General features: G+C 45.2%; 1 protein-coding gene and 1 long non-coding RNA gene across 3 annotated transcripts; both read right to left on the bottom strand.

Annotated features, from left to right (window-relative positions):
* Positions 1 to 24,900: 24,900 nt before the first annotated feature.
* LOC146201507 (uncharacterized) lies at positions 24,901 to 42,058 on the bottom strand. 2 transcript variants are annotated; one of them, XM_084583116.1, is made up of 8 exons: positions 41,987 to 42,058; positions 35,156 to 35,267; positions 30,956 to 31,137; positions 30,633 to 30,875; positions 30,265 to 30,436; positions 28,651 to 28,799; positions 28,094 to 28,189; positions 24,901 to 25,481 (listed from the first exon to the last, which is right to left on the bottom strand). In XM_084583116.1, the coding sequence occupies exons 5-8, from the start codon at positions 30,375 to 30,377 to the stop codon at positions 25,450 to 25,452; spliced, it is 390 nt and encodes a 129-aa protein (XP_084439242.1). In that variant the 5' UTR covers positions 30,378 to 30,436; positions 30,633 to 30,875; positions 30,956 to 31,137; positions 35,156 to 35,267; positions 41,987 to 42,058; the 3' UTR covers positions 24,901 to 25,449. The 2 variants fall into 2 exon arrangements, with proteins under 2 accessions (XP_084439242.1, XP_084439243.1); XM_084583117.1 differs by lacking the exons at positions 35,156 to 35,267; positions 41,987 to 42,058 and adding an exon at positions 33,759 to 33,928.
* Positions 42,059 to 42,731: 673 nt separating this feature from the next.
* LOC146201506 (uncharacterized) lies at positions 42,732 to 45,091 on the bottom strand. Its single transcript, XR_014701650.1, has 3 exons — positions 43,687 to 45,091; positions 43,494 to 43,593; positions 42,732 to 42,943 (listed from the first exon to the last, which is right to left on the bottom strand). It is a non-coding gene; the product is annotated as an uncharacterized LOC146201506 (long non-coding RNA).
* Between the last annotated feature and the right edge of the window lie 26,998 nt (positions 45,092 to 72,089).

Here is a 72,089-nt window from a genome sequence, read left to right as displayed (position 1 = left end):
ATAATCGAATTTCCCGCACAAAATCAGCGCTAATATATGTGGTAGACGTAGCCGGTATAACAAGCAAAACTGTTTATTTATACATCAGGTATAGTCGAGGGTTCGACGGCATACCGTCTGGTCAGAAATCATGGTTTGTTGATCGATTCACTGGTCACTGACCATGGTCAATTTTAACAATAAGTCATACATCAGGTAATGGCGCCCGTTTTCGCTCTGCTTGGCGCCATGGAGGCAGGAAACAACTTAGGAGAGGCCCTTGCATTCCCAATGCATTGGAGAAAGTGTGGCGGAAGTGACGTCAACATTTAGGGTTAGCCAAGTCGGGCCATTAGCAACGGCGACGCTGTTGCTATGAAAACTCGGGCCACTAGCAACAGCGTTGCTAAGGGCTCTAGGTACTTGAGCGTCGCGGAGAAAGGGTAAAGGAGGAGGAGAGACGTTGCAGCGTACGGTCGCGGCGCGGCCGCGCCGGCTTCAAAAAATGACGTCAGGGCCTCTCCTAAGCTTTCCTTCCTCCATGCTTGGCGCGGTCGCCCATGCCGGGGTCTCCTGGCGGTCCGCCTGGTTAGCTTGCTGCTTGGGGCGCTGTCGTCAGTGGCGCCCACAACACCCCCCTTTCTTGAAAGGTTTGATCTCACAGGTCCAGGCATTCTGGTCGCTTACAAACACGTCCACTTCTTGTGGTGCTCGTGTCCTGTAATGGTTGCAGGTGTCTTGCTGTACGTCTTGCTTGTCCTCTGTCGGTTTGTACAACGTAGGACCTTGGTTCTGATGTTGGCTGTGTTACCACACCGTGTGATGCAGCTCCAGCGAGAATGTGCACCGCTGTGCCTTGTGGTAAGCGCTCTCGGCTCCGTACCTTGTGCCGGGTGTCGTATGATCATTTTGCACGAGCTCAGTAGGCTTCATTTTTTTGTCTGAATTCGCTGTCGTCCCACTTCGGGGTTAGCAGCTTCGAAGTGGTTGGTACTGTGGTGTTCAGACGACGACCTATTAGGAGTTCTGGTGAAAACCCTTCCATGCTGGGTGTGGCCCTGTAGGCAAGCAGCGCTTCGTGTATGTTGGAAGACTTCCTCAAAAGCTGTTTTACTGTCTGCACAGCCCTCTCAGCCATACCACTGCTCTGCGGGTAGTAAGAGCTTGAGGTTGTGTGTGTGGCTCCCCAGTGATGCACTAGTTCTAAAGAACTAGAAAGGATGGAAGACTTGGGAGTCATCCAGAAGATCGAGCGAGCAACCGAGTGGTGTTTTCCAATGGTTGTCGCACGAAAAAAGAACAATGAGCTGCACATCTGCGTGAACTATGGTCAACTCAACCAACAAATAATACGCGAACGTGTGCTCATGCCTACGGTGGACGAGTGTCTTGCAAAATTAACAGGTGCAACAGTTTTCAGCCGCCTAGATGCACGAGCAGGGTACTGACAGGTGCCACTGTCCAAGGACTCTTGCGAATACACAACCTTCATGACACCAATTGGCAGGTTCCAGTTCCTGAGGCTTCCCTTCGGAATCTCCACAGCGCCAGAGTTCTACCAACGAGAAATGCTCCGTGTGCTCGAAGGACTAGATGGTGTGAGTTGTCTGCAAGATGACATCATTGTCTCAGGAAAGACAACTGAGGAACACGACACCAACCTACTGCTTGTGCTGAGGAAGCTGGAAGATGCAGGTGTTACCCTCAACATCGACAAGTGCTCCTTTCGACAAACAGAAGTAACATTCTTAGGACACGTCGTAAACTCAACAGGAGTCAGCACCGACCCGGAAAAGGTCAGGGCCATAGTCCAGCTCGACCCACCCTGTGATGTGTCAGAAGTCAGGTCTTTGTTGGGCTCTGCCAACCACCTAGAGAAATTTCTTCCAGAGCTTGCAGACTTTACGAAGCCTCTCGCAGACATGCTTCACCAGGACGCCAACTGGCACTGGGGCCGAGCTCAGCAGCAGTTTTGACAAACTCAAGCAAGCTTTAAGCAGGACACTGATTCTCACTCACTACGATGCTCAGTCACCTCACACAGTGTCTGTGGATGCTTCCTCATATGGTCTTGGGGCTGTACTTCTACAGCAGTTGCACAAAAAGCTCCTACCTGTGGCATATGCATCACGCTCCCTTATGGATACAGAACAGATATGCCCAAATCGAAAAGGAGACACTGGCAATCAGATGGGCTTGCGAACATTTCCGCAAATACCTGCTGGGATCAACCTTTCACGTGGAAACGGACCACAAGCCATTAATACCACTGCTGACTACTAAATGATGTGATGAGCTGAGTCCTCGCCTTCAACATTTCAGGATGCGCCTTTTGGAGTACGACTACACCATGTCCCACACTCCCGGCAAAAAGCTGTACACAGCTGACCTTCTGTCCCGGAAGCCATCTGGGAAACCAGCAGACAAGGAAAGAACTCTCGAGAGTGCAGTGCGCGAGTTTGAAGAGTTCGCACTTGAACAGCTCCATGCATCAAACCAAATGCTAAACAGAATCAGGGCAAGCATCCAGTCAGAGGAAACATTTTCCAGGGTGGCTACCTTCTAAGTCAAGCTGCAGGCTCTCACTGAGTTTTATGTCTCGCAAGCCGACCACGAGCCTGTCCCAAATCAGTTCGTCTTTGAGAGTTCCGTAATCGCATCTTTCGGCCACCTTGAACAGTTCAATCGCAAATGCGTCAACGTTTTCATGCTGCTCTTGTTTCCGAGCGTTAAATCGCGCTCTCTCATAGATGACATTCTTTCGAGGTAGGAAATGCTTTTCAAAAGCACTCACCACGGCGGAGTATGATGCCATCTGTTCGTCTGTCAGTTTCAAAGCAGCGAGCACATCCTCCACTTCTTCGCCCATGGTGTAGAGTAATGTGTTGATTTGCGTCGTCTCGTCCTGTCCTCTCAGACCGGAGATGAGTCGGTAGCGTTCCCACCTGCGGTGCCATTGTGTCCAATCTTCGGGCTTGCGGACATCGAGCTTTGTCGGCAGTTCCACGGCCAGCGGGTTGAACGTCATTCTCGGAGTGCCGCTCGCGCGCCCTTCGTTCGCACCGCGAGTGTCTGGCATGACGCTGCGGCCACTTACGTTGGGCTCGCTATCCTTCTGGGTGTCACGCTGCATTGGTTATCCCATCGCTGCCACCATGTGGTAGACGTAGCCGGTATAACAAGCAAAACTGTTTATTTATACATGAGGTAATGGCGCCTGTTTTCGATCTCCTTGGCGCGGTTCGCCTGGTTAGCTTGCCGCTTGGGGCGCTGTCGTCAGTGGCGCCCACAACAGCTATTCAGAGGCGACAGAATAATCATCCCGCCAGACATCAGAGTAGAGGTTATGGAAAAAAAATTGGAGGCTTATCAAGGTTAAGCCCAGTGGATGCGAAGCATGTTAAGCAGCTGCCTCAGCGTGGATGGGGCTAAGTAACGGAGACATGGTTTTAGGTTAATCGTCGTACTTTATTCTTTGCAGCCCGACAAACACACTCTTATGGTTTCCGTAGCACGCTGCAGCCTTCGTTTTGCATTCCTATTAACGTCCTTAGTGTTTGGAGGCATCTTGACCGCATACACGCCCGGCGCAAAGACGCTGGCGCGGTTGCGGGCAGAGACTGACGCGACGGCGGGCGCGCGCCGCTTTATCCCTGGCGTGATGTCACATATCACGTGATGCAGCGATGGTGGCGCCGCCGCCGCGTCGCGCGCGACGGCGCGAACCGCAGCGTGGAGGCCTCCGCCGGCGACGTCCGACGGCGCGATATGAGGCCCCATCTTCAGCCGGTGTGACGTCACATCATGTGATCTCACTTCAAGGTCAATGGTGGCCACCACCGGGAGGCGACCGACGGCGCGATATGAGGCCCCATCTGCAGCCGGTGTGACGTCATCACGTGACGTCATGTCACGTGACCCCACTTCAGGGTCAATGGTGGCCACCGCCGGGCGTCGCGCGAAGGCCCGAAACCTACGTTAATATGCTTCGCATAAAACTCCAGTGTATGAAATCATTTTCTGAAATCACACTTCGGACAGGGTTCAGTGATCGATGAGCAGTGATCGAGGGGAAAGATAATTAAGCACAAAGTAGAAGGAAAAACAACATGCCAATGGCGGGAACCAAACCCACGACCCTAAACAGATTAAATTACTTATTTATGTGATTATCAAAGTAAAACTTACCAAAAAGACAAAGTACAATCCCCAATGCATTCCTTTGCCTCGCCGACTGTTGACTTCGTTCCTTCATGTATTATAATGAGTAACCTCATTTCCCCTTCATTTATCTGCTTGTAGCTTACGGGAGTCTCGATTCTCGCAGTCTTGAAGCCATAGGTAGCGTAAGAGGGTTCAAGCACAGCTCTCGCTCTTGATCACGTTCTAAGTGACGCTGGCAGTAACACAGGATGTTCCACATCCACCGCTATGGTTGAGGGTGGCGTTGGTGAACACTCTCATGGTTCGTACACAGACAACATTAATACCCAAGAAAGTAGCAGGTGGGACAGCAGCCGATGTAGCTGAGTTGGAAGAGCACCGGACGCGATATTCGGAGGTCGTGGGTTCAGTTACCACCATTGGCATGTTGTTTTTCCTTCTACTTTGTGTTTAATTATCTTCCCCTAAAAAGATTACATTACTAATTTATGTGATTATTGAAGTAAAAATTAAAAAAGACAAAGTACAATCCCCAATGCTTTCCTTGGCCTCGCCGACTGTTGGCTTCTTTCTATCGAATAGTTATTCAATAAATCGGTGGAGCAGCGGGTTCCGCGCAACGAGAAGCAGTTTTCTTTCTCCTCTCTGCATTCCCCTGTTATTAAAGAAGCATGGAGGTCGTTTCTTTTCTTTCTCTTGTTTCTAAAACTTCTGTGGAGCCCTCGTCTTGGTGCTCAGCAGATGTTCTTTGCATGAAAAAAAAAGATATATATATGACTTGGAGTGAATGGCATGTAAGTTTCTTTTACCCGAATATCTTCCACACAAAGCAAATGTGGGGCAGTAGAACACCTGCAGCTTCATTAAGCACCGGTTGAGGCGGGAAAATTTTCAAAGACGGTTCCGATAAAGTTTCAGAACATTATATTTTGACTGCTTTTGCAGACATTATATAGTCCATGCGTATTTATACTTCCCAAAACAGTACGTGGGTTATTTAGAGCACCTCGGGCTGTCATATTGATCGCAAAGCACATTTCCGTTTTTGCATTTGGCTTCCATCATAATGGAGCTTGCAGCTCGACTAAAGCCCATGACCTTTAGCTCAAGCTAGTAAATATTAATTAAATAATATAACTACTGCAAGTTTCTCAGAAAAAATTTGTCCATTTGTGTTAGGGATGCATGAAAGCAGTAGAAGGTCGCAAGGCAAAGTTCACCGGATCCGCATGAAAGCTCATAAAAGCTCACCGCCTCTTTTCTTGACCCCGTACAAAAGGTAAACTCACTGAGGCTTATACCTGCGAAACAAATTTATGGGCGTTTAGGATTGATAGGTTTTGAGGGCACTAACAAAAGTAATTGACAGGTGACATCTAATCCTTAAAGGCGCGCGATGTCTTCAGTTTACTGTGAGTTTGCTCAGGGTTAGGTTATAGGTTAACTTTATGATGAGGTTGTTTTAATGTAGAGGTTACCATTTAACCGTAAAAAATGAACGATTACATTCGTAGGTGTATAGCAGTTTATCGCGCAAATACTAGGCACTTAATACTAAGTATGCTTCAAGCAGACAATCAGCGCCTACCAGTTCACAAATTCAAGCATAAGCTCATGACAACTCGCTATCAACTACAGAGTGTACCATCTCCACCGTGGCTCAATGCGTGCTTAAAGCTTTATTTCAAAATATGTATAAATAATAGTTAATTTCATTTTCTGTTGCGCGATGTATAATTATATCAGCAGGCTCAAATGATATATTGTCAAAATATATCATGCACGCGGTATAATCACCTACCCATCCACCTTCCTAGGCAGTCACATCGCACTTGTCATCATGAAAATGGTTTAAGCACTTATGTTAACCCCACCCCTTATGTAATATCCCCAAAAAGGGGGTCTTTAAGGCAATAAAAATGAAATGAAATGAAATAATTCAATGCTATATAGAATAAGCTGTTTCAGTGGTACGAATTTTCCACTTTTCTCCTGTTTTGCCAACTGCCTCATGGAACTTAGAGGGGAAACCTGCTGTATTGCAGGAAACGTTTTCTTTGATATGCACAATGTTATTTAATGATATATTTAGCAGCAGTGAATATGCAGCTGCGGAAAAGGGAATTCGAGGAACTGTATATATAGTCTGGCATTTCATGCCATATTTCTGCGTGTGAGACTGACGCTGAAGAATTTAACACAATATAGACCACCACCGGTGCAGGAGCTGATCGATCCTCGTCTTGCGCGGGATTCTCAAAACGCAATCCCTTTGAATTTTCTCAAAAGAACCAAAGGTTACTTCTTGCACAATGCTTGTGCTCGCAGGAAGTTACGTTCGACAGGCGAATCGTCCGGGCGATTGGCTCCTTGCGTGCCTTTCATTTTTATTTGGAAACTATCAGGACCACATTTGTGTTCTGGATAAAGACAGTTGGCCTCGGCATATTGATATATCAGAAATAAAGCTTTCCTAATCGCCATTTTTTAACTGAGGCAGGCAAATATTTATCCCAAGCTTGTCCATTTACCTTAATGTTGGCAATATCCCCAAAGTTTTGATCGAGAGTGCAGCATATATGTATATTATGCGAAGCGTTACAGCTCATTTGGTCCACAAGCCACTTCGCTAACCTGGTTTTTGCTTGAGTATTGTCGAGTTTTCTCTGAAATAGTTGAAACGTGGTAGTAAATATGGAGATGCGGTTCAGGTTCCCACCGGGATCTACGACAGATGCTGCTGCTTTACTTTCCTATAAACAATTTACAATTACCTACGGTTGTCCACCAAAATAGAGATAGAAAGTAGAATGAGAAGACGTATTCCATCTAATGTTAAGGGGAAGCTTCAGCGTATCCCTAATTTTATTTCCTTCTTTTAATTATTAACTATTCCATCGTATCACTAAGTAAGGTCGTGGAACAATTTACTCCGTGCGAGTGCAGACGTGCGTAAGTGCGTGCGTGCGCGTGCATGCATCACACACAGCTTCGTGCCGATGTTGGGATAGACAACTCAATAATCTCGGACATCTTGTTCACCCTAAAGTTATAGCTAATTAAAGTATGCACAAAACTTCTGATAAAGCCTAGTGCACACAGGTGCCAACTTTCCCACATCTGTGTTCCTTGATTGTTCTTTGATCCAGCCTCCCAGTGACACGACCCTGCATGGCTTAGTATGTGTTTTCTTGTGTATTCCTCTAGTAAAGTCAATGTACTTTGATTATATTTTCACTATAGCTAGGCGGTGGCACCTATTTGGGTTCTGCCTTGTCTTCATTATGCCCTTTTTTATGCGCTAATGGGTATCCGACTTAGTGGATCACATAGGTTACGTTGGGAGGCCTTAACTTTTATACTGGTTTGGAAGTAGAAGGCAGATGTTTGTAGTGCATGGTCAAGGGAAAGACAGGCACACGTGTTCGCACAGTTAGAGATGTTTGTAGACAGAGCATGGATAGCCATAGCCATATCTAATCTCTGCGAAGCGCTCTGCTATTCTGCGCCCCTAGACATATGTGCCAAAGGTATGCGAAGTGGGAAACGCCTGTTGCACCCAATCTCCGGCATGCTGTAAGAAACTGTCAGTGGCGCACTGAGTGTGGCATACTTGATCCCCACCAAATTAAGACAGGCTTTACAGCTGGCATATTGATCCGCACTGTATCAACTTTGGTCAGGTCAAGTCTCACACACGTGTCCTTAAGGACTGCGTCACAGCTTGGACATTCCACTGCCTAGCGCCGTGAGCTTTTTCGTCGCACAGAGAAAGGCCGCGTGAAGCGTTCGAACGTTTAGTGAAGTCCGTGGGATTGATCATTTGGCAGAATAGGAACATGGTCGATCGTATTCTTTCGGCAACCCCGTTGTCTACTGTTCCTCATGCTAGTGCATCTCACCTAGATATAGCCAGCTGTTAGCTCTTGGAGAGCAAAGCTTTATCCGGAGGTTGTTGACGCGGCACATCGACCTCAGGTAGGTGACTTGTACATCGAAGTGATTTGAACTCGGTTCTCGTCTTCAAAGACGCAAGCCTGCGGCTCACGCGTATATGTGTGAGCCCAAAGGATCGACCAATCGACTGCCTGGAAATTTGTTAGGTGGTCAGAGCTTCCGAGGGAGCCCTGTCGCAGCTGCATTATTGATATACGTGTGACCAGAAAGCCACTGCATCATATATTTCTTGCCGCTACTTTGTTTCGTATATGTTTCGTACTGTTTGCTGTTTTACTGAAACATTATTTATTGTCCCAGTGTGCTTTGCTATTTTCATGTTTATCAATAAGATTTCTTTGGTTCCCTGCTATGTAAATTGTTGAAGTTTATGCCTATGACATCATAATCATTTCTACTCTCTTATCCCGGTACTTTTCAAGCAGAAGTCTTAAGTTTCTTGACTTATGCAGCATTCCTTCCATATGCAGGGCTATTCCACAAGCGATCTCTCAGCTTAGTACGTTAGACAGATAATTCACCTAAATCACTTCTGATACATGTTCATGCCTTAAAACTAAGTTCTCCATATTATTAGTCTGCAAGCCACAACGAAATTGTGGCAGCTGCTTCAGGAAAGAATTTTTTCAATTAGCCTTTTTTACTTGCACGTACCTTGTATAGCTCTCAATAAATATTCTTAATTTTCAATCACTGTACAACATGAGTCTCAAAATCATATTGATATGCAGGATTCAATGAGAAAATGTCTCTCGTGGACCAGGAGCAGACAATAACAAGCAAAAAATAGAAGTCATAAATCAAAACAATCTGTAAAACAAAATACTAATAAAATAAATAAAAACTGTTTCGTTCCTATAAAACCACACTCCCATTATTTGAACAAAAAACAAGAAAAGCAGAGCATCTTCGATTTTTTTGTCCAAACGCGCCGGAGGAGCGCGTTACTTCAGGATGGCTTGGCAAAGTTACTGAAAGGATACAGCGGTTGAAAACTACCAGTCCCTTGTCCTGACAATATATAAATGCGAATGGGTCTGGCTGCCCACCACCTAGTTATTGAAGGTAACAAAGTTGACTTTCTCATAATTTTCACTAATAACCTGCAACTTTGGAAAACGCGCTTACATTCCCAACATTTCGCTCGCACGTACAGCGTCCTCACACGCTCGAGATCGTCTCTTGGTTCGCGCTCTATGCTTCTGCAACGAACTGGAAAGCATGCACCCATAAGCACAAGCTGCCTAGTCTTCCAAGAACTGTTGACAAGAAGCAAGGGAGGAGAAGGGGGTAGTTTCCGGTCCATTGTAGAATCGAACCGCTCGCAGCGAAAATGCGCCCCTCAGACTTTCGAAAAAAAATGAAAAGAGCCACCCGTCCCACCCCGGCAGGTCATAAAAGAGGATGCATGGGCCACATGCAAAGAAACAAAACCAAATGACAAGGACACTGGCCCGTTTTCTCGCGCCTCTTAGCTTTACCAGACTTTTGAGAAAAAAGTATGCGATTAATAACTTGGTCAATAATCATTTTCCTTTGGTATTTTTCATGTATTTGATGATAAGACAACTTTGTTCGAAAAGAGCTCCTTCAAAAATATTATACAAATACCACAAAACTGCGTGCTCTCTTCAAAGTCGGCATGTACACCTCTTCTCTCGCCCAGTCAGGAACGCTCGCCACCAACGTTTGGGCTGCGGGGGTGACACAGTTGCCCTACACTTCCCACCATTCCCCCCCCCCCCCCCCCCCCCTTTTCTGCCTTTCCTTCAAAACGTCCGAGCGCGCGGTCGGTTTGTTTCGTCCGGGTCTTCCTCCATGTTCGCATTTATTTTCTCCAGCTGCGAAGTTGTGTTTTTTGTTTGTCTCTGCTTGCCTGCCGGAGCATTCGCAGTGGCCAAGGCTTGCCAGTGCCCTACGCATGTCTGCCCCCGTGTGCTTTTTCTCTTCTGTCTGCTTCTTTTATTTTACACAATGACCTTACAATGCGAAGTTGCGTCTACTAGAGCCCTGCCATATAGCGGACGAAATTCAGTGAGTGATACAGGCTACATGGGGTGTACGGGAGCGTGTGTGCCAGAATTGATGTTACATCACCTACTGCTGCGCTTCGTAACAAGCAGACAGTATAATGACATGATCTACACATGAAATCGCGGTTACCTTGTGGCTCAGGAGAACTCGGTAAACAATTTTACCAACAGCTAGGGTTCACTAAAAATGTGAGTGACAAGTTAAACAAACAATAGCATTAATTATTGTAACAAAACATTTGCACTAAATAGCATGTATCATTTTGTTCCATACTAAGTGCAAATTACATAACATCGCGAAAAACCGAAGCCAAGTAACAGGCAAATTAAAAAAAAGTAGCAGTCGTGCTCTTCATAACTTTTTTCAATGTACCCCCTCAACAGTCGGGCCGACGCATTGCCGCACTCGTCATTAACCTGGCACCATGCCCGGCATTTACTCCGCCCGAGAAGTCGGGTCAAAGCCTGCTGTGAACTACTTGCCGAAATGGCTGGCGGCCACCTCTAGGCCGACCACTTGCCGTGGTTCACTAGCAGACGAAGTCGGCTGTCGACCATTTTCCGAACGTCGGCCACACGCAAGTAGTCGGCCAAGGATGCTCGGGAATAAGTGGGACTTTGCTGTCCAGCTAGCTAACGTGGTCTTTGCGCTTAAAGGAGTAGAGCCACCAACATTCGCGATATGGTTTTATGGTTTTACTTGTGACGCGGAGGCGTAAGCATTCGTCTGCTTTGAAAAACGTGCGCGACCGTGTGTGCGACACACCACATGCGTCTGCGTTGACCATGGCATCGTCTTCGCCTTTATCGCCATTGTCGTCATCATTTCCTTCATGGCCGTCCTCGCCATCAAGCGACGCGCGTCGATAATGTATGGGACGAACATTTTGCCGCCAATGCGGGCTCACAAAACCATTACAGGTTTGATCAGCTGGTGAGCCCGTCACAAAGGCCACCACTCCATGGTCCGGGCAACGCTGTCAAAAACGAGCAGGCCGGCAACCAGGGTGCCGCCTAGGCAACAACTGGTAAGTAGTGGTCGATGCACCGCATAGCTGTGATGTTATACAACAGCTACATGTGTCTTTTGGCATTTGTTCCTTTCACGAGAGCGTGACTGACTGAGAAAACACCATTGAGCAGGGATAAGGGAGGGGGATGTGTAGGTGGGCTCCCTAGTCCGGGACTCCAGCGGCTGCCGCTGCTATCCGTGCGCTTTTCACGAGGACCCTGGTCCAGAGCTGGATAGGGCAGCCTCCTACCCCTCAATTTTGGCACTGTATTTCGGTCATCAGATGGATTGTGTGGCCAGGTCTGTACCTCATGACTTTCGGCCAGCGCCATATGCGAGTGATAAAAAAAATCTGCAATCAGTGAAATGAGTACACATGAATTAGGCACACGCGTTTTCGGACAGCGCCATGTAAGTGATGTTGGAAAAAAGCTGCCAAGTATACGAGTGAAAAAGAACGTCTGAGGCATGCTTACACCTATGAGTGTTTATTCGCTGATCCATGTGCGCGCTGTGTGTCAAGCGCAAGAGCGGAAATGAATGTTGCCAAATATTATCTTGGCTGCTGGTGCCGCCCGATGGGGACCCAACAGGAGAGTATCTGTTGCCGCGAGGTGCGGCGTGTGAATGCCTTGATCGAATATGATGCAGCATGCATCACTGAGCACGCTGCATTTCATGCAGCAGTGCTCAATATTCACAGCATTGAGGTGGCATATTACGAGCTGATGGAAAACCGGCCGGCCGCTGTGGAGGACCAGCGGGAGATACACTGGTGTGACGAAAGGGTATCTCTATTCAGTAATTGTTCTCAGCGCACCGATTCTCCAATCATAAGGTGCCTCTGCAAGAGTATTCTCATGGAATAACAGCGCTGGCAGATGAGGACAAAGGGAGGATACACACACACAACTGCGCAGAACTTACAACTTTATTTGGACGTTTTGATCAGTGCTTTATCTTTAACAGTAAGGTATGAATGTGCAAGCGCACCTACAAGACAGATACAATTTCAGTAGCCATGTTTTTTTTTACCGCGAAAAAACAAACACGTGGCTACCAAGATTTCCATATCTGTCTAGTAGGTGCGCTTGCGCATTGATACCCTTTTGTTAAATAAAAGCGGGGATCAAAACATGTACAAATAAAGTTAAAAGTTCAGTGTAGTTGTATTTCACCCCTTTGTCCTTGGCTGCCAGCACAACGATTTTATGATGTTCGACAAGTACCAACTATCCTAGCAGCATGACTTGTATGATAAATTTTGTATTTTCACAATATTTGCATTGGCTCGTCCAAAACCCAATTCATACGTTCAAATTGACAGTTAAAAAAACAAGGCATCCGTGCATGGTACAATGTCAGTGCATGCCAATATCAGTGGTACTAAAATCCTATAAATCAAACATTTCTCAAAACTGTATTTGTGTATAAGCGATATTGCATCTGTGCTAATACGCAGATAGATGTAATATGGCTTATAGCTGCAGCGATAAATTTGTGAAGCAGTGAAAGTATATTTTTGGAACTATGTCATGATCTCACGTCTATTACATCATGCTTTCCTTTTTCAGCCGCTAGATACGCTGCTTACCGCCAGTTTGTGCGGTGGGTCTACCACAGGCTTGGCAAATATAACGGAGTAGTGCTGCCTAGCTGTATTGTAAATGCCATAAGAGAAAGATTCCCTTCGGAGGAGTATACGGGATTTAGGTATTCCTGATTTTAATAAACATCTTGCACAAAATAAAAAGGTATCCTTAATTCAAGTTGCCATTTTTCATGGAGACATAAAAGGGTGAAAAACGTGAGTGGCAGCAATAAAGGTACAGAAGAAACTTAGGAGGCACACACAAAAAAGCATGCTCCTTAAGCACATCATAAAAAGAAGCCATATGGAATCATAGAGATAAGGTACCAATGCCATAAGGTCAATTATGTCACATGTGGCACTAACAAATAAGCTCACCAAATACAGCAAAATATGAACAACAAAAGCAATGTGATGCAACTATGCGAGAATATAACTGGGCTCATACTGCCACTTTACAGGAACAAGCATCTGTTCAAATTATACAGGGTAGTTGTCCAATATTAGTGGTCACAAGTACAAGCCTCATTAATTACATTCTATGGCAAGGGAATTGCTGCACAAGCAGACAGGCATGCTAAGTGCAACCTGCCTGAAATGAGTGGGTTTTGGATAATTCAACGAGTAAAACTGTGCGAAAAAGAGGGGACGTAAGAAACACACAGGCACAAACATGTCCAGTCTTTTTCGTGCAGTTGTACTTGTCCAATTAATATGAACCAACTAGCCCTTCAAAGTATTACTTTTGGATGATGTCATTCTCTGCAATCTGTATGGGACCAAGTGTAGTGACTGTACAGGCCAATGTTCGACTGGAGCAGACATGCTACATTGCAGGGAGGGAAGTAAAGGGTAGCAATAAACTGCACTCATAACATCTTGGTGCAGATGAGTCTCCGTAGCCTTGTCTGTAACAATATTCTGCATTTTGGGTGCAAGAAAGCAGCAAAAAATTGCGAATAACTGAGCAACGGCCCTCCTTATTTCAGTCATGCTTTACAGTGCGAAATTGTCCAACCAATGCACCTTACTGTTTTTAGTACCACGACTGAAGAAAAATCCCTCTGTACGTTGTCATGCAGGAAGCTGCAGTCAGCTGATTGAGTGATGACTCATTAACTGTCCATGGGATGCGAGCAGTCATGGGAACTACATCACTAAGCCATAATATACTACCAAGCCAAGGATAAATTATCTCTATATGTGCATCAAGCTGCATCGCAAGCATGACAACCAAAATAATGTACTGGTCACTAAAATGCACAGGAGCAGACCTTTATCCCAGCATTTTTTTTAAACTATCTTCTTTGGGATTGGATGTTATAAAACACTCACTTTGTAGAAAGTTTTGATTGGGAACCAGTGTCCAAATCAACAAGGTGACCACAGCAGGCATTTGAAAAGTCAATGCAGCAGTAGGATACACTATGCAATGAATGCCAGTACACCATAGAAAAACCATACATCATATTTCTGCCACAGGAAAAGCTTGGAAATGAAATCACTAACAATATTACCGATCCTACAAGCTTAGCAGAAGTTGTATGCTGCCAAGTGTAGTGGTACAAAGGACATGACACCGCTCTCAGGCTGAAAAGTGCTTGGAATTCTATTGTGCCTTGTACACACGCACACACAAGAAAATACTGAATGGCAACACCCTCTGGTAGATGTCAGTATATTAAGTAGTGCCACTATATCCCTTTCTCCCAAACATAAATGCCATCCAAAAAGTTACAAATTCACTCTTCAGTGGGACGACCCACCTTCCAGATCCCATGGTCTTCATTGGGAGTTTGTTTGCCATGCCTGTCTGGCTCAGCCCTTCAATGTTGCTCCTATCACCTGGAAGTAGTAGGAGGCATATATCTCAGTGGTCCCACACATAGAACCGCTGTTGGCCCGAATACATCGCAGGTGAGAACATGGAAGCAGGACAGGGTTCCTTCTTGAAAAGTCTGCGTGGTATAATACTAACACCTAAGGGCGTCTCCAGGGTTGCAGGACAGGCAATCTGCGTCAGCGTGCAGCCAGCCAGACTTGTGGATGACAGAAAAAGTGTACTCCTGAAGGCGAAGGGCCCAACGGCCCAGGCAACCAGTAGGGTCCTTCAGCGTAGAAAGCCAGCATAAGGCACGGTGGTCGGTGATGACGGAGTACGGGCGGCCAAACAAGTAAGGGCAAAACTTTGTAATGGCCCGCACGAGGGCTAAGCACTCATGTTTTGTGATCGAGTTATTCCGTTCAGCCGCAGAAAGGAGGCGACTGGCATAAGCAATGACGCGAGTGCGACCCATCTGCTGTTGGGCGAGTATGGCACCAATACTGTGACCACTGGCGTCGGTGCGTACCTCCGTTGGTGCCGAAGGATTGAAGTGTGCCAGGACGGGCGAGTTGGTGAGGGCTGTAATGAGCGCCGAAAAGGCTTGGGATTGTTCTTGCTGCCAGCAAAATGGAGCGTCGTTCTTCAAAAGATTGGTGAGTGGACGAGCAGTCTCCGCAAAGTTGGGTACAAACCGACAAAAATAGGAGCAAAGCCCAAGAAAACTACGCACGTCACTAGTACAACGGGGTGTAGGAAATGCACTTACAGCACGTATTTTGTCTGGATCAGGTTGAACGAGCACCTTGAGTTCACGTCGGCCGAAGCTGCATTTCTTTGAGTTCAGCTGAAGACCAGCTCTTCGGAAGACGCTAAGAATGATGTCAAGGCGATGGAGATGGCTCTCGAATATAGAAGAAAATACAATGACATCATCGAGATAGCACAAGCACGTCATCCATTTCAAACCGCGCAGGAGAGTCCATGCGCTCGAATGTTGTGGGCGCATTACACAAGCCGAAAGGCATCATCTTGAATTGATACAGGCCATCGGGAGTGACGAAGGCGGTCTTCTCTCGGTCCCGTTCGTCGACTTCGATCTGCCAATAACCAGAACGAAGATCAATGGAAGAGAAATAGCTGGCACCGTGCAAGCAGTCAAGGGCATCATCTATCCTGGGGAAAGGACAAACGTCTTTCTTTGTAATTTTGTTGAGGTGTCGGTAATCAACGCAGAATCTTCAGGTATTGTCCTTTTTAACAAGCACGACAGGCAACGCCCAGGGACTGCTCGAAGGCTCTATAATGTTTTTTGCTAACATCTTGTCCACTTCACCTTGTATGACGCGTCGTTCAGAAATGGCAACTCGATAAGGTCTTCTGTGAATTGGGCGGGCATCTCTGGTGTCGATACGATGTGTAACGAGGGACGTTTGTCCTAAGGGGCGGTCACCAAAATCGAAAATATCACCGTACGTAGTCAGAAGACTCGTAAGTGCTGTAGCTCGGTCAGGGCACAAGTTAGGTGCAACCATTCCTGGTATGTCTAGCATCTTGTCCACTTCACCTTGTATGATGCGTCGTTCAGAAATGGCAACTCGATAAGGTCTGTGAATTGGGCGGGCGTCTCCGGTGTCGATACGATGTGTAACGAGGAACGTTTGTCCTAAGGGGCGGTCACCAAAATCGAAAATATCACCATACGTAGTCAGAAGACTCGTAAGTGCTGTAGCTCGGTCAGGGCGCAAGTTAGGTGCAACCATTCCTGGTATGAGGGCCTCCGGAGGTGGGGACGGTGCAGGTCGTGTCGAAACTTTAGCAGTAGGATCAGGCAAAATAGCGGCAACTGTGACGTCAGACAGTGGGATCAGTTCGGCGAGAGTAATGCCCTCAGGAAGAATGTGCACAAAAAGGCCGAAGTTCAAGACTGGAATAAAAGCGTTGTTATTTTCTACGTGCACGATGTTATGAGGGAGAGCGATTCTACGCTGCAGTGTCACGTCGGTTATGGGGCAAACAACGTAGTCGGCATCAGAAACGGAGGGGAAAGGCGACATGAGCATACACTGCAGCTTCTGGTGGCAGACGAGTAAATGTAGAGGAGCGGAGATGGAGCGTTGAAGTATCAGAGGCCTGTTTGTCAGGACAGAGTGGCAGGTTCGGATGAAGCAGTCCAGAAGAACAGTCGATGAGCGTGGAATGTGCAGTTAAAAAGTCGAGTCCTAATATAACGTTGTGAGGGCAACTGGTGAGGACTAAATAGCACAGGGATATGGCGGTCGGCAATGGTAATTCTCGCAGTACACATACCAACCACAGCAGCTGTGTTGCCATTAGCAACACAAACAGTAGATGAGGAAGCGGGTGTGAGGACTTTGTTGAGGCGTCGACGGAGTGAGGCACTGAGGACAGAAATGTGGGCACCAGTGTCAATAAGGGCAGAAACTAAGACTCCGTCCACAAAAATGTCAATGAGGTTACGTCTAGTTGCGAGGGTCGGTTATGAGTTGACAGTCGGGGTCGGTAATGCAGTGTCACTCCCTGGTGCTGCACTCGCTAGTTTCCAGAGTAGGTGCTGGCGTATGATGGGGAGGAGTTGCGAGGAGGCACCTGTGAATGGGATCGATGAGACCGTGGAGATAGAGATTGGCTGGAGTGACGGACCCTTGAGACAAAGGTGTGAGGTTCATCTGGGTGAGAAGGGAAGTGTCCAGGTCCATCATATGAGGGGCGGAGCTGTTCAGGTTGGGCAGGGAAGCGTCGAGGTCCGTAGTAGTACCGACGGTCAGCGTTGTAATAAGAACGAGGGGTGGGGAAGGTACGAGTGTGGCCATAACGTGAAGTGTGGCCGGCTCGACAGCAAATAAAACAAATTGGCCTGTCATCTGAGGTATGCCACTCTGCAGGATTGCGACTAGCGTAGTGACATGGGGGAGCTTGGCTAGTGGTTGCAGCAGCCACTACAAGAACAGGATGCGATGGTGACGAGGGCGGTACGGGACAACAGCCATGATACAGGCAGACAACAGCCTGTATCATGGCCACGGTGTTTGGCAGTGGAGATGGAAGTAGTGCAGGAGCTAAGGCCTCGAGTTCTCGCCTGACGATCCGAGTCATGGTAGTGGACTGAGAAGGCTGTTGCAGAGGAGCGAGATCATCGCAAGATGATGTAGCTGCCGTATTCGGAAGGTGCTTAAAGCGATGTACCAGGCGTCGTTGTTTAGCCTGCTCGAATTTTCGGCAAACTTGAAGCACCGACTCGACGGTAGAGCAATCCATGCAGAAGAGGATGTTGAATGCGTCATCTGCGATGCCCTTTAGGATGTGTCCTACCTTTTCACTTTCCAGCATGGAGCTGTTCGCCTTGTGACACAACGCGAGCACGTCTTGTATGTAGGCAAGGTAGGACTCCGTGGTGGATTGGGCGCGAGAGGAAAGTTCAGTTTTGGCTGCGAGGGCCCATCCAATGGGCTTCCTGAACAAGTCATGAAGCTTTTGCTTGCAAATTTCCCAGGTCACCAACTCATGCTCGTGATTTTGGAACCACGTGTGAGCGGTTCCCGCCAAATAGAAAATCAGATTGGCCAGCATGATGGTCGCGTATCAGTGATTGTTCCTGCTGCATCGCTCGTATTCATCCAGCCAGTCGTCAACATCTGCCTTGTCTTCGCCATTGAAGATGGGAGGGTGGCGGATTTTTGTGAGGACGAGTGGCTGCGCCATGTTGTTGCGGTGGTAGGAACTGCCTCAGAGGTCATAGTGGCCGTTGTTGACGTTGTGATCCCAGGTAGGTGGTGGCCACTGCGCAAATCCAGCTTTCGGCTGCTTAAATGTATTTATGTGTGGACACGGGGATCTTTAGTAACCTCCACCAAGATGATACGTGGCAAGGTTAGTCCAGGACGACACAGCACACAAAGCACAGAAGCACAGCAGCATCAACCTTCTTCAAACACCAAACGTTACTACCCCTTTGTCTTCTTCTGTGTCACTGTTGCTGATCGTTGTCTTCAATGTCCAGTGAGGCAGGGCATATATGTCACAATATTATACTCGAATGTAATGGTATCCATCCGGAGGTTGATGCAGGCGCAGTCACTGTTGCTGAAGCTTTGGGGTTTAGAGATACCAGTGGCCGGGTGAATAAACTGGCGGTGGAAACTAGCAAAAAACGACTGGAAAATTGGTGGCTTAAAAGCAGAGAAGTGACATAATGTTAGTTATGTAGAAACAAAAATTTAATAAATAGAATGATGGCTTAGCTAACCACTAAACCAATCTAAATCAATAATTAAGATATAGGGAGAAAAATTAGCATGATAGCTCTTGCTACCACCCTGTTTCAAAGGGGACGCTCCTATATTCCATCCATCCATCAATCCATGTACATATAAAGATATAAGAGTGTAGATGTAAAAGGCAAATAACGAGTGCCAAGAACTTTGCGGTGAATTGTCCTTCATACGACTACACAGAGAAGTCAAGAAAATGTCTTGTGACAAGGAAGTAGCCTGCACAGCTGGCATTCTGTGGACATGCTAATAGTGCAGTGACAGCATTGAGGAGCACCCTCTAAAGACTGCACAGCAACATTTTAATATGAAACTTCCCTTATTCACCAAGGCACCACTACAAGCACCAAACTTCACTGCAACCTACACTTCATGCACAAACACCAAGCCACCAATAGCACATCAAAATGTTTCGCTACATGCACAAACAGTGAACCATGTAATAAAGCTGAAATAGGTACCGCGTGTACCTGCAAATATGAAACCATCACTGAAGTGAAAAGAGGTATGGGCTGCTGAGGCATGAAGAGAACCTCATCACGACAGGTTGAAGACTGACCCATGACTCGAAAACCAGTGGGTGCTCTCATTATGGATCTACAAACTACCCCCCCAACACACACACACTAAAATGTTGCGCGATAGCTCTCGTCTGGACTGACACTGCTTTCCAGGGCCTTTAAAACCATGAAGGTTCAAAGCAGATTTTGGGTTCTCAAAAATGAGGGCGGCTTCAAAATGTAGGGTGCACGTGAGAGAGCTAGTCTACAGTGTTCGTTGATGCTGGTATCAGTGAAACTCCAGGTCTGCTACACTGCTGTATGGGGCTGCACTGAAAGTCTCTCTCGGGTGCCTGACAAGCGAGGGGCACGGTGTTGGTAGGAGTCGAAACCATTCTAGCGGCATGCCTACTAATGCTGATGCATCACCTCCCTATGTCCTCTGCAGGCCGCGACGTGCTGCCTTCTCATTTGCCCGCTTTTTAGAGGCCAGTTTAGCTATAATTCAATCCAAATTCCACAACCTGTGGCAGCAGAACAATCCAACCCCCTCAACACCACACCCACAGCCAAGAAGTGCTGCTTTAAACCGTGCTAAACACAAGGAACACTAAATGCATGCTGTTTCCCTTCACAATGAAGCACAATAAAATTTTTGAGAACACTATCAAGCACTCTGGACTGACACCTGCTGTACCTCAAAGCAGCCAAAACAGTGAAAGGGCAACTATCGCATCTAACAATTCATTAGAGGCTTACATTTCACACTTTGGGGAGCCAACCAAAGTAAGACCACACCCACAATTTGACTAAATGCATGTGATAAGCCTCCCCAGTGTACACTTACTATTCTGCTCCTGAACGCAGCACCACATGAGCAGTTCACTAATTTCTCTGACAGACCTGACATTGAAACTGTGCACCTGCAGATTAAAAAAAAAAATAAACGAAAGAGAAGCCAATTCGTGACTGTTATACCGAGACGCCGAGAAGGCAAGACTTTATTCGGACAGCAACACGAACATACAAGCAACAAGGATTCAGTGGCTTCGGTTTATAAAGGAAGCCTGGGTGCAACCGAGGCATGCTATTGGCTAGCGCTACAGTCGCACACGCGAACCATGACTGCGTACATCAGATAGCGGCACACAGTAACCAAGCGGCACACAGTAGCAAGACAGCAGCAAGCTTGATAAGCGTTGCGCCGATATAACACTTCCCCTCCAACAAAATCAGAATCTATCATACGTCAGACGATCCGGCTTCCGCTTGTCACGAGCGCTGTGCCTTGGTAGCACACGTAACCCAGCATCAGTTTGTTCCGACGTTGAGGCACTTTGGGCGTGACTTGCGAGTGGAACACAATCACTCTGATCCAACACTGGCTGGCTCGAGGCAGCTGTAGGAGACCGTTCACTTTCGAGCAAGTCACTTGCAAGGGGCAAATCTGTATCTCTTTCGTTCACAACAGCTGGCTTCACAAAAGAACGTTGCAAATGATCAGCATGCACAAATCGCGTCTGTCCGTCTACAACCACAAGGTATGTCATTGCCGATTTCACATCCACGACCCTGCCTGGACGCCACTTCACCTGTTCCCCACGCACTGAACGCACACACTATCACCAATAACAAATGATCGAGGTGAACTCCTTCGCTTGTTTGCACTGCGAACATTCCTCTCAGATCTGGCATTTATTGCATCTTGCAGATTCGGTTTCAACAAAGATAACCTTGTGCGCAACTTCCTCCTCAAGAACAGTTCATCTGGCGATTGGCCGGTGAATGTGTGCGGTGTTGTTCTGTAAGCGAACAGAAAGTTATCTATCCTGTGCTGCAGTGATCTGGACCTTTTGTTCTTCTGGTCTTCCAGCAATTGCTTCAACAGCAACTGTTTTACTGTTTGGACAGCACGTTCTGCCGAGCCGTTCGACTGAGGATGATATGGCGGAGTAAGCGTGTGCTTGACCCCGTTTGTCAAAAGAAACTCCTCGAATTCTTTTGCACGAAACTGCGGCCCGTTACCTGTGACTACCTCTATCGGCAGGCCATGACTTGCGAACAACGAGCGCACTGTTTCGATCGTGCTTTGCGCCGTCGTTGACGTCATGATTTTTATTTCCAACCATTTGGAATAGGAATCTATAGCTAGAAGAAACATCTTTTTTTCCTTTTCAGCAAAGTCTAGATGTACCCTCTCCCAACTGCCTGTGCACCACTTCCAAGATGAAAGCGGCGCTAGTGGCCCCACGGATTTGGTGCTTTGACAAATTTCACACTGCTTCACTGCTCGTTCGAGGCAGTTGTCTATCTGTGGCCACCAAACCATTGACCTCGCAAGTGCTTTCATCTTTGTGATACCGATGTGTTGTTCATGTAACAAGCACATAACTTCACTTTGAAGCGACTGTGGTACAACGACTCTGTTGTTCCACACCAAACAGCCGCAATCGACTGAAAGCTCAAACCGCCTAACGAAGAAAGGCTGATAAAGTGTGCCCACAGCACGCGGCCATCCGTGCCATACCATTTCACGAACAGTACTAAGAAATGGATCTTTCACAGTTTCCCGCTCAATATCTTTCGCAGTTAAGGGGAGTTTACTAACGGGCGAAAAATAAAATATTTCTTCTGCCTCGTCACCGGCTTCAGGCAGTGGAAGGCGTGATAAGCCATCTGCATTGGCTATCTTTGTTCCTGCTCTGTGCAAAATGCGAAAGTTGTAGTTTGCAAGGAAAATTCCCCAGCGATGCACGCGAGCTGCAGCGACTGCATTTGTGTGGTGCTTTGCCTCAAAAATAGCGGTGAGCGACTGGTGATCGGTGATCATGTTGAACTTACACCCATACAGATATTTATAAAATTTCTTTACTGCAAAAACAACAGCAAGAGCTTCTTTTTCCACCTGCGCATAATTACGCTCGGCAGGAGTCATTGATCGAGATGCGAACGCAATCGGTCGCTCTACGCCCTCAATCACGTGCGACAGCACCGCGCCTAAGCCGTAAGCAGAAGCGTCACATGTCAGCTGTATTTCTTTCTTTACATCATACAGTTCCAAAACCATGTCTTCACTGATCAAATTTTTACACCGTCTGAAACATGAGTCACACTGGCTCGACCACTTCCATGTGCTGCCTTTGCGCAACAGTTGATGAAGAGGTTCTAGCAAGTTTGCTAGGTCAGGCAAAAATTTGGCGTAGTAGTTTACTAGACCCAAAAATGCCTTTAGTTGAGTCACGTTAGTTGGTTGAGGCGCTTCTCGAATCGCCTTTACTTTTTCTGGTGTTGGGTGTACGCCATGCTTGTCTAGCTCATGTCCCAAGTAACAAACATTTTCTTGGAAAAATTTGCATTTCCCTGGGTTTACCCGGATGCCGTGTTTACTGAGCGTTTGTAGCACTTGCTCGGAACGGTGATAGCACTCCGTCAGGTCTTTACCTGCTATTAACACATCGTCCAGGTAACAGGCAGTTCCAGGTATGTTTCGTAACACCTGGTCCATCACGGCCTGAAACATTGCAGGGGCGCTTGCCACTCCGTATGGCAGTCGCCGGAACCTGAACAGTCCCATGTGCGTGTTCACCGTCAGTAATTCTTGTGCCTGCTCATCCAGCTCAAGCTGCAGGTAAGCCTTAGACAAATCCAGTAAAGTGAACACGGTCCCTCCAACCAATGACGCGAATATGTCCTCTGGCAGAGGCAGTGGTCTAGTTCAATACCCCGATTTACAGTCACTCTGTAATCCCCACATATCCTAATCTGCTTTTCTGCTTTCTTTGGGACGATCACTAGCGGTGTAGCCCACGCACTGTGCCTCACTCTGTACACCACACCAGCCTTCTCAAGTTCAAGCAATTCATTCTCCACCTGTTCGCGCAATGCATATGGTACTGGTCTCGCCTTACAAAAAACTGGCTCTCTCTGACAGACCTGACAATGAAACTGTGCACCTGCCGATTAAAAAAATTAAATGAAACAGAAGCCAATCCGTGACACATGATAAGGATCGATGAGTGGGAGATGGAGTTGCAAAAAGCCTTATTAGCAGCAGATCAGAAGAGAGCGCTCCGAGATGGAATCTGGATGAAGGAGGAAGTCAAGAGCACAAGGGCCACAAACACTGAACTGCATAACAGATCATGGCTGGCAACACTAATTCGAGCAGGGCAGATTCCATTAACAGTGACCGTTCCACTGTATATATGACACAAACCCGAAAGCAGTTGAGAACTTTATGGAGCCAAGGGCAAAGGTCTGCACTCATTACAGTGACAAGTGCCAGTGTCAATGAGCATATGCACGGAAGTGCAATCGACAGAAATGTCTGACTGGTTTAGTTGGCAGGTGCAGATTTTGTGGGCCCGAATCATGGATGCAGCTTTATTTCTGTGAGCTGCATCAGCTAGTTTTCAAAATTAACATGGACCAAGGGGCAGCAGCTGAGAGGTGAGGAGCTGTGGGGATGCGGAGCTGGAAAACTGAGAGGGAGGGGGAGGGGCTTGCGGATTCAGATGCTTATAGACTGGAATTGAGATGGAAAGTGACGGGGCATGTCTGGGTGGCAGCGATATTTCTGGGAGATATCTGAGGGCTATGTGCTCGACAATGCCAGGAAAGATGGCCGACCCAGGAGCAGTTAAAGCATACTGGGCAATCATGAGGCATGCCCCACTCTACCAGATTTCAGTAGCGAGGAGAATACAGAGGCCTAGGATAGAAAAGGTTGGTGCTGAGTTACCGAACGCTGCAGTTCACGATAGAATAGACTTGTGGAGCGAGATCCAAATTTCCAAGTTCGCATATGACAGCATGAAAGAGCGATACAGGGGCCAATTGGTGATGCAAGGCAATAGGTCAGCACGGCAGAGGTGCAAAAGCCTCCAGTACATGTGAACAATATGCGCGAGTGTCTGTGACGTAGGGGTAGTAGTGACAAGTGGACTAGATGAGAGGGGCTGCCCTGCATATTAAATATGTGACTGCTGTATAGGGAAGCTGTGGAAACTGCTGGAATATACGCTGGCTCTCGACTTCCTCAAAGCAGTGGTATTTCACAATCAAGGTGCCCGTAGTATCACAGCCCTTGCAAAGAAGCAAGTGGAACACTCCTGCAATCGCCTTTCAAAATGTGGCCTGCCTTCTCAGACCTCACACTATGGTCAGGGGTGTGAAACTCCCTATACCTCCCAGCGGCCACGAATTAGACGCCAATACAGGATTATAGCGGGAGGAGGCGCGTAAAAAATGGACTTGAAGGGGGAAGCCGTATAACGGACTGGTCCAAAAAAAACGGTGCGCTGAAGGGGGTGCCGGTAGGTTGCTTCAAGCAGCACGGGTAGCGCGCTCGCGTGCGCCCGCGCTTGAGAGAACGCTCTGCCCGTGGATTTTCTACTGCATCATCGTTCAGCCACGGCGCGACCGGCTCGCGGCAGGAACAGTGTGATGGAAAGAAAAACCACAAGCATAGCGCTCTCGAGGGCGCAGGCGCTCGCGACCAAGCGTACCCGACTGCAACAAGAAATAGCACAGAGAACAGCAGATATCGTTTCTCTTTTTTATTAGCTGCACTTGAGACAGAAAATGAAAAGATGCGATGAGGTATCCCTCACACACACACACTTTACATAGCCAACAGTTTACAGTAGGGTTCTCTGTTCTGCGCTAACATTGTAAACTTGCATGCTTGCTTTATCACTACAAAAGAACCCAGTTTGCCGGCACTGCTTCTGTCAGCATGTGTACAGTTGATATGAAATTAAATAAATGATGCACATATTCATTCTTCGCATTCCATACCATCAAAGCAATGTAGAAACATGAGCAAATACCTGCGTTCTAGTTACCTAGTGGTTGGTATTTGATGCAAGTAATCACATGTCACTGTGCTATACATAACCAAAATGCATGATTAAAAATTTACACTACCCTTCCTGGAAGAACCGTCTTCAATACGCACTTACGTCTCTCCACAGTACATGAAGGTAACAAGTTCAACAACACGAAACACAGCAGATATCGCCAACTGTAATGGCCAGCACAATTAGCAGACGAGATGGGTCCACGGAACTGGAGGTGCACGCAGACAAGTCTCTCGTCTCACAAAGGGGCGAAGAGCCAGCAGGAATGAGCTGCACAGAGTAAAAGAACCGCAACAAAAAATTACGACTTTGGCCGATAAGCCAACACGCAGAGAATTCACAGCGCTAGGCTACGCAGACGACCGACGCAGGCGACGGTTCTAATTCAAAACGAGCGGAGTCATAACGGTCGCAGCGGTTCACGTGAGGACGAAGCAAGCCATGCAACGGAGTCGGCGGCGCCGTTAGTGCGAGGAGAAAATTTAGGCGCAAGGAAGAAGTCCTCCTCTCAGCTTTTTCTTTCCTCCTTTCGCCCTCGCTTGGGAGAATTAGACGGGATGGAAGTGCCGCTGACTTTCCGCGGCCTGCTATGGTATCCACTGGGTGGCGAAGGCCTAACACATCTTGGATGAACACAACACAGCTTTTAGTATGGGACTGAGCATGCACCTGAAGTTGCTTTTTGCCAAAAGCTTCAAATCTTCCATATGTCTGAAGCATGAAGTTTTCTACTGAAATTTACTAATTTTGTTAGGTCTTCCTCGTGTGTGCCATCCCAGTGCCATACTGTGGCACAGAAATAAATGATGTTCGTTAGCACCGCAGTAGGATGCCATCTGTTATGGGTCCTGACACGTTGCCACTCAACTTCAAGTTACCACTTGAGGTGCCGGAAAAGATGTCAGGGTCATGGGGATAAGCCATTACCATGAGGAGCGATGCTGAAGCTTCGTTACTTGCCGGGTTGAGTCACAGTAGCAGTCTTTGTGTAGTGACTGCTGCAAAGCTCTGTGGTGCAATGCTTGTGTACACCGTTAGCGACATATCAGGACAAGGGCAATGGAAAAGCCCGAGCCTCCACCTACCACAAAGATGTTAGAGCTAAAGGCGTTCACAGCACACACGTAAATTCACTTAAGCACATACCACACAAGGCCCATGCACAGGGCCACACTGCACGTCCAGGCACACGCTGATACGATGACTGACCACAAGCATGCCAGACACACGTCGTCCACATCATCAGGGTTCACCCAGTAATAGCAGTATTATAGTTCCATGTTGACTATGTGAACAGTCACGGTTGATAATTACTGCTGTTATGAGGATCAGTTTCCAGGGAACAATTACAAAGGCACATCACCCATACAGTAAAAGCTCATTATTTTGAACTTCATGCAACCAGAAAAAAATGTTCGAATTATCAGATATTTGAATTATCAAATGGCCTCAAAAATACTGACAAGAACTATTTGCATTATGGCAAGTTTAGTGTATTTACTCTGGTAATGAACCCACTTGCATAATGAACCTATCCACGACTTTTGCCGCTGAGAATTAAAAAAAAACCCAACTCATCCCTCTGCTTCATGTCGTCGCAGTCTCCATTGCATTTCTTTGCAGCATAACATCACAATGCGAGTTTCGATGGAGGCGAAACCCAGTGGCATCCGTACGCTGTGCAATGACAGTGCTTGGTAAGGACCCCCAGGAGGCCGAAATTACTCTGCAGCCTACCATTACGGCTGCCCTTTTTCTTTGCACTTTCACTCGCACCTTCCTCCCTTCGGCGAGATTCAGGTGAAGTGTGACAGGGGATACTGTGCCTTTCCTGTAAACCAATTATTATTATTACTGTTATTATTACGGGCATCTTTTCACATTAGTTCTAGCGATGAAGGGGGAAAGGAGTTTGCCGAGAGCCAGCGGCTGATTCCTCCCTGGCACTCACACTTTACAGTGCAATGCCGTAGCAGCAGTGTACATCGGCAGCCTGCGTAGATTGCAAGGCTTCATCGCACGATGCACTGAATGGCAGTTGATGAGTGCACATTTTAGGAGTGCGTAGAAAACCCACTACTGCCGTGTAGCACATAGAGTTCAGGCTTCAGGAGTGCTATTTTGACAATCATGTAATTGTAACCGACACAGCCTAACCAATGAGAGACCCGTAGCATCCGTACTATGCCACAGCCCTACTTATCCTGACTAACAGAAATACTTTTCCGTATTGCTGAATTAAAGCGGGTCAAATTTACCAGCATTGAGTTGCAAGTCTCTGAGGTCACGCGAAATAGACAGCAAGCAGCCACAACCGGCACCCCACTACCTTCCTGTGTTGTCTGCCGCCTCGCTGGTGATGTAATGGTTAGGTTTTACTCATTCTTCCATGGCACCTGGTTTTTTTTCCTTGTCCCTGTTTCAGACACAGCTGCATAATTATGCTGCCTTAAGCAGGGGCATTTCTTTGGCAATGTTCTCGGTGCCAGACATGGTGCAGTGCAGTTCAAATTATCTGTAACGGAACCAACTCTCTTTCAAATTAACAGGCTTTTTTGTACAGAGACCTCTATGGAGCTTGGCCAGACCAAGTAGTGCAGCTCAAATTACACGAAAATTCGAATGATGGAGGTTCAATTTATTGAGCTTTCCCTGTATGTAGAACCTGGCATGGGCCAAAGCAGCAATGGAGTAAACTTGCTCTGTTGCCAATTATGATCCACCCCACTGATGAGACAGGAAATGCTTTCATATTAAAACCACAACATTGATCTTCACTGAATATTAGTCGATGCCCCTGGATATCACATGACAGCCCTACACCTGGAATCTTAATAGGTGGGCTTCCACAAGTTCCACTTTTTTGACTGACTGGAACCCACTTGAAAGGGATGGTGGCTGAGGTGACAGGTCGAGCGACAGCGAGTTGCCAGCATTCAACCGGTCGTCAACGGCAGCGAAAAGGCGGGCCACGTAGCCTGCATGAGTATTGAAATGAATTAACTAAGGTAAAGATATACAGGATGCAAATGACACAGGGGTTCGGTACAGAAGAATTTGTTGCTTGAATTTAGTTCTGTGCTTTGCTCTACTTTATGACTGTTCATGAGGGTGACAGGTGTAGGCAATCACTGCACATTTTCCAAACCTTGCACTGGAATATCAAAGCTGCAAACTGGTAACTGACTTTCAAAAAAACATTTGTGCACTCAATCTCAAAAAATGATGCTTGTGATGACATCAGGATATCAGTGCATTTGGGGCAGGCCGTACATGCAGGGTGCTGGTGATACTTGCTGCCCTCAGCTTGCCGAAGTTATCATGGCACTACTCTGGTACAGCTGTATGGTCTATGACTACCATATATAAATACCAAAGGAAGACCAAATGCAGAAATTTCATGAACTGCATGCTGGAGGAAAAGCAACAGTTAACACACCAAATGTATGCTGTTCCTTGAAGGGGCAAACAGTGGCTTCACCCTTCCTGGCCTTGGGGTGCATGACCGGCCAGGGCAAGTCTCCCCTCCTGGTCACCACTTGACTTCGGTCTACATTTTCATTGTAGCGCAATGCAGAGATTGCAGTCCTGCATTAAATTACCAAATAAATACAACAGCTATATAGACTGAATAGAGATTCCAAACAAACCCTGCCCCAATCACACTATTTCTGCATGCATATATACAACAGAGACAAGCATCATGACATTTCTAAAAAGTAACATCAACTAAACATGAAGGTGGCAAGACAGTGCATTTCAGTGACTTGAATAAAGCACAAAAGGCTGTCCTTGTTGCTATCTTAAGTATGTTCAGTAGTGCAGTAACACAGCTTAGAGATTTTTAAAAAGATGATAAAAAATTATGAAACTATCCTTGAACCAAGTCAAGCGTGTTAGTTATTGGTCAGTGGCTCATGCACTGCTTCAATCACTGCTCGATTCCGCACTAGATAAGCTTCTCGACAATGGGCTAGCCTGGCTTCTCATTCGATGGTACCAGCAGCCTGTCTTGCACAACTGCGGCCTCTATTGTAGCGAAAGTGGCTGCCTCTGCACCATGCTGCCTGTTTCTGCCACGCTGCTTCGTGGACCTGCCCATTACTATGTTAAAGCTGTAGTGTTTGATGGCCTTCTGCTCCTTGAAATGCTTCTGAACCTGGGGGTGGCGATCAGTAACTATCTCGCCGAGCTTCACTCTTTTCTGAGCAAGGTGCTTCATGGCCCTCTTCAGTCCCTCCAGCTCCATGTGCACGTTTGAAGGCATCTCGTTAGACGCAGCCTCAGCCACATTCTATACGAGTATGGCATGTTTACCTGGGTTAACTGGAGAAGCAACACAGATGGAACTTCATGAAGATGATGATGCTCACTGCACAGTCAGAGAGCCTGTTGCAGTTTTATCCAAGGTGTGGCAGTTACAGTATAGTGCTTTTATGCCTGGGTGCCAGGGAAACATCTGTTCGTTCTGGCACAGGCTAAAAACCGAGCCGTGGCAATGTTTTCTGCACAATTTCGTTACAACCGAGGTGATGTTACACACTGTTGCTATGCGATGGATTCGCTTCATTGCCATGGCGACCACCAGTTTTCACATTGCAGAATAATACAACCTTGACGAACATGAGCAGTAGAATGAAAGCTTTTAATTCATGTGCGATTATTCTTTAACCGAACAGAAATTACATTTTTCCAAGAGGAATGCTAAAAATGGCTTTGCTTCCTTATCACTTGTCTGTACACATAAGTGAAAGCCAGATTGTAGCCCATTCTGCAGGTGTCTGAAGTCAGGCTCATGTTGACATGGTTCCGGCATTCTTCATATTTTTGTGGACTAGCTAATGTGTTGTGATACGAAGTGCTGTGAAAATGCACATTGCTTTCCAGTTGTTATGTACTAAGGACCCACTAACATTTTCAGGTACAGCACATTATATATATGAGCCACAAATAGCTTTTGCAATAGCAATTACAAAATCATAAAATACAAGAAACAGAGGCTGCAGGCAACACAAGGCCCCCCTGTCAACTAAACAGTTCCCCACAAACATACCTTGCAAGCATTCCATGGTGTGGAAAGGCATATGCCTTCGGTGCAAAATGGTTTATGACCACATGGAAGGACTCTACACAAGAGGTCTGGAAGTTCGGAGACAACTGATGCATGTCTTTCAGCAGCTGTGGATTCGTTACAATGGTGCAGATCTTAAAGAAGGCATCTGAACCTGGAAAAAAAGGGATCAAATAATGCCTTGATAGAGTGCAGAGGCATTAAACCATGAAAGCCTGCCAAATACTGTTTCTGTAATGAAGACATTAGTGGGTATTGATTTTGCCTTTCTTATGGCAATCATGCGAGGAACCCTTACAGATCACAACAGACGCCTGAATTGAAAGCTAACAGCAAATATGAAGTATTACTATGATAAATCCATTTCCGTGGCTGCAGCTTGTCGTGGTCAAATCACTTGTAGAGACTGCTGCAGTGTCGGTGTATGTCTTGAACATGGTTCAAGAGAGACAACCACATGGCCACTGCAGTGTCTCCATTTCCTGTGCCGGTCTCGGCAGCATAGTACACATGGCGCACAATGGACTTCCGCCACTCGCCAAGCACTTCACAGACAGTACATATGGCAGCTGCCATAGGCTTCTTATTCAGCCCTACAAAAAGAAAAAATTCACTGCTATAGAAGGTATCATAGCTGCTTTTTTTTGCATTAAATAACTGCAACAAGCCTGACCTTTGACAACATGCCAGATGTCAGTGTAGTGTTTGATGGCCTTCTGCTCCTTGAAATGTTTCTGAACCTGGGGGTGGCGATCAGTACCTATCTCACCGAGCTTCTCTTTTCTGAGCAAGGTGCTTCATGGCCCTCTTCAGTCCCTCCAGCTCCATGTGCATGCTTGAAGGCCCCTCGTTAGACTGCAGACAAATTGCAATTTCAATACATTACTTGAATTGTACATGAAACAAGGATTTCATGCCCAGCTTCATAACAGCATAAGGGGCTGTTTCTACCTTTTCTTTTAATTTCTGCGGTTGAGCAAGGTTTTTCACGATTTAATACAGCCATTTTATACTGCCCTTTTGATTTAACAAAGACGCTGACAGGCAGGTGAAAATGAAAACTAAATCTGGGGCAGACTAATTTCCATATGCCATTTTATGCCCAAACGTTGCTGGCAAGCTTCACTCTGTATAAAACCTGCATTAAATTCACTCTACTGCCAGCCATTTGTGTACTATAACTAAGGCGGTGCGACGAGAATAATTAACTGGTATGATAACTGTCCCAGCAAAAACCTCCCAGTGCATTATGTTTTCTTCATAGCTCCATAGACAGGGTAGGTGCACTCTGAAGTTATGGTAGTTCCATTTCAAGAAAGATGCACTAAAGTTTGCACAGTTAGAATGTTACCAACTGTGGGAATTAGCATTACAGAACTGTGGCACTTCATTATCAATGTAGTATATGCAAAACCTTAGCTGCACGACTTTTATTTCAATCACATGGTTTATGGCAGTCTCTAGCAGGGAGTATGTGCCATACTTGGCACTGTAGCCAGGCGAGTCAGCTCGACTGTCTCCTACCAATTTGGCCACAGTACTGGATGCCTTCAGCTGTCTCACCAGTGCTTCCTGCTCTTGCTTCCAGACCTAGCAAAACAAAACAGCACTCTATAATGTGTATGATTTCCATGTTGGAAATTGCGTGACAGCAACTGTCTTACAGACGTGGAATCCAGATCGAGGCAGCATTGCCTTGCCCAGTAAATGCACGTATAATGCGTAATGGCATACTCCACTATGGCACTCCCTGTTATCTGCTTTCAGACCATAGCCACTGCTTTCTCTCCATAGTGGCTGACAAAATTCTTCACTCGTGCTACATGCTCACAAACTAACCATTCTAAGAACAGCAGCCACATGGAATGTCTTAACCATACACTCATAAATATCCTCTTCATATATACATAACCTAGTATCACTGGGGACTGAGATGTTAGCAGACGAATTTTTGGACTTTGCCCACAATACTTATATCCATGATTCTGCCAGGTACTCTAATGCCCGTCACACAAGCAAATTTAATGTCATTCATATCGAATGACAATAGCATCTAATGTCATTATTCTCCTGCTACACAAGAAAATTTAATGTCAGGTTCGAATGACATTCTTCATCGAATGATTTTGGGAAACTCATTCGCATTCGACCGCAAACCAAATGTGTACTCTTGACGCCAGATACACAGCAGAAGCAAGTAACGCAACAACATATTCTGCGCACAGTGAAATTTAAAAATTATATTTCTAGATTTGTTTTAAAATCTGTTAATTTAGGTATAAAATTATTCGCACTGCACGCTCTTGTGGAATGGCATTACTCTCGATCACAGCAATGGTCCAGTCATGGCAGCAACTCACAATCATTTTGGGCTCTATTCCTTGGTGGCCGCATCTCCCCGTATGTTTATCTCAGGACTATTTAACGTTGTTACTGAGCTTCTCACAGTTTGGACGTCAATTACATGCTCTACGTGTCTCCATACGTCTCTGCACTGTGTATCTGCACTCCGCTGTGTTCAGCCATATTGTTTGTTTACATTCATCGAATTTGTAGGTGACTCTATATTTGACTTGGATAAAAATTTTTATGGCTAAAGTGCTACAGCTTAGCCAAAAGTAATGTTTTTCGCTTGAATTACCGTACAGAAATGTTTTGATCAGCTTTAAAATTTTACACAGTGATTTCAAATGCCTTATATGAGCACTGATGTTCCTTAAGTGCAGTATTTTTTTATAGCTGATCGTACTGTCACCATTTGCGAATGACATATTTTACCGTGTAGCACTGAAAGAAACCGAATGACATTCGATGCATCGAATGACATTAAATCTGCTCGTGTGACAGAGGTATAACTTCTATCTGGACAAGACCCATTACTGCCCTTTCACCCCTTTTTGCTTGCAGCATGATACATCACTACCTTATTCGTGATGCCATAGCCCAAAACAACACTGCCTCCCAGGTTGCTTGTATATGCTCTCCATTTCCTAAGATTATCAAAAATGCTTTTACAACAGTCACAAGCACTGTGTTCTCCAGAATTCTGTCTTTTTCTGGCTTATACCCCACCGTGCGGGCATGTGTGAAAATATTTTGCCATGTCACATGACCCCGTTAGTGTTTTACGAGTGACCAGTATCACATACAACATTGCACCCCACATCCCTAATTCCTGTTCACTCCACTGCCTTTCAAAAGCACCTGAGGCTTGTCTCAAGCCTAAATTAGTACTACACATCGCCCACCTAGTATGTACGGAGATGACTCTGCAGAGGACAGAGTTACCAGTCTACAACAAAGTGTATTGTGATGTTGAAGACCACTTTACTGACAGTGAGTGCTCATGAGTGTCCTTCAAAATTTTGGACATTGAGCACCACACAGCACACAGTATTTGTTGAGCCCTCCCCGTAGTAATATAGTCCGATTAAATATGGCCTGTAAAGTTCTACTAGGCAATAAAAAATAAATACCTGCTTCACAGCAGGAATCAGCACGGATGTCTGGATTTCAATAACACGGAAAGTTGAGCTAGTTGGTACATATTTTGAAGGAATAACAGCGCGGAGACAAGGGACAAGGAAGAAGACAACACCTGCGCTGACTATCAACTGCAGTTTATTAGAAAGAAACACGCAAAAATATACTCTTTTCACAACCAATAACGCATGTGCAACACCAATCGCCAAACAGATACCTCAGTCTTTTGAATCAAGATAGATTAGTTCACAGTCATGAACAGATACGTAAGCAGCCCTGTGTAAGCAGCCCTTCTGTATCTGTTCATGACTGTGAACTAATCTATCTTGATTCAAAAGACTGAGGTATCTGTTTGGCGATTGGTGTTGCACATGCGTTATTGGTTGTGAAAAGAGTATATTTTTGCGTGTTTCTAATAAACTGCAGTTGATAGTCAGCGCAGGTGGTGTCTTCTTCCTTGTCCCTTGTCTCCGCGCTGTTATTCCTTCAAAAAATGTCTGGATTGCGGTCGTAGGTCCGCTTGAAGCAGCTGATGCCAGTATTCTCCAGAAACCACGACTGTGTGGGGCTGCACACAGTAAACAAGATGGCAGCAGCAATCTCAATGTTGCCAAGGGGAAACTTTCTCCTCTTCAGCTGGCTGTGCCACGTGTTTATGTGCCCGTCCTGACATCTGGTTGTTACAATGGCAAGAGAGTCACACACCTGGAAAGCAGAATTCATGGAATGCACTGCCAGCTATACAGCCACACCACTTGACAGGGTGTGCCACAGGTAGCCCTTTTATCCTCCTGAGGCATGGCAATCACATTTGTGCATGCAGTGTAAATGCTGTCAAATTGTGCAGCAGGCGCAGCATGCACAATTTAGAAGGGTCTGAAAAGCCTGAACTTGCACAAACAAGGTAGACGAGTGCAATTAATGCGGAAAATCTGTTTCACATTGAACACATGCACGTTTTATGGTAGTGCTTTTACACCTGTGGTAGGCCTGCCACATTTTCGTTGGTATTCCTGAGATTAGCGCTTTAAATTGCTTAGTATAGGCTGATTTGTTCAATGATAAGTTCTTGTGAGAAAAATGGCAAAAATGGAATAGATTACTTTGAAACCTGCGTCAAGACAGTGTGGGGATATGATGACTTGACAGTGCAAAATGAGCACCAGCAAAGATGTAGGCATGCTCCCTCATAAAATCTGAAGCTTTTAAAGCTTTTGCTGCCTGGTTAGTAGTTTGCCCCTGAAGGGAATACAAAAGGCCTAGGGTTACATGTTGAAAGAATGCTTTGTCACAACGCATGCAGGTATAATATGCACTAATGAAACGGTTGATGTGACAAGCTAGGGCATAAAAAAAGCCTTGGTCACAAAAACAAGCATCCCTTGCATACCTCAACTGACAATTCTGCAGGAAGGTGACAGATATGGAAAAATTTTGTCAGGTCCAGCAAGCATTGTTCATACACCATGAACTTCCTTGTGGAGGAAGGTTCATCTGATGACCTGCAAAGAAAAATTATGTTGTAATCTTGCAGGCAAACCTTACCCTCATTGTGCACTCCGAAAATGGAATGTTTGGATGCCTTCAAACATCTTGAGTATCTAAAAGCTACTCTTGTCCCCATTTGGCTTCATGTTTACACACCAATTTTTTCCATCTACCTTCATACATTTTATACAGGGCGAGACATTTGCTACCAGCAAGCAAAATGTTCACATGATCTCAGGTCAACCACCCACCACTCCAACCATATGCCCACCTGAGGCTTCAAGTTCGGTTTGCTTTACCTGGGGGGGGGGGGGGGTAACTGACTGATGTGGCTAGTCAGCCCAGGTGAAAATTTCTTGATGGTTTCTTGCTGGAAGTTGCTGGTTTGTGCTGGAACCAGCAGGTAGCCTGCTGGATGTTGCTGGTTTGTGCTGGAACCAGCAGGTAGCCTGCTGGATTTCTGCTGGTTGTACTGGTTCCAGCAGGGTACTTGCTGGTCTTCTACTGGTCCCAGCAGGTCACCTGCTGGCTGTGCTGGATCCATCAGTGTGCATCTACTGGTCCCAGCAGGCGACCTGCTGGCTGTGCTGGTTCCAGCAGGGTGCTTGCTGGTTTTCTTTGCTGGTTCTAGACTTTTGCTGGTTTCTTCCGGGAATGCTACTGGAACCAGCAAGTCACCTGTCCACGCTTACAAACGCATGCACTGGAGTTTGTTCACACACGTAAGAACTTGCTGCATCCTCCTACTGCGAGCTCATTCATTCAACAAAAACATAGCACGGAAAGTATATACCAGCTTTTACATTATGTTTCTGCTCCGTGATCAAAATATCACCATAGCTGTGAAAGACAGTTTTTAAAAAAGCCAATCTTTTTTTTTTTGACCAGTAGCCGCAGTGTTTTGCCACTATGAGGTATTGCAAACATCAAAGATGCAAAAAATTTTCTTATCTCGACGATCTTGTTTATCACGGTGTAATGCACGAGGCTGTTAGTGCTGCTACCTTCATCTATTTGCTAGCGTAGCAGACGACGCGCCTTCGGACGATCCGGTGCAACAAACAGAGCAAATTTAATTACGCGTAAGAAGGTTACAAATAGTATTATTCGTACAATTTGAATTATTTCAGGTGTTTTTTGCCGTACCATTTAACAAGCACGCATTTTCAGCACTTAGGGCACTATCGTTACTATTCTCGGGTTGATGCTCAACAAGCCAAACGAAGCCGTTCCAAAGTTTAGACTTGCGTATTGAGCTGTGTTGTGTGCTGACCCGTATTACGCGTTTGCGAATGGAGATGTATTTTGTGCTCTTTACAATATTTAAACGTCGTCGTCAGTATGAGTTTTTTAAGACATTTTGTCTGAAACGTCTGCATAAATTTGAACCGGTCAAGGTGGTGTGGCAGCTTCTGTCAAGACCGAGAAATGTGATGCGACATCTGCAAGGCCCAGGACCTGCGTGTGTTTGGTAAGTAAAAAAGTGCATCCCAATTCATTTTTTTCTTTTTTTGTAGTCCTCGTGTAGTGTAACGTCTTGTAAAATAGAGGGTTTACAAAAGTAAGTCTGGTAACCATGAGCGGCACGCTGATCCGGCGCTGGCAGCCATATTTTGTTCGCTCCATCCGTTCGCTTTGGTATGCTTTGGTTCGCTTCATGTCCGTCCGTCAGCGCCCGCCATTCTGTCCACGCTTTTCATGTAACCTAGTGTGCTGTGCTTGGACCTTTCTTCTGTCCCTGGCAATGTCTGTTAGCAAAACCAAGAAGCGTATTTTGACAGCCAAGGCGTAGCATTTACAAACTGCTCTACGAGTCGTGCATGGGTCCCTCGTCGATCCACGCAGCATCATCTGTATCCAGATACAGTATATAGAGTTTTGTAATGTGCAGATATTTTTTTTGTCTGTGTGCCATTGCTATTTACTTTAACGACTATAAGAGACGATCGCGAGTTTGCTTGGTTTGCGCATCACCGTCGCTCATCCCACCGCTACCAGTGGGATACTTGTTGGTGAAATGAGCGAGGATGCAATTTGTTTTGAGATGAAAGAATCGTGCGTAATTTGACGTAAGTCGGACTGGCGCTTAGTACTTTCCTTCCTATGCCGTCGAATCAGTTATTGGCACAGGTCTCAGAAATAACCGGGGGTTGCATAAAAAAAAAGAAAAATGTGTCATGGTAATTTCTGCTTCCAGTGAGTGAAGACTGATAGGTGTGCAATAGGCAATGATGAGATAATAAATATTTGTAAGTAACAAAAAAGAAAAAATTGGAAATTGAGGGTTGAAAGGGCACAAAATGTTCAGAAGGAAAAGCCAGTACTTGGTGATGCTAACGAAGAAAATTTAGAATGTGTAATTGATTCATTGAAATAATTGAATGTGTTCAAAGGTGTCAACTTGCTCAGAATGGAAAGGTGATTGTTGCTGACCTTGAGTTTTGGTGTATAAAAATAAAAAACATTAAATAAAATAAAGAAACTAATAATCGAAATATAAAATAAATAAAAGCTAAAATTTCAAAAAGGCAAGAAAGAAAACGTGTGTGAGAGAGAGATGCTATCGCGTCATACCCTTGACGGTGGAGCTTAGGTGTCCCCCTAGTGTTTTATAACAGTATTATATATTATAAATCTGACTTTATGAGCACGGCCAGTTGCACCAAGCACTGATACTTCGCAGTTGTGTGAGTTGACTTTTCAAATTTCTTTTCGTTTCAGCCGAGTTCCTCTTCCTCCGAGTTCCTCGAAGCTTCCCATGACAGCACTTTCATATGAGGTTAAGGCTTCAAATGACTGATATCTGACAAAGGGAATAAACAAGAAATCGGCATATTTACAAAATCAACTGAGTTTCAGGTGGCTGTCAATTAGCGAACCATCGGGCGACTCGATAAAACGCACAAAAGTGAAAAGCAAACTTCGTTATATTATCGGCCGCACTAGCAGGTATAAAGGCACAGAATGCAAACCTGAGCTGCGCGCTCTGGACGCGGACCGGACTTCGCATGCATTATCACGTGATAACATGTTTCGAAACGGGCTGGATGTGAGCATATTACAACGCACTAGTGGGATGTCATCTTCTCCTGCTTTACTAGACGCCGCGGGTTTGGTAGCCGCTTTTGCAGCGTGCCTCGGGCGCACTAGACAGCCGTATTGCTTTCTGCACCAAGCGCTACAATTTCGTACGACTGTGAAAAGTAGTTTCGGTAATCATGCCCTTGTCTTAAATCAAATACACAATGGTAAATGCAACCTATATACAAAAGGTTTCAAAGAATGTATTTGAACTATAGCGTTTGGTATACATGCGTTGCTCCTTCTCCCATGTCCTCCATCGAAGCATAAACTTATCCTTCAAGTTAACAAGGCTCCATAGCACGCAAAACAACCTTGCTGTTTTAGGTGATAGCACGTTCTGTGAGCTAGCTCCCAGTCAGAGGGATGTGCAGTAATGCTTTACAAGATGCAAATGACACTTGTAAAACTGATTAGGATTGCAAACGAGCGGTCGCATACACGCGTATACCTTATTTCCGTGCGCATCTACGATGGTGCGCTTGCTGCAGAAGGGTACGCAGCAACATGCTGGCATGATTCTGAATAGAGCTTGGTGCAAGCAGCGACTGCTGTGATGTTAAAAAATGAAACAATTGCTTGTGTTCATTCCAATGCACCTTGCGGTGCAAGCACGGGTTCCACGAAGGCGCACGTTGACAGCGTACTCGATGGGAGGCGCGGGCGGATTGAACAAAACATCGCCGCCGCGCACAGTTTGTCTCTTTCACTAGATGGCAATAACTTTTGTAAAGCCTCTATTGGGCTTATGTCTAGCGGATTTGCGAGAGCTTATTTTAGGCCCGGAGACGAACAGTGAAGCAAGCGGGAACAGTGACGCAAGTGGGCACGAATGCTGGCACAGTTCAGCGGTGATGAGAGCCGCTTACCAGTCGAGTGAACTATCAAAGTGAGATGGTAACTTTGTCGTCCCTAGTTCAAAACAGGTCATAGCATTTTGCTGAAGTATCATTGGCGTTATTTTCGGCAAGTAAAATAATACCTTAGTTGCCCGATTGTTGGTGCCTCATAAATGTCGCCGCAAGCTGGTGAACGCTAATGCTAACTGCGATCCTGTGAAGTGCTAGAAGTTTCTAACTAGAAAGCTAGACCGAAAATGTGTAAACACTTGCCGTGGTGGTGGGTTTGCATGGTTAGGGTGCTCGACTGTTGTGCGCAAGGATGAGGAATTGAATATCGGCCACATTTCGGTCGAGGTGAAAAGCATGATGCCAGTGTGCTATTCGATGTCACACTCGGTTCTTTTACGACTTGAGCTACAGCTTTTCTCCGAAGTGGAGCGCAATGTTCGTACAAGCTCAGTGCATTGAAAAGACTGTTATTTCGCCGTAAGTTTCGTGGAAGTACTGATATCTGACGATTAATGCAAGAATACTGTATTTTTATTACTTGGCTGAGCCAAATGCTCAATGGCAAACACAATTTTGTAAATCATGCCTGTAAACATGCCAGTGAGCAAAGTTCAGAAAAATCCAGAAATCCTTGCAGATTTCTTTTTTTTTTTCAGTACATTACAGTTGTGCTGTGCAGTGTCGAGTCAGCTTGTGATGATGAAGGCGTCTTTTTTCATTGTGTCACTATCTTAAACTGACTGCATTGCCTTTAGTACTGCTAACACATAACTAGACTGTCCTTTCATGCTAATCCATTTGCAGGGTATGGGTGTATGACTTGAGTGGCATACCAAACAAGGTTAAAGGAATGTGCCACTAAGCAGTCACATCTGGCTAGCAATGTGTATACCTCTAACCTCTCTGGTAACGCCACTCCAGTTATGTGGCGTCTGCCTAAAGCAATGCACTGACACTTTCCTAGAAATCGAATTCTTATGGTTGAATGAATGAAACATCATGGGTGCGTGTGGGCATTGCTGCAGTCTGCACAAGCACATGCAAAAGTGAGCCACCCACACATTAGCAGAAGCACTGTTCATTGAAAAATTTCTCTAAACGTGGTTTGTATCACACTTGTCCTGTTCTCATGCGGATTTGCACCAAATATGTGGTTCTGGGGTAGATGCTTTCAATATCAATTATTCATCTTTTAAGTGCAGTAGCATGTGTTGGTAGCATATTTTTCTGGTCTTTTTTTTCCATGCAGCTACCTTCACGGCACCATCTATTTGGAGCTGGAGCACACCTGCTGCCGTACCACAGTCGCGAAGAGAAAATGTGCCCATGAAGATTGCAGAATTTATATGGGCATGGAAAATAAAATTAAACTATGTCTTGACTGAAACCTCTGTCATCTTTATTTTCTTTGCGCAGTCCAAGACAGCTGCTGCACCAAATTCTTGTTGCTGCGAAAGCCTCCGGAGAACAAATGCACCCAATTCTGATTATACAGCCCTTGGCTGAAGCCTAGCCGCCACTGGTTCCAGCAACTGCTTTGAATGTGCTAATAAACCAGCATTGCTGGAACCAGCAGGATCCCAGCAGGAAACCAACAGAAAATTTTCACCTGGGCTGTTTCACTGCATTAAGCCATTATAAGAGCTACTAATAATTTTCACTCCTTCATGCACATGCTTCCTCCACTCTGAGTATGCAAAGTTCAGCAGAACCGTTACATTTTGAGGATGCGTCGCTGCACAAGATCCGCAAAATGACACAGGGCTATTTTATAACGAGGCACCACTGCTACTGGTTCGCACTGCGAAAAGGGCCGTGGTAAAACTTGCGATTTTGGTTTAATTATTTAGCACTCAACACTGTGCGGAAAACAAAGCACTTGACAAAACCATGAAAAGTGTAGTTGTCACTTAGCTTTTATCTCAAATATTTAGACAACCATGTTCGGGTGTTAAATTAAAATTGCAGCAATGCAAACTGTTTTTGGTAATGCTTCTAGACCATCTATAACTTGAACTTTCTGATAATTCAACCATTTTCCTTGAAGGTAAAATTAGCGGCATTTTACTTTATTCACAATGTGACAACCACTTTCTGCATTGTTAGGTTCTGAAAAGCTGCATTTTCCTCTTCATGCAATACTACCCCTAATGTAGTGCCTACTTATGTGGCACAGTTATATTTTCAAAACGTTCTATTTTTCACTATGGTATGGTGCTACTGAACGTCCAATGTTTGGGCAAGGCCAACGTAAACGTCATGCCCTCTTGTGGGCCACTGACGTGTAAACAAAGCCAATGCATGATTTGGTATGTTGCAATGGGCTAGAGATGGGTCGGAAAGAAAAGCTGTGCAGCCGTCTGTGGTCTTTTTTGTCTGGTGTGTAGTTATTCAGTTGGACCCCCCCTCCCTTTCCTGTCCACAAATGCCCACCGCGGAGTACTCTGGTTATAATAGCATGCAAAGGCTTTCAAGATATGAAGCAAATGCTCGCGACTTTCAAACAAGCAGCTTTGAGACCAGGCAAAAATGTGCCATCTTCTAAGTTGTTCTTATTGCTTGTAAGCCTTCTGTTGAATGCCTATGGCAGCAAATTATCCTCATTCTAGGTCAGCTTGCTGAGGAACAAATCTTTTGTTCCAAAAGCCATCATATGATTGTCTACAAGCATGCCCTAAATGTATGTGCACTACTCTAAAAAAAGGTGCTGCCTGCTTCAAGCTGGAGCCTAGTTCAATTTAACACTGCTGAATGTAGTACTGCAACAGCAGTAGTTGGAATAATATTCAAAGGCTACTTACGAGGCATAAGTGTCCAGTGAGAGTTGATATGGCAGATCACGAGGGTCATCCTGATAACTTAAAGATGTCTCCATGGGCTGCGGAGTAGAACTACCGTGAGGTATGTACAGCCGCCCTGATTTTTAACAATATAGCGCGAGCATCGACCAAACTGCTGGTCAGCGCCTTATAACGGCGATAAGCGTGCAACACGGCGAGAGTTCGCGCATGCGCAAGAATGTGGAACGTCGCAAACAGATATTGGGGCAGGGCATGTGTTTTTTGTGATCCGAACAGCATAGCAGAAGACGCTCTCTCTTCGTGCGCGTGCGCGAACTCTCACCGTGTTGCACGCTTATCGCCGTTATAAGGCGCTGAGTAGCAGTTTGGTCGATGCTCGCGCTATATTGTTAAAAATCAGGGCGGCTGTACTGCAGCAGCATGGTGGTGGACAGCTCATCAGTTTGGCAGTCTGAAAATTCAGTCATGCTGTCAATCTAGACAAGACGCATCGCAAGATCCATCTATTACTGTAAAAAACCCTATACCTGTGATAAATGCTTTACAGACTTCGGCAGGTTATGTTGCTCTGTGAGCTGGTTACTTGTTAATGTGATGTAAATGTTTTAATCAGAAATTCATTATCAAAAATTGAGGCACAGCTTTGTGCAGTCTTGAAGAAAATAAATTACTATTGTAGTTGAAAAACATGAAGTATTCTGTGCAACCATGCTTTTAGCAGAACAATGCTTTGAAGTGAGCCTCTTTAAAGTGAAATGCTGCCTTACGTACCAGCCTCTATCCCCACATCCTCTGTCTGCAATCCAATTGTCCTCGTCCTTGGCTTCAGAGCAGCTTGTGTTGATTTCATCAAAACATACACTGAGCACTGCGTCTGGGCATCTGACATCCTGGGCTCCACTGCTATCTGACGTATCAGAGGTTTGCCGGCAAGTGCATCCCTTGCTGGTAATGAGCCTAGACAAGAAATACAGCATGAGAACATGCAATAAGCTTGATGAACACAATTCATGTTTCAGAAGAACGGATAGTACTTTAGGCAGTCATGTATAAAAGGATGTGGAGATTATTTTGCAGCGTTACACTATATTCTGAACACAAGTTCTTACATAGTTCAGGGACAAACCACCCCACTGAAACTGTCTATGCACAACTAATTATTGCGGCGTTGCTTTTTTTCTGTATGAAGCCCCAGGCTTCAATTTTCTTGAACTATTTGACTAGCCTTTGTAATTATCCCAGAGAAATGTCTGATACCGCCCGATTCCACTCACTGCCGCAACAAGTTGTTAACCAAAAATTGTAGAATGCGTAACCAACAGGCTCCACGGGCCCTTGAGAAACGTTTGTGGCAGATGAGTGCGCAGAGTCATAGACCTTTAGCGAATAGCGCTGCCAGAGCAATATAGCACTGCAAACACGCAGTGCTCACAGAGTACTATCCAACGCAGAACACTAAACCAAGGCTACCTGCTAGCAAGAATGCTGGAGAATTAGGCACACAAACCTGGTGTCGTAGACCTCGGTTCAACCAACTCTGACTCGAACAACTCCAGCTCGACGCTATGGGCGGACAAAGCAAGAGACGTATGCACACTGGTACATGCCTGCAGAATGTAATAGAAAACAAACGCTTGAGGCGCGATGCTTCTTCGGAGCATAGCCACATGCAGACTAAAGAAACAAAAATAAGTACCAACCTCAACCTTCAGACGTTTGGGTCCTATTGCGCAGCGAGCATCAAGAGCGGCGACATGCACTGCAGGGTGTATAGTTGGCAGTGCACCAGGCTTCAGCAGTATACGCGACTTCAAGCCCGACTTGGACTAGCATGCCGGGCTCCGAACGTAGCAGTCGTCCGCAAAGTGAAGTGAACACACAAGACTATTTCCCCTGCAGCCAGTCAGTCCGGCCAGCATGGCATATGAAGTCAGTCCATGCCTGTCGATGAAGGACATCACTGGGGAAGCGGTGAAGCACTACACTGCTGGTATTGCCTGCTCGGCCTCCTTCGGTGCTTTAGCAGAAGTCCACCACACAGTAATGCGGCATCGCAGACGGGCGGGCACAAGTAGCAGCGAAATCAAACCACGATTTGCTTCTACGCAACAGAAGGCGGTCAACACATTGCACTGTCGCTGGGCTGAAACTGCAACGCCCTTGCCACTCATTTTTCTTCTACCGGCCGTGAGCAACTACATCATAGAAGCTTGGTGACGTCACGACTCACAGCGCTTTCCAAACGTGTAGTCTGCGTCGTGATCATGTCGGTGACAATGGGTGCAGCATACTGGGCTTTTCTCCAGGCATATGAATAAAATAAAATGAAAATATGTTCCAAGCAAAGCCTGCGGATGAAACTCGCTGTAAGGTACCTCGGTTCATTCAGAAATTGAGTCGCATTGTCATCTCAACTTCAACATTTGGTGCCTCTATCCCTTTAACTTCACAGCCGTAACATATGACGACAAGGACATTTGCAACGCCTAGGACTGCTTTTTAGAAGAGATAAAAGTGCTTTGGAGATTCTGACGCGTGGAAGAAGCGAGCTGTTTCTCAAAGAGCTCAGCTTCCTGCGGAAACATGCACCATATTGAGGAAGCCTTGAAGCTGTGCAAGCTTGTCTCTCCTCGCATGACGGAAGATGACAAAGTTGGCCATCTGCTTAAAAGGTTTGCCGAAGATATCTATAATTTCCTTATCGGCAAATCAAGCCTCGACTTTGGCTGACGTGATCCAGCATGGCCACACGTTCGAGACACTGAAAATGCATCGGATAGCACCCATGTTCAGACATTTGGCGTGACTTCGGTGGCCGCTGTTGATGCTGGTGACGTAACATCGCCTGGCAATCTGGCCTCTACGATCCATCAGATCGTTCGCGAAGGAGTGAGCCAGTCGCTAGAACTAGCTTTGGGTTCCTCAGTGCTGCTGTGTCGCATCCGCCTCAAACAACCACCTTTAATGCAGTGGACATCGTTAATCCAGTGGACTTGGATGAATACTCGGGACCGCAACAGCTGCGGCAGAGGAACACGCCGAGGGTACCCTCTTTATTGCAAACTCTCCCAAAATGACAGAAAAACTAAATAAATGTGAGAGAAAGCTCACACCGAACCAGAGGTTATCACAGGCAAAAACCAATTGAAAATAAAAGAAAATGGGAAACTCCAAAGGGAAATTTAAAGAAAGCCAATCAGAAGAAAACTATGGCACAAATGTCGGGTGGCAAAAGTGGTTTTTAGGGCAGAAATGCCCCGAGACAAAATGGCTCATTGTAGAGACAAAAAAAAAACCTCAAGGTTGGATCCAGCATGCAAAGATCCTTGCGATGTGCTCTCAAGTGTCCACAATAAAGGAAGGGGAGGGGAACTGTGGGAAGGAAGAGAAGTCAAGAAAAGAAAACGAGGGAAGAAAAAAGGGGAGAGAAGGGAGGGGGGCAGTTCAGTTTGGGGGGGTAAAGAATGCAGGTCCCAAGAACAAAAAAAAACGTGAGTGAGAGAACAAGGACGAGAAACAGGTAGGAACAAGGAAACTGATGCGCAACTAGTGACAAAAAAACGGAGTTCAGCTAACAGTCATTACGGAATGTACTATCACAGATCAAAATAAGCGAGGGCACTCGGGGCAATCAAAGAGGAAAGCCACATGTCCACATGACAGGGGCAGGGCCGTAGCCCACCAAAATCGGCCATATGGTGCCCCCAACCACACAAGACATGTTAGAGACTGTATTGAGCGGTAGGGCTACGAACCATCTGGGCAGGAACGAACGCGATTGACAGGTGGAAGCAAGAGACATGAACCGCAATGCGTATTAGCAGCGAGCGAGAACAAGCAGAGCATAACAAAGAAGTTTAGTTATATGTGGTTTTATGGCACATAAGCAACAGTGGCTATCATGCCCCAAACACAAGGTTAGATGATCTGTCAGATGTTTAGGGGTATACTTATATTTGATTTAAAACATTGGCTTTCCTCAGAAATGTGCAAACAATAGAAAAATTGACGAGTGCTTGTTCTCCTAAAAGTAATGCAGGATGAAATAAAATGTGTTGCTTGTAAAATGCAGTAAAATATTTTTTCCTGTGTTCTTCAAGTTGTGAGCATGAGATTAAGTTATGAGTAACTGTGAACTCCTGTCCTCACATTTCAAACACAGGTTTGTCTTTCTTTGTTAGTAGGAAGTTATGGGTGATGTGTGTGTGACCTATGCATAGGCGACATAAAATTATCTCGATGAATCATTTCTGATGATGACATGATTGCCATTTTCCTAAAATGGGCTTATGGAGTGAAGCTTGTTTTCTGCTTCACTTTCCCGAGCAGCCTGCCATTTATCTCTTAATTTCGTGCGTACTAACTTCATACAATCTCTGTGTGGCGTGTATATTCGTTCTATTTGCCCATTTATTGCTAGCGCAGCACATATATCTGCTTGTTCATTACCCCTAATCCCAACATTACTAGGTACCCAGCAAAATTTTGTAGTATGTCTTCGTGCTATGATCTTTACTATGTTGTGTATGATGTTTCCTATGAGTGGTTCAACAGCATTTTTGTAGTTTATTGCAGTGATGACACCTAATGAATCTGTGTAAATGATGCTGTTTTTTATGTTGTCATCCAATATTTTCTCCACGGCAACACAAACAGCATAGCATTTGGCCGTAAAAATTAATGCACACTGGGGCAGTCGTATTTTGTTTTATCTCATACTATTACACTACCAACACAGTCCTGTTTTTGAACCGTCTGTATAAAATGCAATACAATTTTTATATTTTTCTTTTAATGCTAGGTATTCTTGTAATATATATGCTCATGTGGTGTGCGTGTTTTCTGAAACTGCATTAGTGTGAGGTTGAAAACAGCTGGGAGGGTGTACCATGGTGGGAATGGTTTATTTCTTGGGGCATTACTTGGCAATTCACTAATTTCTAAATCCTGGCACATTTGTTCGAAGCGCATGAGAAGCGGCTTAATCAACCGGGGCTTGTTGAAGACTGTCCTAGAGGGACATTCTGTGACTACTAAATGACACATGTTTTGGTTGAGAACGAATTTTCAGGATGTATGCACGTTAGGGCTCATCGTCTATCTTGTAATGCAGGTTCATCTGTTTCTATGTAGAGGCTGGTTATTGGGGATGTTCTGTACGTGCCAGCTGCTGACCTTAATCGAAGGTTGTGTATGGTGTCTAGTCGTTTTAAATAGGATGTCCTAGCCGAACCATATACTATACATTCATACTCTAACTTGGAGCATACCACAGAACAGTAGATTTGCAGAAGGCAGGCTCGGTCGGACCCCCACCGTTTCCGCGAGAGTACCTTTAGGACATTAAGTGCTTGGGCAGCTTTCTTTTTCAGATTGTTTATATAGGGAAAAAACGAGTTTCTTGTCAAATGTAATGCCCAAAAAATTATGTTCTTGTTTCACTGGTAGTATAGTCTGGTTGAGGTATAGCATGGGATCGGTCTGTAAACCTCATCTCAAAGAGAACACAACGGCCACTGTTTTTAGCGGAGAAAACTTAAACCCATTGCTGTCTGCCCAGGTAGCTAGTTTATTTAGTGTCAGTTGTAGTTGTCTCTCACAGGTGGATATGTTGGAGGAACTGCATGTTATTTGCTGGTCATCTACGTAGATGGAGTACATTATGAACTTTGGGATTACTGCAGATAACGAGTTCATTTTCACTATAAAAAGAGCTGTGCTTAGAATGCACCCCTGTGGCACGACGTTTTCTTGTGTGAAAGTCATGGAGAATACTATGCCTAAATGGACTTGAAATTTATGGTTCTTCAGGAAATCATATCTGCTAGGTCGCTGAGGAAAGCGAACCTCTACGTGGTGTCGTAGGCCTTCTCCAGGTCAAAGAAGACCCCGACACAGTGCTGCCTGTGGCTGAATGCCTCCCAGATTGTGTTCTCGAGGCGGACAAGGTGATCGGTTGTTGATGATGCCTTTTTGAAGCCGCATTGATGTATATCGAGAAGTTGCCAGGATTCTAGGAAAAAGATTAGTCTTATGTTTATGATGCTTTCAAAGGATTTTGCAATGGAACTGGTTAGGGCTATTGGCCTGTAACTGCTAGGACATGGGGGGGGTTTACCAGATTTCAAAAAGGGTACTATTATGGCTTTTTTCGAAGCTTCTGGTATCTTGCCAGTTGTCCATATTTTGTTAAACAAATTCAGCAATGCTTCTATGGCGGCTTGCGAGAGGGGGGCGAGCGTTTGACAGTGTAAATTGTCAGGTCCTGGTGCTGTTCTTTTTCCAAAAGATAAGACTGGTTAATTCATGTATTGCTATAAGTTCATTGTAGTCATCATTTATACCTGTCCAAAGGGGAAGCTTTTGTTTTTCTGCTATAGTTTTATGCTTTTGAAATGTGCGAGTATAGTTGGATGAGCTTGAAACGGCAAAGTGCTCGCCTAAAATATTCGCTTGTTCTTATAATGTTGTTTGTGTTCCGGGTGGTGTCAGCATAGGATATGTATAAGGGGTGAAATCTCCAGTGAATTTTCGTACCTGTTCGCACATTTTCTTGTAGGGCAAGGAGCTGTTTATAGAGAACACATTTTTGGCATAAAGTTTTCTCTGCGTTTCTCCGCATATACCACGCTCTGGCTCAAGCTTTCTTGAAGTTAATCAGGTTCTCAGGTGTCGGATATCTGTGAAGGATGCCCCACGCTTTGTTTTGGTCTTTTTTTGCTAGTTTACATGCCTATGTCCACCATTCTTTATGCTTTCTTTCTTCCGTGTTGTGACGATTGCGGGATGGCTACTAAAGCTGCTGAAATTATGCATGTGGCAAACCTTTCATTTATTTCTTCTATGGTCAAATCATCAGAATATACTTTTTCTAATGCAGCATTTGTTCTAAAAACTGACCAATCAGTGAGGTGGAGTTTCCAGTGCCGTGGACTCGATGGAATGATGGGTGTGCAGGATGATAGCTTTAAAATGGCGAGTAGGTCTTCTAAAACATTCCAATTAAAACTACTGAAAATGGATGGCGATGCTAAAGCAAGGTCGATGCAGCTCATGTTGCCCGAGTTGGGGCAGCAATACATTGGCTTTCCTGTGTTAAATAGACATATATTTTTTGATAAAATAAAATCTTCTATTTGTCCTCTCACATCTGTTTGTTCACTACCCCAAAAGGAAGAGTGCCCATTAAAATCACCAACTACCACGTATGGCTCTGGCAATTGTTGGATAAGGTCTTCTAAGTCATAGACTGATTTTTAAGTGTGGCAATAAGTATACAGACTGATTGTTTTGTGGCTGACTATGTTGACTGCAACGGCTTTTAGGTGTGTGTTCAATGGTATCTCCCTCACAGGAATGTTGCTTGGTGTTATGATTGCGACGCCTCCTGAGAGTCGGCTGGCCTGTTGTCGGTCTCGTCGGAAGGTTTTGTATTATTTCAGAATATTTGTGTTTTGTGGGCCAAGGTTTGTTTCTTGAAGGCATAAAGCTATTGGTGCTATTGATTCAAGTATATCTGTGATATCTGTATAGTTTCTAAGCAAGTCTCTACAGTTCCAGTATATCATGTGAGCCATAGTGGTATTTTGGGGAATGATTACCTATTGTCTGGTGGGGTTAATCTTGGTTTTCCCTTTTTCTAGTGAGTTTCGTCGCCCCTGCACCACAGTCGTGGTGAGGCTGAAGTCCATCACCTCGTTGGAGGCGCTGGATGTCCGTGGTAAGCCCACTGATAGACGGTCCTTTGGCCTCCCCCTGCTGGGAGAAAACTTGCAGGCTGCCAGGTCAGCAGCTGGCAGTCGCTCATTTATAGATGGTAGGGCAGTCTTCACTGCCTCTGCGTGGGGCGAGTTGGATGGCCCTACCATTGGCTTTGATGCGGCCTTGGTAGGTGCCAGATTGCACTGTAGTGCATCACCCCTCTGCGCTACATTTGCATAGTCTGCTTTAGGTGTCAACACAAAAAGGTTATTTTGTGCTAACCGTTTCCTTGCTTCAGCGAATGATATTTCTTTTGTCTTTATCATGATGATTTCATTTACTTGGGCAAGCTCTAGAGTATGAGGGGTGTTCCTTGCAGTTGGCACAGCAAGGTACTGCAGCATTGCAGCATTCTGACTACTCTGCACTTCACCTCATTATGGGTGCCATGCGATACCCAAGGATGCGGCTATATTGGAATCAGAAAATGAAGACTAAGCTGGTCGCATCTACCAAGCTCTCACGCAACCGCTTTGAAAAGCTGAGAAACAACCTCCACATTGTTGACGTGTCTCGGCCTGACCTTGATGATCGCCTGTGGAAGGTAAGACCCCTTCTTGATAAATTCGAAGAAAGGTGTCAGGCACTGCATGTGGAAGAGCGATTGTGATCGATGAACAATTGTTCCCTTCAAAGAAACACTGGACATAAAACAGTATGTGAAAGGGAAACCACACCCCTGGGGTATAAAAATCTTCATGCTTTGTGGAGTCAGGCATCCTGTATTCACTGCCGTATCAGGGTTGAATGACACGGTTAGAAGAAAGCCTCACGCAAGAATATCAAGAATATGGTGTGACAGGTGCTATAATTCAACAGCTGGCTCACCGAATTCCCCGCGACAAGGGACAAAAGCTATTTTTTTACAAATATTTTATGTCGCTACCTCTCTTGCGTGCACTGCTTGAAAAGAAAATATTTGCGGCAGGAACTGTTCGGACAAACTGGTGTGAAAATGCCCATTGAAGTCGGAGAAAGTTATAAAAAAAAAAGGCCGCGGAACATCAGCTTCCATGGTCAGCAAGGACGGAAAAGTAGCTGCAGCGTGATGGTATGTCAACAAAGCTAGACAATGGCATCGAACTTTCTGGACATCGATAACGAGGACACCACCAAACGATGGAGCAAGTTCAGTGAAATGCCCAGCTGTTGTAATAACGTACAACAGCAGCATGGGTGGAGTCAATAAAACTGACTTCCTTGTAGCCCTCTACCGTACAAAGATTCGGTCACGATAATGGACGCTGAGGATATTTCACATTATCAAAGCCCCAGTTGTGAACGCATGGCTGGAGTATAGACATGATGCAGCTGCACGACGGCTGATGCCTGCCAAGCAACTGGACTTAATTGACTTCACCCTCCATTTTAGTGAAGCACTTCCACGAGCCGAAAACCTCCCAAAGATGAAAGCGAGGAAGGCCATTACTGTCTCCTCTGGTGACTTCGAAAAAAGCAAGATATGCTGAAAATGGGACTGTACAAGATGTCAGGTTTGATAATCTGGGACACTGGCCTCTTCATACAGACAGCAGGGAACAGCGTTGTAAGCTCGAGGGATGCACAGGACAAACCCATATTATGTGCAACATCCATCTGTGTCTTGCCAAGGCTCGAAACTGCTTTAGACTTCCACATGAGCAATAAGTGAAGTTTAGGTTTGCAATGATTGTGCTTCCCCCTCTGAATAAATTATATTTTCACTGCCTTTCGGAATCACGGAGCCCTGATTTGCGGTTTTGACGACATGATTGTAAATCGACAAATACCCAAATGACATTTTTTGCTCAGGTATGCATAAAATACAAAATCCAGGGCTGAGCAAGGGTTAAATGAAACAGATGTTAGATGTTAAGTACGTCAGAGTCTCGACAGAATGAAATGCGTCAAAATCACTTTCACAGAGAATGTGCCGCATATAACTGACTTACTAATACACAATAAATTGCTCATTATGCCACGCTATATGACATCCATGATTTAAAACAGTACACCAGCAATTCCTTCTCTGACTCAAAACAGTCTCACAAGAATGCACAATTGAAACCTTCCTCATAGCCCGATATTATGCAATAGAAAGCCAGCTTGTCATGCATATTGTGATGCCCAGAAATTGAGAGAATGGAAGAGGAGGTCGACGAAGAAGCGATTCGTGCTCGGACTCGTAAGTGAACCCAGCAGGGTCTTAGACATTCATCCTGTGGCATAAAAACCCTCGCTCGTAACATCTTGGTGGAGGTGCTGGGTGCCCCGTTCACAGCAACCCGGAAGACTGATTCCCTAGCTTGAACCACCTCGAAGTCACCAGGCCAACAAGATGGTGACAGCAAAGCTCCGAGGTTCGTGCCAAGCAGCTCATGGCAGCATCACCAGGAGCTGCATTCCATCATAGGCTCATCCAGCGAAGACGTGGATGAGTGGCTCACTCACTATGTTACAACAAGTGGGACTCTGCTGCCCACTTAGCTAACGTGGTCTTTGTGCTTAATGGCACAGCCCTAACATGTTATGACAACCACAAGGACACTTGCAATGCCTGGAAATGCTTTTTAAGAGATAGAAGTGCTTTGGAGATTCTGACACGTGGAAGAAGTGAGCTGAACAAGCACTTTCTCAAAGAGCTCAGTTTCCTGGGAAAATGTGGACCATATCGAGGAAGCCTTGAAGCTGTGCAAGCTCGCCTCTCCTCGCATGACGAAAGATGACCAAGTTGGCCATCTGCTTAAAAGTTTTGCCGAAGATATCTATAATTTCCTTATCGGCAATACAAGCCTAGACTCTGCCTGACGTGATCCAGCATGGCCACACGCTCAAAATGCTGAAAATCCGTTGAATAGCACTCATGTTCGGAATTTGGCTGGCGTGACTTCGGTGGCCGCAGTTGACACTGCTGACGTAACATTTAGCAATCTGGCCTCCACGATCCATCAGATCGTTCGTGAAGAAGTGAGCTGGTCGCAAGGACTAGCTTTTGGGTTCCTCAGCACTGCCCGTGTCGCATCCGTCTCCAACAACCGCCATTAATGCAGTGGACATCGTTCATCCACCGGACTTGGATGAATGCTCAGGACCGCAACCGCTGCGGCAGAACAAGACACCGAGGGCACCCCCAAGGCAACAGACCCGCTACTACCAGCCGACACATATCCGGTATGACAACTGTCGAAGCGATGCTCTGAGTTGTGACTACTTGCCCACGCCACCTTTTCCTCAACCTCCTGTGTGCTACCGCTACGGCCAACCTGGCCACATCTCACGGTCATGTCTTCGCCGCCAAGACTCACGTTACAGCTCCGTGAACAACCTCGAGCAGCAGGATTACAATCCCGGCTCTTCTCGGCGTTCACGCTACCCTTCCGATTCCGGGGGCCCATGACATGCACAGTTGCGGATCTTTCACTGGCATCGAACAGAAGCATGACGTCACCTCCAGCTTTCCGCGCGCACTGTTCTCCATCACCTTGGCGTCACTGCCGCTGAAAAACTAGTCGGCGCGACCGATGGGGATGAGGTTGCTGATCGTTCGCTGCTGGAAGAGATAACCCCCCCTGTGTTGATGTTACCGAACAGTCCATGTTTTAGTTAATGGTGTGCCTGTAATGGCTTTAGATGATACCGGGGCCACCATATCTGTAATGAGTACGCATCGGAAGAAAAGTGTCAATTGGGATAAACATGTTCAGATGTGTGGGGTGTGTTGTTATTAAATTTATTTGGGTGGTGAAGTGTTTTGTGCAAAAAATGGCAGTGAACACCCGATCACAGCATGACACCATCTTCGGACCGATCACCGCACAAGTTTCCATGTCTCTAAGAACATTGGCAACATTAGCAAAGGGATAGCCACATGAGCATCATCGTCATCATCGCAGTGCTTTCTACTGAATGCAATTTCGCAACATGTCGCTTCCCAATGATGCTTTCAGTCACAAAAACCAGCACGTCGAACTTGCGACATACAAACGCAAATTCGAACGCCAACATGCCGCCCATGCCGTCTCACAAAACACATAATGTCTAAGGCTCAGAGGTGGCATTCGGTAGCGCACCATGTCAGCATCCACGCGGTTGCACTGAGAATTGTGACTCCCCCACTTCATGGTGGTTTTCTCGAGGTCGACAGACGAGGTCCTGACACTGCAGCATACTGCAGCATTCTCTGCCCAGTATGGCTGCGAAGGAAGAGGACGCAGTGCTGCAGGTGATTCTGGAGAACATGAAGAGTGCGGTAAATAAAGCACCGGATGGTGTTTCTATGGGGCAAATGCAGAGGCTGCTGGCACGGCTACCGGCAAGAGTGCTGGGCCCGTATCAGCCTTCGGTGGCTTTGTAGTAGAGCATCCGCCTCGTGTTCGGGAGGTACCAGGTTCGATCCCAGGTGCTGCCGGATACCCACCGGCTTTTCAATGGGTACAAGCTTTCCCCCGGCCTGGTGCTCGGCTCTTTGGGGTGAAATGTTTGGGAAAGGGGTCATAGGTCTCAAATAGTTGCTCCGATGTGGCAGTGATCAGTTCCGCCATCGGACAACAATAAGTCCGCCTTGTGCGGCAAAAGCCCATTATGTGGCCTTTTTTTAGGACTGCTGCAGCTGAGGCTCTAAGGGAGCGCTTCAGGAGACTCAAAGGAAGTACCTGTGCAAGACAAACAGAACCACCTTTGCAGGCTGCGAGGTTCAAAACTGGGTTTGGGCCCACTGCGGAGGAGGGGTGCGCAGCGGGGTTTACGGAGCTTCTCCCAAACGCACACCCCTGAAAATGCCGAGCGCCAGGCCGGGGGATGCTTGTACCCATTTTTACCGGTCGGTGTCCGGCGGTGGGTTTCGAACTAACCACCTCCCGCAGAGACGTTTTGTTCTAGAACAAAACGTCTCACAGGCGTTGACGGAAAGAAGTTTCCTGGAAAACTTCTTTAGTACGTCTATACTGACACCTTTTCAAAGACGTCTCAGATATGTTTTTTGGAGACATCAATTAGATATTTTTCCAAAGACCTCTCAGTGATGTTTATTCAGAAACTTTCACAAATACTATTGTAGAAAGGGCTTACTAACTACTAAAAGTCCACACACGTTTCACCTGTTCAGAATGCTGAATCCCTATTCAAAGAATGTTCACGAATCACAGCAAACATTTCTAAGCATGGTTTATTGCAGCCACGGTATTAAACAATAATTACGGCCCATAAATTGTTAGACAGTTTTGCATTACTCCAATGTCTCACCTTGATTATTTGATAATCAGGAACAGAAGGTAAGAGACCACTTTAAAATCACCTCGAACTTTGTAACTGCGGTTCATTCTAGCGGGAACCAAAGTCCTGTCATTTATGGTCCAGCTAACCTACCGCTCGTAAGGCTGCACTGGGTTGCACACCAGTCTTGAAAGACGAGGAGGGGCATGCGAATGACAACTTTTTTCATGCTACGAATGCCTCTTCATTCCAACTTGCCTGGCCAACACCAGAAAACCACCGTATTGCCGCTCGTAAGGCGGCACTGGGGTAGCATATGGGTCCTGAAAGGTGACGGGAGGCACGCGAATGACATGCTTCTACTCCGGCTTGCTTGGGAGCACGAGAAAACCCCCGCACTGCCAGAAAATGCATAGCAAATAATATATACCAGTTCTTTGTTGCTTGGGCAAGAGAACAGTCAGCAGGAGATCCAATCGTACGCTCAAACGTCGTTCCGCACGCTCTGCTCAATGCCGATGCAATTTACAATTTGTCAACATTGCTTCATTGATTCAGGCTTTTTTTTTTGTTTCTTTACCAACCATAACGTTTAAATTGAGAAAAAATATAAAATTAAACCAATAATTGTTTTTGTAATAGTTGGGTTTTGTAGACAGTTATTGCTTTATTAGCATTCTGGCATTGCAGTCGCTAGCAACTGCTTGCTACCGGCGCACTCCGATTGTTCAATTCCTTTCTCGTCTTTCGGCATGCTCAACGGTTGATCAACGTGCTCTCGATGGTGTACGTTCGGTGTGCTGTCTGTTTCCCACGCTTGGACATTTATGCTGATTTTGCAGCTTTCCCGTACTGTATTTTACAACCACTGCTGCACTGTGATATGGAGCTCATATTTCTCAACAGTAAGTAACTTTCCAATTCTCTTGTATGATGAAATCAGCACGCCGAAGCTGAGCTGCAGGTGCATCTGACTAGCGCGCTAGAAACACAGGTAGATAGAAAGACAAACACACATTGCGTGTTTGTCTTTCTATCTGTCCATGTTTCCAGCACTGTTTTAACGTACTGTTCAACCAACACGCCCAACAAGCAACTTAGCTGTATTATATTGGCTTTGTTAATTTCACTGATGCGTGCTAAGTATGTGCGGTGGCAAATGTAGAATTGAAGTAATTTATCTTGAGGAGTTATTTTGTTGCTAATGATCGTGTTGAAGATGTGGAATTATATGAGACTGTTCAAAAAAATTCCGGTACTTCACTGGCATCAGATGTAGAATATTCGTGTTTTCTTCCAATAAATAGTTGGTAGTTGTGCACATATGGAGTCCTATTCGTTTCTGTTGTCATCTTTGCACCGTAGCGTTTTCAAATTAGTAACCTCAGCTCACTTTAAGGTTTTCTGTGTATGTACAAGGTGAACAGTTTTCTTCTCTTAAAACACACTAGAAAAGACTTCTTTAGGTTCACAGTAGGTCAGTGCCCGAAGCATAAGGCCACTGCCTCGATCTCATATTGTGGTGCGAACTATGAGGGATTTTTTTTTTCATGCATGGCCTACTAGGTGAATGATTTCAATGGCGTTCATGGTAGGTCTGGGCATTTTGAATAGATGTTAGTAGTATCCCCTTATTTTGATGTTTCCTTTCTCCGTGCATATTTTTCTTTTCTTAAAAACCCCACAAAGCCCAGGCACGTAGCTCAACTGCCACTGCCTTTGGCTTGTTTGATTATTTTGAGCTTATTTGTGTCTGCAGGTTGCTCTTGTCTGTCTTAAAGACCCCTGGAAAAGGCAGAACCTGGAGCTTACGATAAGCCATTGAATTTAGCTCATCAGCCAATGCCTTCAGTGTGCATTATGATTTTATATATCCATGCAAGTTACAAAAAAAATATTTTTATGCAGAACCTTCTGGGTGGATGGTTGCGGTGATTTTAAACCAGTGCATTTGCATGCATGCCTGTAACATAACTGTTTTCTGCCAGTGCAGGTTGTTTGGAATATACTTTTGCAGAACCTCCAAAAAGGTTTTTTAAATCCATATTGTTAACAAGTTTATTGGCTGATTGCTTTTAGATGGAGTGCAATAAAAATTCGGACTGGAGAAGCATGTGTTCTTCATACATTTAGCATGTGCATTCACTATTGAGTGTAACGATTTGTAGTTTGTGCTCATTGTCCTCAATTCTGCATGTGAGATCACACAATACTCTGCTTTGAGAACATGTTTTTCTAAATTTTGAATTTTACAGTTAACTGGGGAGAGCGTGAATTGTTGACAGCTTGCATTTTCTACCGCACTATAAGACACAGCTGGAGATGGCACATAATCGGTGGAGTGGTAAAAAAGTAAAATTTAAATTCTATAAAAAAAATTTAAAATTTTAATTCTCTTCAGCCCAACTGATTTTGTGCCATCCTAGCTGCGTCTTACTGTGTTGTATAAAGTGCAAGCCTTTATCAATTTGCCTTCTCCCCAATTAACTGTGTAAATTCATTAAATTTAGAAAAAATGCTCTCAAAGCAGAGCACTGTGACCTCACATGCAGAATTGGGGACAATGAGCAGAAACTGGAAATCGTTACACATCTAAAACAATAGAAATGTTCTAGCCAAGAGGGTTTAAAGATGTCTACTAGCACAGCTATAGCAGAGCTACAGCTAGAAGCAATGTCTAGAACAAGTATAAAAATTTTCTAGGCAAGAAGTCTTCAAGACTTTTACTAGCGTAGCGGAGCTACAGGAAAGCTTGTAGCTCCTGGGTCTACAGAACATCTCAAATGTGACTTCTTTAAGAAGTGCCCATTTCTTGGCCTAGACATATTCTAGATGTCAATTAGCTCTTGTGTTTCGTGGGGTCATCTGACCAGCGGTGTCCAGAGGTAATTTCTATGGACCCACTGCTGAAAAAAGCATGGCTGTATGCAGCATTGTGGGATCCTACCTCATAGACACATTTTGCCACATGGATGAGGTGTTCAGATTTGTTTGGTCACATTGGAAATTTTTTAGAGTTCCACCCGAATCAACAGCACACATTTCCACAATGTTACAATGGCTGCATTGCGAACTTTACTAATCCGGTAGCATTTGAAAGATGTGCCAGAAGGGAGGCACTCTAGCGGGACTGCATATGAGCTTCTTTTGACTGCCCCTTCCTCATTTTATGCTGAATGCAGCGACGCAGTCTATGAGTGTGTCGTGCGTGCCCTGGGCCATAGTGCAGCAGTGGCCGCTGGGCAGATAGGGCTGAACTTAGACTAAGCTGGCTTCGAAAAGCAGCAGAAGATAGTCTTCAGAAGGCAGCTAGCCCTCGCAGCAGAAAGAGCTATCGGGGATCGTGTGTGCCCGCAAGCAAAAGAGCTGGTCAAATTCGATCACCTCATCCATCTACAAAGTTTCAATACTGGATGGGCCGAAGCAAGGTTTTGGCTACAAACATTCCCCTGCCTTTGCCTAGGCCTAATCCCCGCACTGGGCTCCCCAGGTCATGAACTTGTGGAAACTGCCCGCAATGTTTTCGTTGGACAGATTTCTTTGAACGTATTAAAATTCATCAACATTCTATGATTTGACTGGTAAGAGCTAAGGCTGTAAGAGCTAAGGCTGTCTGCAGAAGAATATCAAAGACAATTCCAGTCAGCTACCAAACGCACAGGCAAGACTTGGAAGGCGTTCACGACACGTTTGCGCAGCTATGCTAACTTTTACGTAGACGCACGTGGCGTGAGATCTTTTGAGAGAATTATGGAGCTTCTCGTTGCTGATCAACTAAAGGCTGGCTTAAATGAAGAAGTCAATAAGTATGTAAAGCATCAAGAAGGCGAAAAATGGTTTAAGGCTGGCGATCTAGCTCGCCTTTTGCAGACCTTCGAAGAGGCTGCAGGAGAGGGTAGCACACGAAGGAAGGGTAGCAGTCTTACCATTGTATTCATGAACCGAACTAACCTTAACCTTAACAAAACTCGAAAGGTGACCTTCACAAAGGTAACGGAAAGGGGAAGGTAGGGGAAAGGCCAAGCCGCGTTTCAAAAACCCGCCTTGGGCCAGCCTTTCGGAAGGGGCCCCTTAGCGCGGAAGTAAGCGGTAAAAATGTTTCTATCATCAAAATATGTGCGCGTAATTTGTTTTTATGCCTAAAATAATAGTTACATATATACTGGAGCTGTTATAAGCATTTCTGAAACAAAAATAACATATTTAGTTCTATTTTCGACGTACATTTTTTTCCGGTCTAGCCACAATAGTGGGCAGCCGTCCCTTCGCTGCGTCGACTCGACGTTGGTTTTTGTTGCTTTCGTGAGCCTCGTGCGACGTGTTGTGGCGTGTGTGCGCACGCGTTTGTTTTTCTTTGTCCTGTTTGTGCTTCTTTTCTTTTTATCATTGAATCCTGTACATCATATCCTGTTATACTCTATATTTATTTTAACTGTATTTTAATATGGAACAAAAGAAAAGGACGACATTTACTGAAACAGAAAGAGGTGTATTGATCGACCTCGCGAAGTTGCGTAAGTCAGTTATTGAATGCAAAAAAAGTGATGGCGCCTCCCTCGAGAAGACGTGGAAAGTGTTGACGGAACAGTTCTACTGTCGCACTGATGTTCGACCCCGCACAGAAGCTCAGCTGCGGAAGTGCTGGGACAATTTAAAAGAAAAGTGGCGCAAAGGAAAAGCTGCAGATATGAAGGAGATTTTCGCAACAAGTGAGCCCCGCTTCTGTTTCGTTTGGTAAGAGAAAAATTTCGCACGCCGTACGCTTGCTGCGAAGCATTTTTCGCTTCACGGATAAAACTTGTTCATGGAATATGGCTAGCGAATCTCAAGACATGACGCAAAAGCCACGCTTAGAAACAATTAGGCATTTGTAGTCATTTTCGCATGCCATTATTGCTGTGTCACATGTTTAAAAATCCTTCACCAACCGACTAGTAGTAGTATGTGGTTATTTATTACCGGATATCAAAGATGAAGGAAGATGTTTGTCAGTCCCGGTATCTGCTATCTTATATCTCAAGCACCTGAACTGGTGCGGCGGAATTAAAAGGAATAGTAAGGAAGCGGTAGAGAAAAAAATGAAGTGAACTAATCGAGCAGGGCTCCTGATTTTCATGATATCAGGGTTTCATGTGACATTGGCCTCGTTTGTGTTATTCGTTATTCTCGATGTCGTTGAGAATCAGCGGTTCGATGGCGCATTAACTAAATTTAAGGAAATGTATAACAGTCGCACAATAAAAAGTATATATGAAACCGCACGTTGACGCACTCACTCACTCATGGGCCCATGCAGTTTTCACGCTGTCACCGCGCTGCACACGAAGTCTCTGAAACACAGAAACAAACAGAAAAACCACCCAAACAGCGCCTGTAATGCAGCTAGAATCATATTGCTTGTTCTGTTGAACGTCAACATCGGCAATAAAAAAAAAAAGAAATACAGCGAGGTCAGGTTCGCCCCGACGCATACCCAGAAAATATCGGATGAACATCGCAGGCGCGCTGAAGAACATATTGCTGTTGTCGGGACGGGTGTGGGCACGGAAACAGGGAAGTTTTGCGCTCGGAAGTAAACATTTGTGGCCACTCGAAATCGTAAGATATTTTAGTAGTATAAGATATACTACTACAAGATAGATATTTTAGTAGTATTATACCTGAATTTCATGCTCTTTTACTTAGGAGGAGGCACACCAGCAGACAGCCAACTGGACGAAGAACTACTCAGGGTTGGAGATGCAGCGTCCCACATGGAGACAAGGGTTTTCAACCCATTCGATAGTGACAGCGGCCACTTCAATGGTTGATCACATTCTGGCTGCACTCCAGCCGTTGCTGCTCTTCTAAAGACAACGCAGTCTGAGCCACAGACAGCGGATGATGGTAATTCCCTTGCTTGTCTAATTTCAAATACATACCTCTGCTTGCACAATTGAGAGGAAGTTAAACAGAAATTTGTAGCATAAACTGAATGTGAATAATGTTGGTAAAATCTGTCATTATTACGGTGTATGAGGCTTGAAACGGTGAACAAGAATACTACATAAATAATAACATGCGTGGGATGTAGAGCACGATTCATATTCTTGAATTCAATCCGACATAGCCACGCTTGTTTATCCGGCATAGCCAGCCCCAAATTTATAGCCACTATGCATTAAATTAGGGCACAGGCCTTTAAGTTGAAATACTTGCAATTGCAAGGATTAACGAGGAAATGAACTCTGCATATCAAAAACTACTTGAATGTCAGCAAAGATATATCTTTTTTAAATCTTTCATAAGACGAGCTCCCTTATAGTATCATTGTTTAGGAATGAGCGACAAAATGGCGCATTGCAACACGAATGCGAATGATGCACATAGAACAGAATAGCATGAACATATCAGTTTTCTCTATTACGTCTTGAGCTAACACATCCTGTTGAATGCGACGTATCTGTTATAATATTGTGTGCTTGACTTAGTAGTGCGCTGTTTGAGGACATTTAATTATCAGTATATCACAAAGTGTTGCGCAAAATGGATACTAGCTGCAATGCATTGCAAACTCATAACGCAAACTAGTGCATTTATCTTGATTTGTACTAAAAGAGGCCATACTCATGATGTCAGAAACATACTGCAGGATGGTTCTTGTTTCTATCTTGTCAATCTCTACTTTTCTTAAGCATCTGCAGTTTGTATTTGGGTGGAATTATTTATTAAACTGCCATGTGGTTGTCTGTAAACGTACAACTGCCAGCTTAAGGGGAACATGACTGGTGTTTTCTGTGCCAGTGACAACATAATTTAAATGCAATGTTCTTTGCATTAAAGCTAAACTGGCTTACTTGCAGCATAATGATACTGTGCACACCACTACCCTTCTATGAAGATAGTGTGATACTGTATTGTTATGAGAATTAAACCAATTGAGAGCTTAATGAAACATGTTTAATGTACAAATACTTCCCAAAACCATTTTACAGATTTCGACTTCACATGGAGCCAAGAGACAGGAAGGAGTGAACCACCTGAGTTGTGAAGCTGTCGGCCAGGACGGCCGTGACATACAGGAGAACGGTGACAGAGAAAGTGCTGCACAGCAGCTTTCCTCCCAAAGCAATCTTGCTGTTTCTAAACAGCCTGATAACCGCCGACGCAAGGCAACGGCGCTGACTCCAGCTGCTCCAGAAAAGGCTGTTCTTGCCACGGAGCTCACTGCTCGGCTGCAGGCTGTGTCAGCCGAGAACAAAAGGAAAAGGACAGAGCATATCCTTAGAATGAAGCACATGAAAGCTGAGCATGAGCTTCACGTTAGGAATGCGGTTGAGCTGCAGTAGCTCTTGTTTTGCTTTTTCGGTCGCTTTTTGTAGCTCATGCAGCAAAGCAATCTTGCTGTTTCTAAACAGCCTGATAACCGCCGACGCAAGGCAACGGCGCTGACTCCAGCTGCTCCAGAAAAGGCTGTTCTTGCCATGGAGCTCACTGCTCGGCTGCAGGCTCTGTCAGCCGAGAACAAAAGGAAAAGGACAGAGCATATCCTTAGAATGAAGCACATGAAAGCTGAGCATGAGCTTCACGTTAGGAATGCGGTTGAGCTGCATGAGCTACAAAAAGCGACCGAAAAAGCAAAACAAAAGCTACTGCAGCTGCAAATTGCTGCTTTGAAGGAAGGAAACAGAGTGAAAATAAAATTCCACGTTTTGTTTTTAATTGTTCGTTCAGGCTGTCAAGTTCTGTGTGAAATGGTGCCGAATAATGTTTCCTCTTGCTTTGGAACCACTTTGAGAGTCTGCAGGCAGTGGCTGCGGTTGTGGCTGTTGGAAGTTGCAAGTGTTTGCACATAACAGGGCTGGAGGCATTTCCTCTGCACCACGACAGCGGCCAAAATTGTGCAGTGCAGCACAAGCTGTAATGACTACCACAGACATTGTGGTGTCTATTTGGAGTTTCATGTCAAGGCAGGGAAACCTCCTCTTCCAGATGCCAAATGCCCTTTCTACGGTGTTCCTTGTCCTGATCTGCACCTTGTTGTACCTAAATGAAAAAAAATAAAAGCATTATATTGCTCATAGGATTTATTATGTTATGCTGAGCTGACAGTTTTCCCAGGTAGTCTCAGCTTACCGGTAGTCTGGGCTGCCTCGTCCGGATTCCCTCAGAGGTGTCATGAGGTAAGGGCGGCACGCATATCCCATGTCTCCATGAAGTATCCCTGGGATGACACGTTCCTCGTAGAGGAACCTTGCGTGGCTATTATCAAAGGTTCTGCTGTCATGGGCAGACCCAGGCCAACTTGACACTACATTCAAAAATTCCAGTTTGGGTCCAGTTATCACCTGCATGAAATGTAAAAAAAAAAGTGTCCCACAAACTATTTACACAAAGCAATTTCTCGTGATCACTACTGCAATGCTGCAAAACATGCCGCACAAGGAAGTCGCATTATGAATCAGTAATCTTTACCAAATGATAAAATCGACATAGGAGGTTACAATAAAACTTTGTAGCAGTTTTCTTGTTTCTTGCACCTGGAACGAGCAAGTATGTGGCATGAACATAGCATTCCTTTGTTTCTATTTAACTATGCAAACAATAACAAGACAGATTATTTCTTTTCTCATTATCAGTCCCCTATTTAGTTTGTATTCGTCTCAGTATCATCCCCCCCGTCTAAACCCTGATTAAAAAGAAACATGCTAGCATGCATAGTAAAAATAGTAATGAAATACCACAGGTTGTAAGTATACTTACCTGCACATTGAAGGAGAAATACCCCTTCCGATTCCGGAAAACCTCGGCGTGCTCGCCTCCCGGGCTTATGACCTGAGGAGCTCAGGGCGGGGGTTAGGCCTAAGCAAAGGTGGGGAAAGTTTGGCATCCAAAACCTTGCTTCGGCACATCCATCATTGAAGCTCTGCAGGTGAATAGGGTGATCAAACTTGACCACCTCTCTAATCATGCCTGCAGTTTCGTGACTCGCGTTGCGGGAGTACACAATCACTGGCAGCCATCATTCCGCAGCGAGGCCGGTCGTATGTTTCTGGGATAAGTCAAGTCCTATCCTCCCAACAGCCACTGCTGCGTTATGGCCCAGGATGTGCACAAGGCTCTCATGGACTCCATCGGAGTACTCATCAGCATAGAAGGGGGGACAACTAACCAAATCAACTCCAGATTCAGTCTTCTTGCAGGATAGTATCCCATCTGCCGTACCGTTCAAATGCGACCAGATTGCTGAAGTTTGCGATGCATCCGTCTTATGAATAAAATAGATATAAAGCACAGTATGTAATGCAAGTGTTGAACGTCGACATACCGTCCATACCGCCATCTCTCTAGCATTGTCCTGAAGCATCTTCTCTGGACCCACCTCAACAAAAAACCTCGCTGTATACCGAAACATGGGATCCTTTGTGCTGGTCGATAACAGCGCGATTCTAGTAGCTATCTCGACATCGAGATGTGCTGTCTTTTCCATACCAAGAACTATGCGTGACACTATGAGCATGATTCGTATCCATCGTAAACATCAATCTTTGTTTATGCTCACTGTTGAAAAAAGAAGTCAAAAGCACTCTAAGTGACCTGTGATCATAGGTCGGCACACTCACTCATGAGTGCACTCATATCGCCTCACTCACACTCATGCCGTGAGTGTGAGTGGACACATATGAGAGTGGTCGTGAGTGTGAGTGGGAGTGAGTAGCCATGAGTGTGAGTGCGAGTGAGTGGCCACAAATTGGAGCGGCGATGAGTGTGAGTGGGAGTGAGTGGAGGCGAGTGTGAGTGCAAGTGAGTGGCCACAAACTGGAGCGGCGATGAGTGTGAGTGGGAGTGGATGTGGGCAGTAGCGGACGTGAGTGTGAGTGCGAGTGAGTGGTTGCGAGTGGGAGTGGACGTGAGTGCGAGTGAGTGGTTGCGAGTAGGAGTGGACGTGAGTGCGAGTGAGTGGTTGTGATCGAGAGTAGATGTGAGTGCGAGTGAGTGGTTGTGAGCGAGAGTATATGTGAGTGCGAGTGAGTGGCTGTGAGTGAGAGTAGATGTTAGTGAGAGTGAGTGGGCATCAGTGGATAAGTGTCAGAATAGAAATAACACAAGAAAGGTTATGCAATATCAATATGATCGGGTCTGAATGCTTCTCTTCCAGACATCCAGATACAAAACAATAATCAACCCGGATTCCTTTATTTTTCCTCGGCAGGAAATAATTTCCTTCACATTTTCAGGCATTTTTATCAAATTACCACGCAGATAGTAAATTCTCAGCACTGTACAACCACAAGGATCAACAGATTTGTATTACCGAACAGCCAAACTGATCAGGATGAAAGGAAAGCCTCAGTCCATTAACCAACAGTTCAATGAGAAAACTTGTCTATGTCAACCCAAGTACGTCCACCATTAGCTGATGCTATGTGTGCTCCTCACTTCAGGAGCAGGGACCAGCGTTAAAATGGAGAACACTTAGACTTGAAAGCAATATCCGAATGCACAGGCTGTGACTGCTGATTCAGAAAGCAGGGTTACTGGCCGGGATAACCTGAAAAGTCTTTTAGAAACAATACAAGCAAAGCAATCATGAAGGTGAAAGTAAATGGCTACAAGAAAAGCAAAAAAAAAATAGCATAGACAAAGCTGAAAAGTAAGACAAATCCATTTGAGCTAGCACTGTCGACATTCCAGACGTGGTCAGGGAATACGTAATAGTTTTAATGGGTAGTGGTCTCTGCGTTTCAAGCATTCGTCTGCTGAGGATGAATTATAGCCATTTAGAGAAGCTAGATATTTTCGAAGTGCAACGACAGCGCGCGCTATGAAGAGCCACCTAGTGCGCAGTCAAATTAGCATTCTTTTTACTGCAAAAGTTTTAATCGAAAAAGAGCATGTTCAGAAATCCACATTTTGCCTGTTTTCTTTAAACATAATTGAGTTTCGTCTTTTGGGGCGTCAAATAAATACCACGATGTACAAAAAATGCAAATGTGACTATGATCCCGTGTCAAGTTTTGACCTTCAAACTCCCCATAACTTAAGGAGGCCGTTAACGAAACCGAGGAAAGCAGGCTACCGGTCATATTGATGGCCTGAGCGTTTCGTTAGGATCCCGGTGGGGCAAAAGCTTGCAACCAGAATAGATTACTGCTGTCCAAATTGTGCGTATGTTGTACTGTCATGATTCTATAGCAAAATTAGATGCCTGTGCTGATATCCAAACCAATAGTGTGACCTCTTTATTCACTGTGCAACCTTATGCCACTGAACGCTTTCTAGGTTAAGTTAACGCTGCTACTCAGGAGTGCTCAGCCACTTGAAAATTTTAAATCTTGCAGGCCGGATTAATTGTTAAGCAGGAACATGCGAAAGTTACTAAAGAGTATAATTATCGCTAAGTAGTCAGTGAAATGGCCCCAAAAATAAAATCGACTTCCTGGCTTGGTCAAGGTGACTACTTACAAGCCTGCATTTGTTAACGCATTGTCAACCATGCATCACAGCGCCATAGAAGTGAGCCTAAATTAACTTTGTAACTTTGTGCCTATAAAACTGTAAAACTGTATAAAACTGTAGAAGTAACTTTGTGCCTATAAAATCAAACAAAATGTGATGAACCTGCTTACCTAAAGCTGGCGTCAAATAGTTCCACTTGAAGTCTTGCATATCACTTGTCTCCTCAACGCCGGCATCCGAAGAATTTGATTCTGATGCGCCGTGCTGCCGATGAAGTCGTAATCAACTTTCAGGCCAGCCGTCAGCACAACTTCGATGTCCTGGGCCTGAAATTGCCTTTCCAACTGGACTGTGAGTGCCTGTGGCAGGATCTTCCTTGAATATGGCTGAATTGAGTTTCCCCTTCATGTGGCGATGTGAGGAACACTTGATGATGAAATCGGGGTTTCTTGAAGGATTGATGGTTCGCACTCGCAAACATTCACATTACTCAGCAGCAGGAAAAAAAGCTTAACTATTTATTTACACATAAATAAAACAAGCAGAAACAAGCAAGGAGAAAACTATTTACAAGACTGTCCCGTTGATCAGACAAAATCGGCCCTGGTTTCAACCAGAGCGCTTACTTTTAAGCCCTCTGTCCCCACCCTTGGCGGGGACGGCAATCAAAAAGACAAAACTTCTCACCAATCGACGATTAGGGAAAGGAAAATAAAGTTTCCGTCAGCTAATCAAAGACTGGGGAAAGGATGTTATTCAAAAACTTGGGAAAGGAGAGGTCCCAAGCACACATACGAACAGCATTGACGTCACTGCATTCCGAACCTCTGCTTTCCCCTACGTTTTCTTTTCCGCACACGTGCATACCCTAGGGACCAACGTATGCCGCAGGAGCAATCGCTGAAGGCTCTTGGTGAAACAAAATAAAAAGAAGAAAGTTGTCGCTGAGGGGTGAAATGCTTGCACCTGCAGCCCAAATGACCATTGGTGCCTCATCGCACACTGGTCAGCCACTGTACACCTGCTTCCGCACAATAGCCCTAAAAAAAAAATATCCACTGGCCACAGAAATGGCATTCAACACTGTGAACGCTGCCTGAAGTTGCGCGCTGGAAAGACATCTCTGGTAGGAATGCAAGACGAGAGGGGAACGAGTGCTCTTCAGCACAAGCGAGCCTTCGTCATGCGTCTGTGGTCCCACCAATTCGGTAATCCCCGTGGCCGGGGACAGGTGCACACTGATTGCTACCTCGCGCCAACCACTCTGTGCGGGAGACCAAATACCGCATCCGAAAGTTCAGCGAACTTCGCGGCTATAAAAAAATCCACCAAGCAGTTATGTGCGGAAGAAGGAATGCAACTTAGAGGGCAGAAAGGCATAATGCCTCTCTGTTAACTTGCCGTTTTCTGTTTCCAGCCGTCGAAATTTGTCGAACAGAATATATATTTTTTGGCCATACTGACGTTCATACAACCGAAAGACGTAATTATCAGAGTGAAAATATGTCAAAAACAGAACATTGTTTCTCCCAACACTAGATAACACCTGACGGAAAAACAAATGGGTTCTATGATCACCGGTTGTGAGGTAGTCCGTTGCCGGTTGCTTCGCTATAGTTCCTCACGCCTTGATACTTAAATTATCATGTATCTGCTGCATATGTTGCTGGACCAGATAGTATTTCCCAGTTATTAAGAAGCCGAGAAATTGTTAAATGAAATCGAACCTCACCGAATGCAAGAGATCAAGCAAAAAACTAGCCTTTAGTTCTGACGTTCATCACGTTCAACATTCTGATAATGACTGTACAGAGATCGAGAGTTATAATATTTTGTGCTCGTCACCGTCTATTTAGATTTTATCGACACATGGACAAACCAGCCTAACGAATGCATGAATGTGCAGTAAGACGTATCGATCACCTGTTGTTTCATATGCGCCATTGGGAGTCGTATATTTTAAATCTTTTTCTTAGCCGCAAAGAATACGTCGGGGAGACAGGCCAGTTATGTCAGCAAAAGACTGCAGAAGCATATTCACGAGAGAAAAAATATTTGGTGACTTGACCATCCACTGTCCTGAAAGTATACACTGCAGCTGCCACCCTCTGACATTTACAAACACATGTATAACGGCAAATAGAAAACCAGCTTATTCGCGAAATACTTGATGCAGCCATAACCTGTAATCAATAAGCAATCTGAATTGTAGCACGCCATTGTATCCCTTTGGAAAGAAGAAATTTTGTCCATCTCTGGATCAATATATATTCCACCTGACTTAAGCCCAATGCTGTACATGCCACCACCAACGATCCCTTTTAAATTTTCAATTTCTTTTGTTCGCTCATCCTATCAGTGTTGTGCCTTGTCAATTATTGTCTCAGATATAAATAACAGCTTTTTAATTTTACGTTTAGTGCACCATCACTTTTGCAATGCAATCATCATAGCCACTTTGGTTGTTTACATTTGTTTACTCGGCGTTGGCTGAGTTTTCTTATTAAATTGGTGTGTTGTCTTTCCCTCTTTTGTTTGTTTTCTTGAGGGTTTAGCCTTCACGACGTCATTTCATGAGTGACTGTTATGGAAAATTTCTACTGGTACCTTTCACCGTGTCACAGAAATGTGCGTGTGCACATCACTTCCTTTTGTAATAATGTAAAGTATGCATTGAATGCTTCAGAAATAAAATGAATAGTTCAGATACCATAGTGAATATATTTGCTTAGTTAAGAAATCATTCGTCTCTGAGCGCAGCATGCTTTGTTCAAAAGAGTTAAACCAACTCATGTTCTTTCAGGAGTCCAGACTTCCTAGGGGTCTGTTTTGGTCTCAATATTTTTTTTTCTTATCTATATAAATGATGTGGTAATCTTTGAGCACAAATTTAGTTATATTGCACGACTCTGTCATTTATCATGCAGTGCAAAATGATCACTATACAGGTTAACAGTGTACTCAGCAACCTATGTTTCTTTAAGTGGGGCATACAGATTAATGGTAAATGTCAACATGTGCTAATCACCCGTGCACGTCTGCCGACGTCTTGGAAAGGTTTAGCACCATAAATATCTTGGGATCGAGTTTTCAGTAAACATGACACGGAGTAGATACATTCAACATCTAATGCATATCTTCCAATCCTTAGCCTCATTCGACATCACTTGCATAAAGTCACCCCCCCCCCTAGAAAAAAGCAAAAGAACAGCTTTTCATTACAAATCTGAATGCCATACGCTATTCGCTTGTATCCCAGAGAAAAACTTCAATACATCCAAACTCGTGTTACCAGGTTTATTTCTGAGCATAATACTCCCGCAGCAATGTTTCAATGATAAAGCAAACCTTGGCTGGAAAGGGCCAGCTGCGCCGCCAACTAGCCGCGAAATTAGGGAAATTTCCAAATTTATTCTTTTTGTGAAAAACATAAAAAAAAACAAGAATTTGCACATTTTACCACCATACTTAATTTATAAGCAATATGCGATCACGGGTTGAAAGTTCTCGGAAAGGGCTGCCAAGTCGGCAGCACGTGGTTGATATGATCGCATTTTGCTTGTGAATACAGCTGATGGTAGTGATATATCTGGTAAATATTTTGCCTTCCCTGTAATAGTAATAAAGTAGTAGTAAGTGGTTTTATTCACATAAACAAAAACGGACGTAAAAAGATGTTCGCCAGCACTGGTATCTGCTATCTAATCACCAGAAGCAGCTGTACTGGAGCGGCGGAAATAAAGGGATAGTAAGGAAGAGGGATAAGAAAAGAGTTGAGCGACAGGAAGAAGGGACAAGGAGTTTTGCCTTTCCTCCCTTACATAATCCCCGTTTTGGTCTGATTATGGTATGGCACATATAACTTTAATGAAATGCCGGCAAACGATGGTTCTATCTTTGTTAATTAACACATCAATAAAAGCCAACGTCAGTCTATGCCCCTTAAAAGCAGGGCGTTATAAACGCAGAAGACAACAATTAGGCATGGCGAGAATTTAAAAAAACATGACATCTGACTAATGCACTGCAAAAACCGGGGCACACCGGAAAGCCTGAGCTCAGCCTGTTCCACATCTGTTGAGACCTTTCGGCTGTCGGGTGTGAGCCGAGATCGACAGCCATTTTTATAGGACCTTTCAAGCAGTTGTACGTGAATCCGTGGTCTGTGCTGTACTGGTTGCAAGAATAATCAATTACTTGTATACTTTGTCCCTATCATGCTATACGATTCAATTTATTGCTGCTCTAGACTGCTATCCATAGTATTTCCTTTAACTGACAAAATAAATGGTCTCTTCTACGAGAAATAAAAAGGCTGCAGGCCAAATGTCAGGGCATTGATTACGATGTTGCAGTGCTTGAAAGGCAATCTGGAAATGATGTACAAAGCTCCTCGTGTCCTTTCTTGCTGTCGCTCCCCTCTGCACATCCCCTCGCTATCCTCTCCCTATCCCTTTGCTTTCCCAGCGGTCGCAGCTCGCTTGCTCCAGATTTTAGGCAGGAGTTGCCACGGCAGGCAGCACTCTTTTCCTTCCTGTCGTTTGATTGAGCACTACCATCACCAGTCATCAAATCTAGATTTGCGACTGTTAGTGAAAGCCGCGTTCAAAGTAAACGCTGTTAGGGGCGCCTTTATAATGTATCCAAAGGAAAGAATAAAACAAAAAAGGCCAACTTTGAACGATTAGAGAACCTTATATGAGCGCCATATCTCTGAGAATTCCAGCTCTGGCTTTCTCAAATAAAATGTCTGAATGAAACCGGAAATTTGAGCACTGGCAGTTTTATAATTACGATTATTGTATGTCCTTTTAATTTTTTTCTGCATTGTTTTATGTGTTCCTATAAAAAGGAGGCAATCTTCAAGGCATAACTTTCTTTTATTTCAGTTTAGAATGTTGCATACCTTTTTTGGTTGGCACTTTGCAGTGCCCTCACGCCCTTGCCATGCGAATGCTCAGCAACACGAGCGATCTTCAGCCCTAAAAAAAGCGTCAGGAATATGAAGTAACTTTTTGAACCGTATTTCTTTCTTTCCGCCGGCTGCAGCTCGGGTGCTTAAGATGTACCAATGGACATTTTTCAAGTAGCACTACTGCGTACGCGCAATGCCCTCTCGGCCGCCATTTTCGCCTGGATTTGAACGAGGACATCTTCGGCGGAAATCCGCCTGGTTGGGTTCTTGAAACTAAAGTTTCAGAAACACTATCACCAACCAAAAATATTTATTAGAACCCGACGTTTTAGGACCAACTCGGTCCCTTCCTCAGGGGGCGACTGAAATGCAAGGCCAGCAGTAGCAAGCAGCAGCCTTTGCTTCCCCTTTCCCACCACTTCGCAGAGTCCAATTGTGTACGCGGAGGGTGGCGTCCCCGAATTCCTATTTACAGCTGCTGCTGTCATTCGGATGAACCAAGACTCGACGTGTGGTCTTTTGAAAAGATTGGCTTCCACGGCAAGGACACTTTCCTCCTCAAAGACGATTTTGTGGTCGACGCGTTCGCAGTGCTCGGCGAGGGGGTTGCTTTCATGCCACGAGAAAATGATGGGAGGTGTGTTCTGCACATGGTTTTCTGCGAAATGACGTCCTTTGCTTCATCGACGCAACAAACTGTTGCACAATAATTGTTTACAGTGCTAGCATCTTCTAGGCCTTCGGAATGTATGCATTGCATTGTCCCTGTCTCCCCTAGCTCGCCTCGAGCATCCCGTT

This window comes from Amblyomma maculatum, chromosome 1, assembly GCF_055883805.1.
Source record: "Amblyomma maculatum isolate TAMU_Amacu chromosome 1, ASM5588380v1, whole genome shotgun sequence".
Taxonomy (NCBI): Eukaryota; Metazoa; Arthropoda; class Arachnida; order Ixodida; family Ixodidae; genus Amblyomma; species Amblyomma maculatum.
Note: the sequence above shows the minus strand (reverse complement) of the source record. Positions and strands in the feature narration are given on the sequence as shown.

What these genes read in the sequence shown, in the direction of transcription:
- LOC146201507 (XM_084583116.1), bottom strand. Translation starts at nt 30,377, where the DNA reads ATGCATCAGTTGTCTCCGAACTTCCAGACCTCTTGTGTAGAGTCCTTC. An exon ending in CACCATGGAATGCTTGCAAG is followed by an intron (nt 28,800 to 30,264) that starts GTATGTTTGTGG and finishes AATTTAATGCAG; the next exon opens with GACTGCAATCTCTGCATTGC. An exon ending in TCAGCCACCATCCCTTTCAA is followed by an intron (nt 25,482 to 28,093) that starts GTGGGTTCCAGT and finishes TACTCTGTGCAG; the next exon opens with CTCATTCCTGCTGGCTCTTC.